The 70885-nt window shown below is 42.8% G+C and overlaps 5 protein-coding genes across 10 annotated transcripts in view; 2 read left to right on the top strand and 3 right to left on the bottom strand.

Annotated features, from left to right (window-relative positions):
- Nucleotides 1-13740: 13740 nt before the first annotated feature.
- On the bottom strand, nucleotides 13741-15631 carry LOC139582682 (ADP-ribosylation factor 6-like). Of its 4 annotated transcripts, none has more exons than XM_071412895.1 (3): nucleotides 15494-15631; nucleotides 15236-15342; nucleotides 13741-14546 (listed from the first exon to the last, which is right to left on the bottom strand). In XM_071412895.1, exon 3 carries the CDS (start codon nucleotides 14516-14518, stop codon nucleotides 13991-13993), a length of 528 nt encoding a protein of 175 aa, XP_071268996.1. In that variant the 5' UTR covers nucleotides 14519-14546; nucleotides 15236-15342; nucleotides 15494-15631; the 3' UTR covers nucleotides 13741-13990. The 4 variants fall into 4 exon arrangements, with proteins under 4 accessions (XP_071268996.1, XP_071268994.1, XP_071268995.1 ...); XM_071412893.1 differs by having other exon boundaries at nucleotides 15030-15321; nucleotides 15494-15628; XM_071412894.1 differs by having other exon boundaries at nucleotides 15236-15321; nucleotides 15494-15628.
- A 224-nt stretch (nucleotides 15632-15855) lies between these two features.
- LOC139582681 (pre-mRNA-processing factor 39-like) lies at nucleotides 15856-28035 on the top strand. 3 transcript variants are annotated; one of them, XM_071412891.1, is made up of 16 exons: nucleotides 18192-18349; nucleotides 19372-19505; nucleotides 19718-19786; nucleotides 19916-20284; nucleotides 20756-20881; nucleotides 21100-21218; nucleotides 21399-21566; nucleotides 22676-22856; nucleotides 23388-23495; nucleotides 23806-23970; nucleotides 24426-24552; nucleotides 24776-25044; nucleotides 25200-25384; nucleotides 26032-26106; nucleotides 26272-26386; nucleotides 27454-28035. In XM_071412891.1, the coding sequence occupies exons 1-16, from the start codon at nucleotides 18337-18339 to the stop codon at nucleotides 27544-27546; spliced, it is 2316 nt and encodes a 771-aa protein (XP_071268992.1). In that variant the 5' UTR covers nucleotides 18192-18336; the 3' UTR covers nucleotides 27547-28035. The 3 variants fall into 3 exon arrangements, with proteins under 3 accessions (XP_071268990.1, XP_071268992.1, XP_071268989.1); XM_071412889.1 differs by lacking the exon at nucleotides 18192-18349 and adding an exon at nucleotides 15856-15995 and having other exon boundaries at nucleotides 19718-20284; XM_071412888.1 differs by having other exon boundaries at nucleotides 19718-20284.
- A 296-nt stretch (nucleotides 28036-28331) lies between these two features.
- On the top strand, nucleotides 28332-32460 carry LOC139582680 (ubiquitin-like FUBI-ribosomal protein eS30 fusion protein). The gene is made up of 5 exons (XM_071412887.1): nucleotides 28332-28457; nucleotides 29036-29117; nucleotides 29277-29421; nucleotides 32033-32088; nucleotides 32256-32460. The coding sequence occupies exons 2-5, from the start codon at nucleotides 29043-29045 to the stop codon at nucleotides 32379-32381; spliced, it is 402 nt and encodes a 133-aa protein (XP_071268988.1). The 5' UTR covers nucleotides 28332-28457; nucleotides 29036-29042; the 3' UTR covers nucleotides 32382-32460.
- A 1948-nt stretch (nucleotides 32461-34408) lies between these two features.
- On the bottom strand, nucleotides 34409-37669 carry LOC139582679 (peptidyl-prolyl cis-trans isomerase FKBP3-like). The gene is made up of 7 exons (XM_071412886.1): nucleotides 37405-37669; nucleotides 36848-36949; nucleotides 36626-36724; nucleotides 36310-36445; nucleotides 36067-36134; nucleotides 35797-35894; nucleotides 34409-35493 (listed from the first exon to the last, which is right to left on the bottom strand). The coding sequence occupies exons 1-7, from the start codon at nucleotides 37507-37509 to the stop codon at nucleotides 35439-35441; spliced, it is 663 nt and encodes a 220-aa protein (XP_071268987.1). The 5' UTR covers nucleotides 37510-37669; the 3' UTR covers nucleotides 34409-35438.
- Nucleotides 37670-67993: 30324 nt separating this feature from the next.
- LOC139582669 (heme-binding protein 1-like) overlaps nucleotides 67994-70885 on the bottom strand; it is a 10318-nt gene continuing 7426 nt past the window's right edge. Inside the window, exons 4-5 of the mRNA XM_071412872.1 lie at nucleotides 70152-70335; nucleotides 67994-68513 (exon numbers count right to left, since the gene is read on the bottom strand). Coding sequence (XP_071268973.1) covers nucleotides 68342-68513; nucleotides 70152-70335 — 356 coding nt within the window. The 3' untranslated portion in view covers nucleotides 67994-68341. The remainder of the gene's footprint in view (nucleotides 68514-70151; nucleotides 70336-70885) is intronic.

The following is a 70885-nucleotide window of genomic DNA, read 5'->3' as shown; positions in this document are numbered from 1 at the left end:
ACCTGCCCGCCCGTCCAGCATCACTACTCTGTAAATACCTAGGTGTCTGGTTTGACTGTAAACTCTCCTTCCAGACTCACATTAAGCATCTCCAATCCAAAATTAAATCTAGAATCAGCTTCTTATTTCGCAACAAAGCATCCTTCACTCATGCTCCAAACATACCCTCGTAAAACTGACTATCCTACCGATCCTTGACTTCGGCAATGTCATTTACAAAATAGCCTCCAACACTCTACTCAACAAATTGGATGCAGTCTATCACAGTGCCATCCGTTTTGGTCACCAAAGCCCCATATACTATCCACTACTGCGACCTGTATGCTCTCGTTGGCTGGCCCTCGCTTCATATTTGTCGCCAAACCCACTGGCTCCAGGTCATCTATAAGTCTTTGCTAGGTAAAGCCCCGCCTTATCTCAGCTCAATGGTCACCATAGCAGCACCCACCTGTAGCATGCACTCCAGCAGGTATATTTCACTGGTCACCCCCAAAGCCAATTCCTCCGCCTTTCCTTACAGTTCTCTGACACCAATGACTGGAACGAACTGCAAAAATCACTGAATCTGGAGACTCATATCTCCCTCACTAACTTTAAGCAGCAGCTCACAGATCACTGCACCTGTACATAGCCCATCTGTAAATAGCCCATCCAACTACCGCATCCCCATGCTGTTATTTATTTTATTTATTTTGCTCCTTTGCACCCCAGTATCTCTACTTGCACACTCATCTTCTGCACATCTATCACTCCAGTGTTTAATTGCTATATTGTAATTATTTCACCACTATGGCCTATTTATTGCCTTACCTCCCTTATCCTACCTCATTTGCGCACACTGTATATATACTTTTCTATTGTATTATTGACTGTATGTTTGTTTATTCCATGTGTAACTCTGTGTTGTTGTTTGTGTTGCACTGCTTTGCTTTATCTTGGCCAGGTCGCAGTTGTAAATGAGAACTTGTTCTCAACTAGCCTACCTGGTTAAATAAAGGTGAAATAAAAAATAAAATAAATAAATAAAAAATCGAGAGCATCCTGACTGGTTGCATCACCGCCTGGTATGGCAACTGCTCCGCATCCTACCGTAAGGCGCTACAGAGGGTAGTGTGTACAGCCCAGTACATCACTGGGGCCAAGCTTCCTGCCATCCAGGACCTATACACTAGGAGGTGTCAGAGGAAGGCCCAAAAACTTGTCAAAGACTCCAGTCACTCAATTCACAGACTGTTTTCTCTGCTGCCTCACGGCAAGTGGTACCGGAGCGCCAAGTCTTGGTCCAAAACACTCCTTAACAGCTTCTACCCCCAAGCCATAACCCCGCTGAACAACTAATCAAATGGCCACCTGGACTATTTGCATTGCCCCCCCTCCCTTGTTTTTACACTGCTGCTACTCGCTGTTTATTATCAATGCATAGTCACTTTACTCCTACCTACATGTACAAGTTATTTAGACTAACGTGTACCCCCGCACATTGGCTCGGTACCGGTACCCCCTGTATATAGCCTCGTTATTTAAATTTTATTGTGTTACTTTTTATTTATTTTTTACTTTAGTTCATTTAGTAAATATTTTCTTAACCAACAATGCAGGTTTAAGAAAATAGAGTTAAGGGCTTGTAAGTAAGCATTTCATGGTAAAGTCTACACCTGTTCTATTCGCCGCATGTGACAAATAAAATACAATTTGAAGGTAGAATCTCCCAGTGTGTCGGTTTATGTGCTTGTCACCATACAATAGGCCTTCCTTCCTACTGATGCTAAGGACTTTCAGTTTGATGTTTTACACATCAGATTGCTGCTTGTGTCTGAGATTGAAGTTTGAGACATATTACTAAAATAAAATAAAATTTTATTGGTCACACTCACATATTTAGCAGATGTTATTGTGGGTGTAGCGAAATGCTTGTGTTCCTAGTTCCAACAATGCAGTCGTATTTAACAATTCACAACAATACACACATCTCAAAGTAAAAGAATGGCATTAAGAAATATATAAATATTAGGACAAGCAATGTCAGAGTGGCATTGACTAGTATACAGTACAATACAGTATATACACATATGAAATGAGTAAAACAGTATGTAAACATTATTAAAGTGACCAGTGTTTCCATGTCTATGCACATAGGGCAACAGCCTCTAATGTGCAGGATTGAGTAACCGGGTGGTAGCCAGCTAGTGACAGTGACTATGTTCAGGGCAGGGTACTGGGATGGCTATTTCAGTCTGATGGCCTTGAGATTGAAGCTGTTTTTCAGTCTTTCGGTCCCAGCTTTCATGCACCTGTACTGACCTTGCCGTTTGGATGATAACGGGGTAAACAGCCCGTGACTCGGGTGGTTGATGTCCTTGATGATATTTTTTGCCTTCCTGTGGCATCGGGTGCTGTAGGTGTCCTGGAGGCCAGGCGGTGTGCCCCTGGCGATGCGATGGGCAGACCATACCACCCTCTGGAGAGCCCTGTGGTTGCGGGTGGTGGGGTTGCCGTACCAGGCGGTGATACAGTCCGACAAGGATGCTCTCAATGGTGCATGTAAAAGTTTGTGAGTTTCTTAGGGGCCAAGCCAAATTTATTCAGCCTCCTGAGGTTGAGAAGGCACTTTTGGGCCTTTTACACCACATTGTCTGTGTGGGTGGACCATTTCAGACTGTCAGTGATATGTACGCCGAAAATTGTGAAGCTTTTCACCTTCTCCACTGTGGTCCCGTCGATGTGGATGGGGGCGTGCTCCCTCTGCTATCTCATGAAGTCCACAATCAGCTCCTTCATTTTGTTGACGTTGAGAGAGAGGTTATTTTCCCGGCACCACTCTGCCAGGGCCATTACCTCCTCCCTGTATTCTGTCTCGTCATTGTTGGTAATCAGCAATGGTGGAAAAAGTATCCAATTGTCATACTTGAGTAAAAGTAAAGATACCTAAATAGAAAATGACTCAAGTAAAAGTGAAAATCCTACTTGAGTAAAAGTCCAAAAGTATTTATTTATATATTCCTTTTATTAGCAAACCAGACAGCACGCTTTTCTTGTTTTTTAAATTTATGGATAGCCAGTGGCACACTCCAACACTCAGACATAATTTACAAACAAAGCATTTTTGTTTAATGAGTCCGCCAGATCAGATGCAGTAGGGATGACCAGAGATTTTCGTGAATTAGACCATTTTCCTGTCCTGCTAAGCATTCGAAATATAATGAGTACTTTTGGGTGTTAGGGAAAATGTATAGAGTAAAAGTACATTATTTTCATTAGGAATGTAGTGACGTAAAAGCAAAAGTTGTCAAAAATATAAATAGTAAAATACAGATACCCCCAAAAAAGACTTAAGTAGTACTCTAAAGTATTTTTACTTAAGTACTTTACACGACTGGTAAATCAGGCCTACTACTGTGGTGTCTTCTGCAAACTTGATGATTGAGTTGGAGGTGTGCGTGGCCATGCAGCCATCGGTGAACAGGGAGTACAGGAGGGGGCTGAGCACGCACCCTTGTGGGGCACCTGTGTTGAGGATCAGCTTTGTGGAGGTGTTGTTTCCTACCTTCTCCACCTGGGGGCGGCCTGTCAGGAAGTCCAGGACCCAGTTTCTCAGGGCTGAGTTCAGACCCCAGCCCCCGAGCTTAATGATAAGCTTGGAGGGTACTATGGTGTTGAAGGCTGAGCTGTAGTCAATGAACAGCATTCTGACATAGGTATTCCTCTTGACCAGATGGGATAGGGCAGTGTGGAGTGCGATGGATATTGCATCGTCTGTGGATCTATTGGGGCGGTATGCAAGTTGAAGAGGGTCTAGGGTGTCAGGTAAGGTGGGGGTGGTATGATCCTTAACTATCCTCTCAATGCACGGTTTGTTGTTTTGAAAGTTTTCAACATCTCTGAAAAAGTGTTCTATTTAAAAAGTTTGGTTACTAGCTACCTTTAGAATTTTGATCCCGTGACGCGGTTACCATCAGTTGCTGGGACCACTAATATCTGTCCAGGGATCAGATGGATGATGGACTCAACTAGCAAAAGAATGGACAATCTGAGTTGAGATGTCCAGGACCTTTTAAGAACAGTTTGCAGTTCTCCCAACGAGAGGTGGATGTCCTGAAAGAGACTTGCAGCAAGATGACAACAAACTAAGTCCACGGGAGTTGACATAAGCACTGTCTGTGAATCATTATTAACAAAGACTGGGAAAACAGACTATCTAGAGCCCTCAAACTCAACTCTGGACCTCAAAGCCAGTTCCACTGTGTTATTTCATTGTTCATCAGGGACTGATTTCAGGGACTGATTTAGACCTGGCTCTGATTAATGATCAGGTAGAACAGAAAACCAGCAGGCTCCGGAACTTGTAGGGTAAGAGTTGAATACCCCTGATCAGGAGGGACAATCCATTAGGAATAACATCGTTGTGGATGGCATACCAGTCTTCGAGAACTGAGCCGAGTCTAAAGAGAAGGTAAAAAAAAAGGATCACTGAAAAGCTGCAGATGGATCATAGGAAGATTGAGGTGGAGCCACGCCCACAGGTCTGGAAAACCTGTAACCAGCCCAGGTGACAGACCCAGGCCGATAATGACCAAGTTCCTCAGATTTAAGGGTAAAGGAAATTATGGCTTTTCTGGAAAGCGCCAATAACTTGTAGAGGAACCAACATCTTCCTTAACGAGGACTACTTATTATCCAGTAACTGGAAGCTTATTATCCTAGCAATGAAAGCTGCCAGAAAGCATGAGGACATTGCTTACAGTTACTTCCGCTATGACTGGGAGGAGTGAGAGGGCTTAGTTCCAAAGGCTGGGCCTAAAATAGTGTACAAGAGATCATACATACGTTTTGTACTGATTCCTATGTTGAAGATGCAAAAAATATGTGTTGGTCTGATGTGTGTAATGAGGAGCATCTAGACGCTGCACTTGATGTATTTATTAAATTGTTTCTTCCAGTTATTAATAAGCATGAACCTATTAAGAAACTAACTGTTAAGGACCTGTGTATTGATGTGGAATTGAAAAGCTGTATGGTGGGACAAGGCAAACAGAGTGGTGAATAAGTCTGGCTGCACATCTGATTGGCAAACTTACTGTAAATTGAGACATTATGTGACTAAACTGAGTATACTTTAAATAAAATGATGGCCAGAAAGGCTAATTCATCTCCATCTTTCATTGAATCAGATGGCTCATTTATCACAAAGTCTTTTGATGTTGCCAATTATTTAATGACTATTTCATTAGCAAAGTAGGCAAACTTAGGCATGAAATGCCAACAACAAACTGTGAGCCATCATTTTCATGCAAAAATACCTAACAATTAAAGCAATGCATTGTCATTTGGAATTCTGTAAAGTTAGTGTGGGCGAGGTGGAATAATTATTGTTGTCCATCAATAATCAGAAACCAACTGGTATTGGTTTTGACAAACTTAAATGGAACGCTACTGAGGATGGTAGCAGACTAAATTGTCACTCCTATTTGTCATATTTTATCTGAGTCTGGAGAAAACATTTTGTCCTCAGACCTGGAGGGAAGCCAAAGTCATTCCGCTACCCAAGAATGGTAAAGCACCCTTTAATGGTTCTAACAGCCAACCAATCAGCTTGCTGCCGACTCTTAGCACAGTTTTGGGAAAAAACGGTGTTTGACCAGATACAGTACAATGCTATTTCTCTGTAAACAAATTAATAAAAGACTTTCAGCATGCTTATATGGAAGGGCACTCAGCACGTACTGCACTGTCACAAATGATTGATGATTGGTCTAAATACATTTATAATAAGAAGATTGTGGAAGCTATACTGTTAGATTTCAGTACAGCCTTTGATATTATTGAGCAAAACCGATTGTTGAAAACGGCTTTTCAGCCTTTTCCATATCGTGGATTCAGCGCCATCTACACTGAACAAAAATATAATCGCAACATGCAACAATTTCAAAGGTTTTACTGAGTTACAGTTCATCTAAGGAAATCAGTCAATTGAATTAAATTCATTAGGCCCTAATCTATGGATTTCACATGAATGGGAATACAGATATGCATCTGTTGGTCACAGATACCTTGAAAAATAAGGTAGGGCCGTGGATCAGAAAACCAGTCAGAATCTGGTGTGACCACCATTTGCATCATGCAGTGTGACACATCTCCTTCGCAGAGAGTTGATCATTCTGTTGATTGTGGCCTGTGGAATGTTGTCCCACTCCTTATCAATGGCTGTGCGAAGTTGCTGGATATTGGCGGAAACTGGAACACGCTGATGTCCATGTCAATCCAGAGCAATCAAACATGCCCAATGGGTGACATGTCTTGAGTATGCAGGCCATGGAAGAACTGGGACATTTTCAGCTTCCAGGAATTGTGTACAGATCCTTGAGACATGGGGCCGGGATCTCCAACGTGCCAGTGGCCATCGAAGGTGAGCATTTGCCCACTGAAGTCGGTTACAATGCCGAACTGCAGTCAGGTCAAGACCATGGTGAGGATGACGCGCACGCTGATGAGCTTCCCTGAGACGGTTTTTGACAGTTTGTGCAGAAATTCTTTGGTTGTGCAAATCCACAATTTCATCAGCTGTCCAGCTGTCCATTTTCATGGCTGGTCTCAGACAATCCAGCAGGTGAAGAAGCCGGATGTGGAGGTCCTGAGCTGGCGTGGTCTCTAAAACAACATTGGATGTGGCTTATGATAGAGACATTAACATTCAATTCTCTAGCAACAGTTCTGGAGACATTCCTGCAGTCAGCAAGTCAACTGCACGCTCCCTCAACTTGAGACATCTGTGGCATTGTGTTGTGTGACAACTACATTTTAGTGGCCTTTTATTGTCCCCAGTACAAGGTGCACCTGTGTAATGATCATGCTGTTTAATCAGCTTCTTGATATGCCACACCTGTCAGGTGGATGGATTATTTTGGCAAATGAGAAATGCTCACTAACAAATAAACACATTTCTGCACAACATTTGAGAGAAATAAGCTTTTTTTGCATATGAAACATTTTTTAATCTTTTATTTCACCTCATGAAACATGGGACTAACACTGTACATGTTGGGACTAACACTGTACATGTTGCGTTTATATTTTTGTTCAGTATAATAGAACACAGAGGGTTTTCTTTAATAATGGGAGCTTCTCTAATGCTAAACATGTAAATTGTGGTATACCGCAGGGCAGCTCTCGTGACCATCTACTCTTTTCTATTTTTACTAATGACCTGCCACTGGCATTAAAACAAAGCCTGTGTGTCTGTATGCTGAGTATTCAACCCTATACGCGTCAGCAACTACAGCTATTAAAATCACTGCCACCCTAAACAAAGAGTTGCAGACAGTTTTAGAATGGGTGGCCAGTAATAAACCAGGCCTGAACCTCTAAAACTAAGAGCATTTTATTTGGTACCGTACAAATCCTCCTCTAAGTTCTAGACCTCAGCTGAATCTGATAATGAATAATGTCGCTATTGAGCAAGTTAATGAGACTACATTACTTGGTGTTACCTTAGATTGTAAACTGTCATGGTCAAAACCATATTGATTCAATGGTTGTAAAGACAAAGCAAGTCCTGCAGGCTATAGTTTTAGTTTCTGATCTTGATTATTGCCCAGTCATATGGTTAGGTGCTGCAAAGAAGGACCTAGAAAAACTGCAGCTGGCCCAGAACAGAACGACATGTCTTGCTCTTCACTGTAATCAGAGTGCAAATATCAATACTATGCATGCCCGTCTCTTTTGACTAAAAGTAGAGCAGAGACTGACTCCATCGCTTCTTGTTATAAGAAACGTGTTGAAAATTCAAAATTGTTTGCATAGTCATCTTACACACAGCTCACACACACAGCTCACACACACACCACCAGGGGTCATTACAGTCCCCAAATCCAGAAAAAAATCTAGAAAACGTACAGTATTATATAGAGCTACGATTGCATAGAACTCCCTTCTATCTCAGATTGCTTGTGAACAGAATACCTTGTTTAAAACAACTGATAAAGCAACACCTCATAGCACAACACCTCTCCCCTATTTGACCTAGATAGTGTGAGTGTATGTACTGATATGTAAGCTATGTGTGACGTTTAACTTTATGTAGTTCGGTCCTTGAGCTGTTCTGGTCTATTAATGTTCTGTATTATGTCATGTTGTCTGGACCCCAGGAAGAGTAGCTGCTGCTTTTGGAACAGCTAATGGGGATCTAATAAAAGACCAGATTCAAGGACCCAACACTGAAAACAGTTATCCTTTCACTGAGTTCAGCATGCCAGTTCCTTATTCTATACAAAGACACAAACTAGAGGTATACAAATACAACCTTGAAGGGGGGTTAGAGATTCAGAAAATAAAATATTTTGTATTAACCAGAATTCCGTAGCGGTGTGTCTTGTGGCCTCCCGAGAGGCGCAGTGGTCTAAGGCACTGCATTTCAGTGCTAGCTGTGCCACTAGAGATTCTGGGTTCGAGTCCAGGCTCTGTTGCAGCTGGCTGCGACCGGGAGACTCATGGTGCGGCGCACAATTGGCCCAGCGTCGTCCGGGTTAGGGGAGGGTTTGGCCGGCAGGGATGTCCTTGTCCCATCGCGCACTAGTGACTCCTGTGGTGGGCCGGGCGCAGTGCACACTGACACGGTCGCCAGGTGGACTGTGTTTCCTCCGACACATTGGTGAGGCTGGCTTCCAGGTTAAGTGGCAGTGGGTTGTGTTTTGGAGGACGCACGGCTCTCGACCTTTGCCTCTCCCGAGTCCGTACGGGATTTGCAGCGATGAGACAAGACCAACTCCAGTTGGATACCATGAAATTGGGGAGAAAAAGGGGTAAAAAATAAATATATAAATACACAAATAAAAATAAGGTGTGTCTTGTAACAACTGCTGCTATGTTAATGGGAGTGTTGGAGTTGGGTTAATGTGTGTGTGTGTGTGTGTGTGTGTGTGTGTGTGTGTGTGTGTGTGTGTGTGTGTGTGTGTGTGTGTGTGTGTGTGTGTGTGTGTATAGCTGTTTCATAGGTAGGCTTGAATGAAGCTGTCATGTGATGAACATCATTAACACTTTTATTAGTCACCCCAGTGAACACAACAAACATCCCCTTTACCAATATTGTGTGATTGTAAATGTACAGTCCATAAATAACCAAAGTAACATTGCATTTGGTTGTGGTGTCTATAAATAGTTATGTTTTGTTCAAGAAAGAATTGTTGTTTGTGTGTGTGGTTCAACACAGCAGTAATAAGATTAAAAGCAGGGAGGGACGCCTGAGTAAACTACATTACAGGGAACTGGCAACAAGGTCCATTAAACGTTTTTGTTTTAGTTCACGCCTCCAAAACGAACACAATAGATCGGTCCACCCCCACCCTGCAGCAGACAATGGTCCGGCTGAGGGCTAAATCCACCCAGCAAAACCCAAGCAGGTTCTCTTTGCCTTTCATTCAATCATATTAACTATATGTACCTCTAATAACTTTCAATTCTAAACCCTTCTTTAAGAAATGATAGGAAAGTGAGCAATTCAATAGTAGTTCCCCTAATCTTAATGTAAAAAATTTATAACCAGAAAAGCAGGGAATACAACTTCAATGTGTGTGTTTCGCAGACTTACATGTGTCTACTAACTTTAAAAAGAGGTCTTTCAGACAGACCTTCATGATAAAGTTCAGAAGCCTTACTGAACACTGCAGAACACAAACTCTTTAACATGTAGCCACAGGTGAGACAGACAGCAGAGGATGTTAGCTATTGTGTATTGTACATCCGGCACAGAGTGCAGTGACAGCTGTAGAAAAGCCTCTGACACGTGTGCTTCTGAGCCTCTCTAATCAAACACTATAGGGCTGAGCCTCAACAGTCTAAAATGGCTTCCTGTCCTTGGGTCCTCTCTTTCGTCTGAGCTGATTTGGAGAGAAGTGGACTGGTAAAAGCAAATACCAACACGGTGCTTTCACATCTCATATTTTGTCAGATAATTGAAGATGAAAGATGGTAGAGAAGGAGAGGATACAAGGAGAGTAAGCCACAACAGTCGACTGTGACGCAGCCAGAGTTCAACTCCCTTCATCGTGTATGCTGGGATCTCTAGTGTGCATACCAGGCAAATGGAGACGCTGCTTATGCAAACATTTGCCATACAGCTAGCGAGAGAGGGACAGCAGGGGGAAGTTTTACTTTTGTCTTTCTACAATGTAGTTAAGCTTACAGACAGTTGCAAAGGCATCAGCGGTGAAAGCAGGTTGATTTGGATGAGACAGCAGGCGGCTGCAATTGATCTCCCTGGTGTGGACTTGAACTACACGTCCTTGGTCCAGACAGCCTGAGTCACTCAATCCTTTCAACACAGCGACACCCAGGTCAAACTCCAAACCAACAGACGCAGAACAAACAACACAGCAAACACTGCAGCCATGCCTCCATTTAATCAGGGAAGGGAGTGAGAGACAAGAGCAGGACTGACATTCCTTCAGACTCAGGGGTGGGCACTTGCTGCCTGATTAATTTGAGTGGTTAATACAAACTGCCACAAACTGTAGAGGAGAATACTACATATATATCTAATACCCTAAACCGCTCCTAGTTTTTTTCTTTATCAGAAAGGTCACACTGAACCTCATCTAAAAGCAAAAGTGAAGCGTCACACTTGGCTGGCTGTCTTAGCACTCGGGGACGGCCGGGCCACACCCCAAACAACAATCACACTGACGTGCATGGGAGAATCGCAATTTCATACTCCTCACCTCCTTCTCAAAACCCATTGGAGGAGGTCGTCAGAGGGGGGACCTCTGGCTTTCTCGTCCAATGGGTTTTAAGATGGAGACGAGGAGAGCCGACATGAGGAATATGCAATTGATAACTTCCCTGTCTTCTTCTAGCATTTTCTGATTTCAGTCGCTGATGTCACACCAATAATTCACCCTGCCTCTCCATCTGTCAGAAGATTAACTTGCCCATAGACACTGATCTAAGATCCGTTTTGCAGTCCCCCACTCTAATGGTTAAGGAGCAGGTAAACTCATATCAAATCAAACTTTATTTTCCACATGAGCCGAATAAAAGTGTAGACTTTACCATGTAATGCTTACAAGCCCTTAACGAACTGTGCAGTTCAAGAAGAAGAAAATATTTACCAAGTAGGCTAAAATAAAAAGTAATAATAAAAAGCAACACAATAAGAATGAGAATAACTGATACTAGATCAGGGCGAGCTGCCAGCCAGGCTGGTTGGGGCCTTTTGTGTGGCTGACACCCTATTCCCTATACAGGTCACACAAGCATGAAGGATGACATCACTCTCCAGCCCAGTCGCCAAGCAAGTTCTCATTGGTGTGAAATGCATTACTTGCATCACTTGCCAACAGATTTACCAATACAGTAACTTACTTTGAGCAACTATGAGAATGATCAAATGTGACTGACTTTTTCCCCCCTTGCCTTATGTATTTTTTAATTCTGTGGATCTATATAGTTATACAGGTCAACGTACATACTCAAACACACTGAGTTGTTTGTTCTTGAGGACAAAGCCTTGTTTGAATGACCCACATCAATCAGATTATCTACTCGCTATGTACACAAGTGTCAGTCAGTTTCATAGTCGATGTCTTTCAACTGTGGCCATTTGAGGGTAATCGCCTAAGTGGTGGGGTTCAATATATCAATCTGCCAGCAGTCTCCTATGTTCTCAAACCAACACCAACTTTAGGACTCACTTTGCTTAAAACTTCAAGTTTGACAAAGGATGAAGAAACGGAGTTCCAAAACAGAACCCCTTACAAATTCACAAGAGAACTACGGCTTGGGCATGATTTGCTTACACGTCCCTAAATGTCCAAAAAGCACTTTGGGTTGAATACACCAGAGACTCCTACTACAGTATTCTAATGATGGACTAAGAAATACACAGAGAGAGGTCTTGAGGTAGGCCTGGAAAGTTGGACTTAAGCTACCTGCCAATCACTACCCCGAAACCAGAGATCTTATCATCACTTATTCACAGCCGGTGACTCACGAGCACAACGGAAACACACCAAACTGACTTCACAGTTCACACATCAACTTTTTTCCCCTTCTAACTCTTATAAACGGCCAAATTTCACTTCCTCTTTCGTGACATTTCAAATCCTTTAGGCAAGTACAAGCTCATTGATAATGTGAAATGTTGCAGGGTCCATATTGAAAAAGCTCCACTTCCATGTTGATCTGGATACATATTTTTATTATTTCATCAGCATAGCAAATGGAACAAAAATAATAAAACAAAGCATTTTCATATCTATAACTTATGAACAGAACATGTTGTCTTGTCTGACTGCATGAAGAGCTGTACAACTGATGTGAATGGATTAAACGAACTGAGCAGGAGGCCCCATTTACTGGAGAGCAGAGCACCATGGAAGTGGTGTTGGGTTGAAAAGTAAACACTTGCTTACTTGGGCCCAAGAGTCAGTCAGAAAGAGTCGGTGTGCACTTTTAGTCAAGGGGCCCTATAGTATTGTTTCCCCCCACCCCCTTGTGGATAGGGTAGTCGCCCCACCCCCTTGTGGATAGGGTAGTCGCCCCACCCCCTTGTGGATAGGGTAGTCTCCCCACCCCCTTGTGGATAGGGTAGTCGCCCCACCCCCTTGTGGATAGGGTAGTCGCCCCACCCCCTTGTGGATAGGGTAGTCGCCCCACCCCCTTGTGGATAGGGTAGTCGCCCCACCCCCTTGTGGATAGGGTAGTCGCCCCACCCCCTTGTGGATAGGGTAGTCTCCCCACCCCCTTGTGGATAGGGTAGTCGCCCCACCCCCTTGTGGATAGGGTAGTCCCCCCACCCCCTTGTGGATAGGGTAGTCCCCCCACCCCCTTGTGGATAGGGTAGTCCCCCCACCCCCTTGTGGATAGGGTAGTCCCCCCACCCCCTTGTGGATAGGGTAGTCCCCCCACCCCCTTGTGGATAGGGTAGTCCCCCCACCCCCTTGTGGATAGAGTCGTCATTCCCACCCCTAGTGAAGACTTAGCTATCAGGGTGCTTTCCACCACGCTGTCTGTCTTTCTGTTGGTGCACCTGTAACTCCTGGCTTCCCAAAAGGCAGCCGGAACTACAAATACTCAACTGGAAATGGAAGCTTTTGGAAGATTAGAGGCAAAAAGAGATCAGTGGTAACAGATTCTGACCCGAAACAAAACAAAAATACAATGATATCCATCCATGTCGCAGTGTCCATAGTGTCTTCTCAGAAAACCTCCCTAGCAGACATGGGATGGAACCACTGTTTAAGGAATTAAGTACTAACACATTTTCCTCAATCATCTCAACCATTTTGTACAATCAATCAAAAGTGAAAACAGTACTTCTTCATGAGGTCCTTACATGTCCGTAATACATATTCTTAACTCTTTAAAAACCATGGTGGCAGTTTGGAACCATGAGAACTGATATGCTGAATCTGCCCCTTGGTTTCCGGCGCAGATATGAGCGGGTAACGTCCACACAGGGGCATTGGCCTTTCCCATCCTTTGGGTGGAAATTGGGTCATGAGAATACTGTATGAAAACTGAATAGAAGGCTGTCTGTAATGTATCTATAACTGAGGGACAAAAAATAGCACACCCTAACCCTGAACCCTGCCACCGCAGAAATAAATCATACAAGAGAAGAAAAATGTAATCTGCATCTTTCAGAGCTTCTGAAAATAATATTTTGTGAATTATTGAGTGATTAGACTGAGTGAAGTATACTACAGAGTCAAAGTGAACAGAAAAAATGAAAGAAAAGCCAGCCAAAAATAAATGTATTTTGTTTATAAAAAACATGGGTTATAGGGGCATCATTCACCATTATCAAAAGAAAAAAATGGAGGATTATAATCAAACTTCTCTTTTATAGAGGCCTACTCATCTGAGAAGTCATGTTATTCATTCATTGCCTCAGGTTGTCATTTTTTTTCCATCTGTTGTTCATTTCACTTCTTCTCTTTTGCTTTTTTGCTTGTTATTGCAACTAAACAGTCCAGGCTGAGCATAGAAGTGATGAACATTAAGATTTGTAATTTGAGGTGAGCCAGGTAAGACCCTCGTATAGTCCATCACCGGTGGAAGCACATGAGGGCTGAACGTACCAATTCCTATCTCTGATCCGGGTCAGGCCCAGCTTCTCCTGGATCTCGTGGGGCTTCATGGCGTCGGGCAGGTCCTGCTTATTGGCAAAGATCAGGATGATGGCATCCCGCATCTCCCGGTCGTTGATGATCCGGTGGAGCTCCTGGCGGGCCTCGTCTATCCGGTCCCTGTCGGCGCAGTCCACCACAAAGATGAGGCCCTGGGTGCCAGTGTAGTAGTGCCTCCACAGCGGCCGGATCTTGTCCTGGCCCCCCACGTCCCACACGTTGAACTTCACGTTCTTGTAGGTGACTGTCTCGACGTTGAAGCCGACTGTTGGGATGGTGGTGACAGACTGGCCCAGCTTCAGTTTGTAGAGGATGGTGGTCTTGCCAGCAGCATCAAGTCCAAGCATCAATATCCTCATCTCCTTGTTGCCAAAGATCTTCGAGAGCATTTTCCCCATCTTGTAGGCTGTGCATAAATATTACTTCCTTGGGGGGGAAAAAAGTAAATTACTTCCCTATGATTTCAAGAGAGCAGAAATGGTTCTTAAAAATAAAACAGATTTTTGTTTCTAATGCTGTAGTAGGTTGCCTGACAGCATAAATCCACGTGACAGTCTATCAGTGGTGGATTGACAAGTACAAATTAAGGTAGCAGTTACAAAAGTTAGTTCCAGATAACGTTTCACTTGTGTCTAGAACGACGGTCAATCAATGGAAAATTATCCACTGAAAGATACAAATATCCTGTTACACTAACAGCTGTCAAAAATAGCTGGGTGCTAGCCTATTCGAGAGGATTCAAAGGGAAATTGAAGTGCTCGAAAATTGGGCGTCTCAGTGCACGGGAGAGGGTGGGGAAATATTTTCATAATCCACAACACTCCGATTCAAACACTGTCTCTTTGATTATAACGATTAGTGCACCGTCATCTTTAAATCCCAATTTCAGTTCCCGGTGCGTAGGCCTACCTTTGTGTTTTTAATAATGTAGAGAGAAATACAAAAAAATATATAGCCTAATAGTTGCGTTTATGAAATTAGGCCCTCTCAAAAGCCCGTGGTAAATCCGACTTCCTCCTTGTCTGCCGGCTGTCCACTTGCCCTTATTCCAATCAGCGGAATCAAAAGAACGATTCTATTCAGTAGTTCATTGTAACAGAGACAGATAAGATCACCCCCGGTCGTATCTTCGCCGGGACATCCAGGTCTAGAATGCTCAAAAGGTCATTGATTCCTCCGACTTTCAGCTCTTCCTCTCTCCCTGTAACACAGGAGCGGAGCGCTTCAGAAAAGGGAGGGGTGTCAGACAGACAGAGCACAACTTTAATCGGCTACCGTTCTGTCTAAAGCGCATTATTCTAGGCTGAAAATAGCGCGTAATATAAATCAACAGTTTACACAAAAAGAGCCAAGTTGGAAAATGTGATAGGTACCTGCAACTGCGGCAACCCCCCGGTCCCCAGGTTGGTTATCCCCGCTCTTGCCTCTCTACCTCTCTACAGTCGTTCAGTCACAGCGTTGGCAGTGCTGTGTTACCGGAAAAGGTGCGGACCCAGATCACCCGCCACTTCCTCTCGATTGCTCATGCACAGATGCACTACGCCATTTGGCATGCGCACACGGAGACTCAGCAGCAAACCGATCATATGATAGTTGAAATGGACGCCATTTGAGCTCTGTGTCGCTCCGCGTTTTGTCTGTCTCGAAACTAAATAAAAAATGCTGTAGTTTCTTTGGTATTATTTAGGAATATCTCGTGTGTAATGATAGAAAACAACACGTTTTACATTTTTCTTGTGATTCTCTGTTTTACACATCGAGAAACGGATCTCCCTATTGCTAACGTCATTTTCATCGTCTGCTCATTATATGACGTCGTGATTGTTCATTGGATGTAACGTGAGAATTTGCAATGCCCAGATTGAAAGAATGCAGGTAATTTTTCCATCTGTAAACTTATTTTTAAATGCTGTATTTGAGCCCTTCCTTTTGCAACAGCAACGGCATCAATAATAAGGCAACAATAAACACAATATTATGCCATATATCACGGGCGGCTGGTGGCACCTTAATTGGGGAGGGCGGGCTCCTAGTAATGGCAGGAATGGAATAAATGGAATGGTATCAAGCACATTAAACGCATGGTTCAATGTATTTAAAACCATTCCGTTCACTCCATTACAGCCATTATTAGCCATCCTCCCCTCACCAACCTCATGTGAATTAGAATTTTCTTAACATTACAGTACAAACAGACAACTTGTGGATATGAGATACATTTAGTATTTGGTTCATAAAGCCTTTAGAATTTTTTTGAAATCATGATCAGAATCAGAATCCATTTTATTCACCAAGTACATTTACACACACATACTCAGAATTGTACTTAGTGATATGGTGCTGCTAGTGATAGACTAAGAGACAGAATACAGACAGCGGAGTTTAAACAAAGTTTACATACATTATAAACAACTAGCTAGAGTGAGCATAGAGCTATAAGAATTAGCAGATATACAAATACACAGTGGGTATACAGTTGATATACAGTGGATGTACAAATTTACAGTATCAGTATGAATCAGTGGAGGCTGCTGAGGGGAGGATGGCCATTACCATGAGCCCATCCTCCCCAATTAAAGTGCCACCAACCTCCTGTGGTATGAATATATCTAAATGCAGAGAGATTAACAGAGTGCAATTGCAGTATAGCCCGGGGGAAGAAACTTTTCAGGTGGCGGGAGGTTTTGGTCATGAGTGACCTGAACCGCCTGCCAGAGGGGAATTTTTGGAGGAGGGGGTGACTGGTGTGGGATGGGCCGGCAGTGATCTTTCCTGCACGCTTCCTTGTCCTGGAGTCGTGCAGGACCTCGATGGAGAGAAGATGGCAGCCGATGACCCTCTCTACAGCTAAAGTCCACAAACAATATCCTTGCATACATACACCAAAAATATATTCCAAGAATGCTATGTACAGCAGCAGATATATTACAGTGAGCTTTGTCAAGAATCCAGTATTTAAATATGCAGTGTGTATAAACAGTGTAACAAAAATGCAATATATTGGAATGAGCTATGTGAAAAATACAGTATACACAGTAAAACTTTTCACTGTAAATGTACCACATTATAGTGGCACCAGAGTTGCCAGCTTAATGCTGTCATTTTTCTTTAGAACTATTTTTCTTACTGTAAAAACATATTACAGCATCACTGTAATGAGGGCGGTGCAGCTGCCATACCAGGTGGTGATGCAGCCAGACAGAATGCTTTCAATCATACATAGGCTATTGATGGATTTATATGTTGCCTACATTTACATTATTCTACACTTCAATGTTAAATTCAATGTTAAATGATGATGTAAAATAGTGTCAACTATTTACAGGAATGTTATTCTCCTATCCTCTTATTCTGAATGGCAATGGTAACTTACCTTTTGCATAAATTAGTGACTGCAGCCTCTACTGGCTACAGTTGTTGGATTCATTACAGACAGACACAAGTAGCTGGATATATTTAAGAAATAATGCCAGAGGGGGTGTGGTATATGGCCAATATACCACGGCTAAGGGCTGTTCTTATGCACGACACTATGCAATGCGGAGTTCCTGGACACAGCCTTTAGCAAAGGTATATTGGCCATATACCACAAACCCCCGAGGTGCCTTATTGCTATTATAAACTGGTTACCAACATAAATAGAGCAGTAAAAATACATGTTTTGTCATACCTATGGTATACAGTCTGTTATAAACTGGTGGTTCGAGCCCTGAATGCTGATTGGCTGACAGCTGTGGTATATCAGACTGTATACCATGGGTATAACAAAACATGTATTTTTACTGCTCGAATTATGTCGGTAACCAATATATTACGTTGGTAAGCCATGGTATATTTAAGCAATAAGGCACCTTGGGTTTGTGGTATGTGGCCAATATACCAAGACTAAGGGCTGTGTCCAGACACTCCGTGTTGCGTTGCGCTGAAGAACAACCCTTAGAAGTGGTATATTGTCCATATACCACACTTCCTCGGGCCTTATTGCTTAAATATACCACAGCTTTCAGCCAATCGGCATTCAGGGCTCGAACCCAGTTTATACCATTCTTGGTTACGTTGTAGTGGAACCGCCCCCATGACACTACAGTACGCATGTGCGTGTTCTGTGCCCTTCTTCGAAGTTGTCGCTGGAGAATGAGAGTAGAAACGCGGCTACATGTTGTTGGTTAGAATAGTTTGAAGTATCTGAAATACACATTTGTCTCATCTAATTTCCATGGAAGATACTGGTAAGTTGTCGCAAACCTCTTTGCGCAAATGTTGTATTTCATTTCGCGAATTTACCAGTTCGGTTGCTGTAACGACGTGAAGATGGTGGACGTGTGCGGTCTGGCTAGCTAGCTAACTAGGCCCAAACCGACGCAAGGTTGAAGCCCTAACTTTAAGACAATTAACGTTATTTGGGATTAGAATGGAACGGGTCGCCTTTTCCTAGTTACAATCTTTATCACAACACGCAGTAACGTTACTAACGTTTTATTTTAGAGGATACCTACAGAGTGGGTAGCTAGTTTGGTAATTCAAACATCTAACTACGCTAGCTAGCTAACGTCATTGAGTGTATACTGACCAATGATTTAGCTAGCTAGTTAAATACTGACTGCAGTAGGTTGCTAAACCAATTTTACAATTGTGTGCCGTTCTTGAATGATGACCAAAAGCTCTAGCTAACTATCAAAAAAATTGTCTAACTAGATAGCTACTGAAATAACTAGCTAACTAGTTGATTGACCGGATTAAATGTTGTTTAACTAGATACATAACGTGCTACTATCACCAGCATGCTCACCTGTAGTCAGCTAGCTAGCATGCTATACAACTCACTGCTCAGTGCGTCTCTTAACAAGTCAACAGATGCGGTCAGAGTAAGGATTATTTGGCTCACAGTTATTTGAATAATCCCTGTTGAGTTTGACTTGGCTGGTTTAGGTTAATATCTGGAGCACGTATGATAAATACATTTAGCTTAACGTTACCTATCTAGCCATATCTGGATATGTGGGCACATTTGGATCAGCCATACAGATTTTATTGAATGTCAAACCCTGGTTGATAAGGATTTTTTTCGTGCACTAGTAGATATGCCCAAAAAACCCACAATAACTCAGTTATGTCAATATTGTCTAGATCCACTCCTGATTCTAAAACACTTTACTGTAAGCCAAAGCTAATAATTACCCTCAACCCCTTTTGATGTTGTGTTGTTGATTGATGTGCAACCTGTGTCCCTTTCCAAACCTGCATCTCTCAGATGAGCCCATGATGGGGATGTTGGACACAGACAGCTCTGAGAGTGGGGACTCCCCAGCCATGGAGGGCAACGGAGATGGCTTCCTCCCATACATGCCTGTCCTCATGCACCCTGTTGAATGGACCATGGACCAGGTCAGTGGTGAAAATAGACAGGTTTGCTCTGGGAAATCGAGAAATGCCTCTGAGCGTAATCACAAAGACAATGCCCTGTCATCATTACTCTAAACACCACATAGCCAATGTCATGTTTTTTTGCTTGCAGTCCGAGTAAACCACAATGCTTTCAACTTTAAATTATGTTGTCGTTTCAAGCAGTGCCCTTTGCCTACTTTTCTTCCTACCAGGTTCCCCCTGACAACCTCACCACAGTTATCCACGACACTGACTCAGAGTCAGATCAGTCATCACCGGAGGTAATCAAGCAGCACCAGGACCAGCAGTCTGATCTGGGATCAGTTGAACAAGCAGTGCAGCACTTCCAGCTAGCGAGTGCCAAGCTCTTCCAAGAGGAGGATTCAGATGATCAGTTTTGTTCTCCCCAGGTAGAACAACAGAACCCAATGGAAGCGTCGTCAGAAGAAGAAAGCAAAGATGGACAGAACAACCAAGCGGATGCCACAGAGTCTCTGATGCAGGGTGAGAAGATGTCAGAGGCTGTAGAACAGCAACAAGATCCAGCCCAAGCCCAGCCACCAATGATTGCAGAAGATGGAAGTCCAGCTAACATGGAGCTGGAAGAATCCAAAGAGATGACCGAGCAGGGGGAACCTGTTGAGGTACCAGCTGAGGACCCAGCTGTCCCCACAGAGCCCCTCATCCCCGCTGAGTACGAGAAGCTGGTTAAAGGGTGTGAGGAGAACCCTGAAGACTTCAATGGTTGGGTCTACCTGCTGCAGTATGTGGAGCAAGAGGTGAGCGTGGAGAAGTCCTTTAATTTTTATGTGGACCCTTGTATTGTGAATAGGTGTAATCTGGTCTCATAGTCTTCTGTATTGAAAACTACGTTTTAAAATCTCAATGCGACTAAACCTGATTGATTAAAGGGTTAGATCAGGGCTCCGACCCTGTTCCTGGAGAGCCACTGTTTTTTTCCCTTCTCTAACCCTAATCCACCACACCCGATTCTAAAAAATCAGCTGGTGTAGTCATTGCTATCAAGGACTCCTTGGGATGTTCCTACCCTAAACCCTAACCCTTTCAACTTCAATGTGGTAGGGACGTCCTACGGATCGCAGATAGCACGGATGCAACAGGAGAGTAACTCTCCCGGAACAGCATTGGAGAGCTTGTGGTTAGATGAATATGTGGCTTGATTTGGTTAAAGTCACATTGATGAAAATTGTCTGGCAGGAAGCAAGTTATAATTTATATTTTTTCTTCAGAATCATCTCGGTGTTGTGAGGAAGGCGTTTGATACATTTTTCCTGCACTACCCCTACTGCTACGGCTACTGGAAGAAGTTTGCTGACACTGAGAAGAAGCATGGCAATGTGCAGGTGGCAGAGGAGGTAAGTGTGAAATGAGCTTGTCTTTCGCTGCAGATGGGCTGATGTAGTCAATAGTGTAAATGGACGTCTCCACCTATCCTTTGTGTTGATCTGAAAGGACTTGCCAGGGTTAGTTTGTTCTGTCTGCTTTGTTCTCTCTACTTTTTGGGTCCTCGCTGTGGCAGTTATTGGCTTTTCAGTCTCTCATTCACCAATGGCCTTTTGTCTCCTGTCCCCAGGTGTACCGGCGAGGTGTGCAGGCCATCCCCCTCAGTGTGGATCTGTGGCTTCACTACATGTCCTTCATCAAGGACAACGCTGACCATGAAGACCCAGAGACACCAGGACGCATTAGAGCGTGAGTAAAGATCCTTGTCGTCACTGAAAAGTGAAAGACCAAATCTCTCACCTCAACACACACACACTCCTGTAAAAGCTTTGTGCATGGTGACACTTCAACAATCAAAACGACATGTCTTACTGATCTTTTCAGGCCATAGACTACATGATTAACAATGCCCTATGTTCTTTCCCACAGTGCGTATGAGCATGCTGTGTTGGCAGCAGGGACAGACTTCCGCTCTGACCGTCTGTGGGAGGCCTACATCAACTGGGAGACGGAGCAGGAGAAACTGGCTAACGTCACGGCCATCTACGACCGAATCCTGGGCATCCCCACCCAGCTCTACTCACAGCACCTCCAGAGGTACGGGGGGTCAGCTCATTCACAATGGGTTTTGATAAATCATCCATGAGGGTTATGGTTATAGAATTAATACAAGGTGCTTGGAGACACTAACCCTGGCAATTCAATTTGTAAACTCATGGCTGCCTGATATTATGATGCAATAATTTCCATGGTCATTTGGGATGCTCTCTACTGATGCTGGATTGTCATGGAAATGTATAATGATGTTAACTGATCTGGCTCATGGAATGTATTTGTTTTAACGTCAGTTGAGTTGACTCAACCAGGCACAGCACAGATTGATGGGTCTATGCAAACTCTGCATCCTTGGGACCCCCATTGAAGTTGACATTTTAAAAATGTTATGGTTAGGGAGGTCCCAAGGATCCCAGAAAGTACTGACTTAGATTGAAGGGTGTACCTGCTTTTACTTTCTGGCATGGGTACACTCAAAATGGCTGCCCGTCCACCCATTATGCTATCATTGACTTGAATGGGGACGTCCGATCTATTCATTCTATTTCTGTTATGGTCAACATTTCGGGTAGTGGGTAGCTAAGATAAATCAAGTTCCCTGCCATCCAGGACCTCTATACCAGGCGGTGTCAGAGGAAGGCCGTAAAAAAATTCTGCCCCCAGCAACCCAGGTCATAGACTGTTCTCTCCGTTACCGCATGGCAGAATTCTGAACCGCTTCTACCCCCAAGCCATAAGAATGCCAAATAGTTATCCAAATACCTACCCGGATTATCTGCATTGACCCTTTATGCACTAACTTTTTCGACTCATCACATATGCTGCTTTTACTGTTTATTATGTATCCTGTTGCCTAGTCACTTTACCTCTACCTATATGTATATATCTACTTCAATTACCTCCTACCCCTGCACATTGACTCTACTGGTACCCTGTGTGTATATAACCAAGTTATCATTACTCATTGTGTATTTATTCCTTGTTAATTTAAATATTTTTCTATCTACATTGTTGGTAAGAGCCCATAAGTAAACCTTTCACTGTCAGTCTACTCCTGTTTACGAAGCATGTGACAAATACAATTTGATTTGATTTTGACTTCTGGTAGTAGTTTTGGTTGTCCTAGTGATGAATTGAATGTCTCTTTGCAGGTTCAAAGAGCATGTGCAGAACAACAACCCCAAACACTTCCTGTCAGAGGAGGAGTTTGTCCAACTGAGGGTGGAGCTAGCCAAAGCCAACGTAGCAGCTGCAACCAATGGGGAAGGAGAGGAAGCAACACCTGCCGAGGAGCTCCCGCCAGGCACCGAAGATCTCCCAGATCCTGCAAAGGTACGACTCCACCTCCTCACCCTCGAGGAGGGGTTGATATGCCACAACATGCCAGAGAGTTAGGAAAGAGGCCCTCGCCTCATCATCCTTGGAGAGAAACACAAATCTGTGCAGGTTTGAAGAGGTGTCTTTCCGTCAGCAGCCAAGCCAATGAGTACGTGGGGGATTCAAGTTGGCATCATCCAGTCAGGGACTCGACTTAAAGTGGGTCAGGAATGGATGGATCGTGGGCCGGCTGGCCAAGTCGAGTGACCCCTCGTCCTTTCCAGTCCCCAGCACCAGGGCTGGCCTACAGGCAGGGTGCATACGGTACATACCCTGCCCCGGGTCGGGCCTCGGTCCCTGGGTCGGCCCCCTCGCCTTCGACAGGCAGGGCCCCTGCTAGTCTCTGGCTCTCTCGGCCTCATGGTGATGTAAATAATCTTGGCAGCTGGACATGCAGTTTGCACATCAGTGGAGAATGAGATTGTTACGAGATTGTTTTAAAGTGAAGTGAGGAGGTTAACATTGAGTGTCTTGTGTTCTGTGTAGAGGGTGACGGAGATTGAGAACATGCGACACAAGGTGATCGAGTCGCGCCAGGAGGTGTTCAACCAAAACGAGCAGGAGGTCAGCAAACGCTGGGCCTTCGAGGAAGGGGTGAGTACTGACACCTGTCTTTTTAATGATCAGAATTTCATCCAATTATATTTCATATTGCTAAAAGGAATAGTTCACATACCTCTAAAGTGGGCTTTGTCAAGCTGGGTTGAGATTGAATGGGATGGTGCCACTCTTTCCCATTCATTTGTGATTGAGGCCTGCAGATGTCTACAAATAGATGGAATAGGATGTATAAAAATATCGGACAACTGTTGGTTTTATTAGGTTAACTATCCCTAATTCTCCGAAGTGGTTATTTTTGTCCTTGCACCATTTTGAATGCTCTGTTTCTCCTATCCCCCTGTAGATAAAACGCCCCTACTTCCATGTCAAAGCCCTGGAGAAAACCCAGCTCAGCAATTGGAAGGAGTACCTGGACTATGAGATCGAAAACGGCACTCCCGAACGTGTGGTCGTTCTGTTCGAACGCTGCCTCATCGCCTGTGCTCTTTACGAAGACTTCTGGACAAAGGTAACCCAACCCTTAACCTTTGACACCTCAAAAATAATGAACCCCCCCGCACTTCCCTTATCAACGATTTCACTTCCTGACAACAGTAAATCGTCCTGCACATCTCTTCTTTGCGTGTATCGTTGATCTGTGACTCACTGTATCTGTTGTATTAGGGGATGGCCAGCTTTGCCATACAAGATTTGACTCCAGCATTTGCCAACTACTACGTTGCATCTTCTCCGTCTCCCACTACCTTACAGAAACTTATCTTATTGGTTCCATGAAGGTGCTGATGGGTTTACAAAGAACATTTCTAAAAACACGATCTTGTCAATGAAGAAATTCACTGGTTGAGTAAACTGGAAATGGATGTTTAAAATGTTGTCGTCCCCATCCCCTCGCCTTCTCTCCACCTTCTTTCCATCCACCCCGTCCCCCTATTCCTCCAACCCTCCTCTCTTGCGTCTCTGAAGTATGCAAAATATATAGAAGGCTACAGCATTGATGGAGTGAGACATGTGTACAAGAAGGCGTGTACCATCCACTTGACCAAGAAGCCCAACATTCACCTGCTGTGGGCTGCGTTCGAGGAGCAACAGGGTGAGTGGTGTTTCTAGATCCCTCTTGACATCACATTCACATGTCAATAGACCTTAAGCAGATGCTCTTGTCCGAAGTGATTTACAAACAGGTACATTCAAATGAGGCTGAGCCAATCACGTAATACATGTTCAAAAGGACTGGTAGACTCTGTCTACAAAAACTAGTTAGAAACATTCAACCCAGAAGTGGAACTGAGTTTCTGTCATTTGTTTCCTTGCAGGGAACATAGCGGAGGCGCGCCGCATCCTGAAGGCTCTGGAGGCTGCGGTACCAGCCCTAGCTATGGTGCGTCTGCGGCGGGTCAGCCTGGAGCGGCGCCACGGCAACCTGGAGGAGGCGGAGGCCCTGCTGAGGGAGGCGATTGCGTCGGGGAAGAACACCAGCGAGACGTCGTTCTACGCCGTGAAGCTGGCCCGGCAGCTGCTGAAGGTGCAGAGAAGCCTCGCCAAGGCCCGCAAGGTGCTGCTGGACGCCATAGACAAGGACCAGGTAAGAGCACAAAACTAGATGAGTAATGGAGTCACTTGGTACAGGATCTTGATATTGAGATGTGTTATTGAGACGCATGGTGCCGGAGGGAGTTTGATTTGGAGAAACCATTTGAGTTCATCATTAATCTGCTTTGTGTTTGCGCCTCTCCCAAGGCGAGTGCTAAACTGTATCTGAACCTGCTGGAACTGGAGTACAGTGGGGACGTGCAGCAGAACGAAGTGGACATCTTGGCCTGCTTCGACCGTGCCCTGAGCAGCCCGCTGCCTCTCGACTCCCGTCTCACCTTCTCTCAGCGCAAGGTCGAGTTCCTCCAGGACTTTGGCAGCGACATCAACAAGTCAGTTCACATGCAGTACCTACTTACAAATACAATGAATGAATGTTTCATGACCAGTGTTCAAATTCGTCTGTGAATGACTGTGCCCTTTCCACTTGGAGCTACAATATGTACTTTTCAGGTGACCCGACCAAATTCACATTGATCTGTCATTCTCATTGAAAGCAAGTCTAAGAAGCGGTAGATCTGTTGCACTTGCTATGCTTCCCGTTAAGTTTAGTTTTTGTGTTTTGTTACTTTCGGTTTAGTACACCAGCTGAACATTTTATTTTTGGTTATGGAAAAGATATTTCACAGCGGTTTTGGATAGTGCAATGATTCTTTACACCACGCGTCAAACTCATTCCACGGATGGCATGCGGGTTTTCGCTCCTCCCTTGTACTTAATTGATGAATTAAGGTCACTAATTAGTAAGGAACTCCCTTCACCTGGTTGTCTAGGTCTTAATTGAAAGAGAAAAAACAAAAACCAGCAGACACTAGACCCTCCATGGAATGAGTTTGACACCCCTAGTCTACACTATACTTGTTTTGTCACAAACTGAAATTAGGCGAACTAGAATTTTTGCCACCAGGAAATGGCGGAGCCATTTCTGCATAGTGAGTTTTTAAAATCTCAACCATGTATTATTTTTTAACCCTCACAGGTTAGTGGCTGCGTACGATGAACACCAGAAGCTTCTGAAAGAAAATGAGTCGGCAAAGAGGAAAGCAGAGAATGGGTAAGATTTCAGTTTGTTTACTTCCCTCAGCTTAACATTGGCGTCATTGAGTACAAAATAATCTGATTGATAAGATACTTCATAGGAGGTTGTGAATCACCATGCTTGAATTGGTTATTTGGGTGCTCTTGATTGACCTGAACCTGTTCCTTTGTGTCCCTGCAGCTCACAGGAAACCGAGTCGAAGAGACAGCGTACAGACGAGCACTCAGGCTCAGGGCACATGATGCAGGGAGATGTGCAGGGTAACAACTCTGCCTACAACTACAACTGGTACCAGGTGAGTCCTATGATAAAGAGCAGAGTCAAACCTACTGTTTTACACCCAATTTATGTTGCAGTGAGCGATATACCCAGTTTATTAGGTACACCACCCCGTTCATGAAAATGGTTCATTCCGGCAGACAGTCATGTGGACGTGGCTTGCTATATAAAGCAGGTAGACGGGCATCAAGGCATTGTTACTGTTCGATTTAAATGGGCAAATGAGTGACCTATGCGACTGAGCGTGGTATGATTGTCAGTGCCAAGCACACCTGTTCCAGTAAATCCGAAAAGGGCTGGGCTTTTCACACGCGCGTGTCTAGGGTTTCCTGTGAAAACCTTCCAGTCAGCAGCAGTCCTGTGGGAGAAAACAGCTTGTTGATGAGCGAGGTCGAAGGAGAATGGCATGACTCGTGCAGGCTAGCAGGCAGGCCACAAACAGGCAAATAACTGAGCAGTACAACAGTGGTGTGCAGAACGGCATCTCGGAACGCACAACTCGTCACGGATGGGCTATTGCAGCAAGCAGACGTCCACACCGGGTTCCACCCCTATCAGCTAAAAACAAGGACATTTGAGGAATGGAAAAACGTTGCCTCGTCCGATGAATCCCGGTTCCTGTTGTGTCAGTTTAATGGCAGAGTCAGGATTTGGCTTAAGCAGAAGGAGGACATGGCTCCATCCTGCCTGGTGTCAACAGTATAGGCTGTTGGTGTAACAGTGTGGGGAATGTTTTCCCGGCACATGTTTGGTCCCTTGATACCAATTGAGCAACGTTTGAACGCCACACCTTGTAGAATTCAGGCTGTTCTGGAGGGGGGGGGGGGGCTGACCTGGTACTAGATGGGTGTATCTAATTAACGGGCCTCTGAGTATTTTCACCATACTATGCATAGGTGACATGTCATACTGTCTCTGACACAAGACTTGAGGCAAAATGGCTTCTCGATGAGTAAAAATTGGGAATATGATAGTGTTGCACTCTATTCTCTTCATCTATTGACCCTAACGCTGGAATGAAATGTTTCTAAGTATTTGAAGGAATGCCAACTAACCCTGTCTTTCTTTGCTTTCCTTCTACAGCAACAGTACAACAACTGGGGACAGAACTCCTGGGGACAGTACAACCAGTATTCCCAGCAGTATAACCAGTACTACCCCCCTCCACCTACATAAGGTCTTGCAGACAGAAAGAGAGATGAGAGGAAGCATCTTTCTACCCAGCCCAATTGCTCATTTCAGCTAGCCCCGCCTCCTGTGTGATGTCATTTGTTACCATTGGCCATTAGATTGGCACAGTTACTGTCATCACCATTGTCATTCATTCATTGGCCGGCTGCTTTTTGTTTTGCTTGCGCATGTGTTGATGCGGACTTCATATTAATTTTATTTTCTCAGTTGAAAAGAAGCAATGATGTTTTCAAATTTTTGATTGACTGCATAATTTGGTTCCTCTTCGATATCTCAGTGGGGGGAATCTAGTTATGTTTGATACAGATTATATATTTGTATGGAGGTAGTGGTACCAGCTATGCTCCTTCCTGAGCCTCTTCTCTGCTTTCCTAAACTGTGAGCTTTTTAAGATGAAGGTTTTTGTTTCCTGGGACAAAAACAGAAATGAATGAAAATGTTTGTTTATTTCATAATAAAGAGATGAATATCCTACTTCGTGTTTTGTTATTCCCTGAATTAATCCGTATTTGTACGATATTAACGTCACCGCCATTGCGGCGAAATTAAACCAAACGGGAACATATTGAAGAGTATTCATATGTAACCAATCATGTAGATACTCATGCAGCAGTATAAGGTGTGGCCCAGAGCTAAGAAGCTGGTTCTGTTTACTGTCTAGATCCAGCAGTTGAAACAGCATGATGTATCATATCATTACATGTTTCTGTATGACAGGCAAACATTTACAATGATATTTGTATAGAAAAAAATCTATTTCATTCATGAATACAATTCCATGGGCTTTTTATGGTAGTGCCCTTAGCCTTATCTACGTCACACGTTGACACATGCGCACCGCCTACGCTCCGAAAGTCCTTTTTTTGCATAGTGTTGAACGACTAGCATCAACCGAGGTAAGGCCTGTGCAAATGTATTTAAAATATTGCATATTATACCCATTAGAGACTATATATAAGCTCAGAATAAGTACTTCACCATCCACGACGAATAATGATTTATTATATTGAGCAATTTTTATATCGTTTTTCCGGAACCGCGTGCACCATGTGGCTAGCAAGTTTAGTTAAGTGGCTGACTAGCTAATCAAACGACCATGGATGCGTAGCTATTCGTTAAGGTCGTAACTATAATACATCCTCGTGTTGCTGATTTGAAAACATATTGCCTGCCTAGGTATGTCTAAATGCAACTTTAGCTAGCCAGTCAACTTCCAAACCTGACAGCTATGCTTTGTCTTTGCTGCGAAGTGGTAGTTATTGGTTCCTAAATTGCTTATTTCTATTGGTATCTAACAGATGTGCCACCTAGGCAGGAAAAATGTCAATGCGTCGTCGTCAATGCGTCGTCATCCCTAGCTCAGTCGTTGTTGCTTTTTAGAGCGGATTCAAGTCACATTTGGACCAATGACCCCCAGTTTGCTGCCAACTGTTCTCATACTAAAAGCTAACGAACCATCTCTTCCTATCCACAGCATCAAGATGCAGCTCTTCTTGCGTGCCCAGAACACTCACACCCTTGAGGTGACCGGACAGGAGACCGTTAGAGAAATAAAGGTGAGAGGCCACGCTTGGATAAATCAATGATAATTGTGGTGTAATTGGTGTACTGTCTTGAGTCTACAGTTCCACCTCGTCTTGTTACTTGCATGTAAATTGTTTGGATGTATCCATGTCTGGAGCAAACCAGTAAGTGTGTCTGTTGGGTTGTTTTAGCTCCATGTCCAGACTCTGGAGGGTCTCCTAGTGGAGGACCAGGTGCTATTGCTGGACAGTTCCCCCTTGGAGGACGCTTCCTCTCTGGTGGACTGTGGCATCTCTGAGTACTGCACCTTGGAAGTGGCTGGCCGACTTCTGGGAGGTCAGTACTCGGGCAGCAGGTATCCTAGCGGTTAAGAGCACTGGGCCAGTAACCAAAAGGTTGCTGGTTCGAATCCTTAAGCTGTCTAGGTGAAATCTGCCGACGTGCCCTTGAGCAAGGCACATAGCCCCAATTGCTCTTGTAAGTGGCTTTGGATAAGACAAATGATGGAGAACTAAATACAGCTTGCTACAATGGTTTATGAAGTCCTGTACATGATCTCAATATGTGTCCTGATTTGAATACTTTCAAAATGTAACCTTCCTCCATTGAATGAAATCACAGCTATGAGAGGATTGGATTTTTGAAAGAAATATGGTTGGAATCCTTGACCTTTTTCACATTTTGTTATGTCACAGCCTTATTCTAAAATGGATTAAATACATTTTCCCTCTTTTTCTACACACAATACCCTATAATGACAGAGCAAAAACGAGTTTTTAGACATTTTTAAATAATAAAAACATGCCTCATTTACATAAGTATACAGACCCTTTGCTATGAGACTCGAAATTGAGCACAGGTGCATCCTGTTTCCATTGATCATCCTTGAGATGTTTCTACAACTTGATTGTAGTGCACATGTGGTAAATTCAATTGATTTGGAAAGGCACACCCCTGTCTATATAAAGTCCCACAGTTGACAGTGCATGTCAGAGCAAAAACCAAGTCACGAGGTCTGAGACAGGATTGTGTCAAGACCCAGGTCGGGTTACTGGAGGGTACTAAAACATTTCTGCAGCATTGAAGGTCCCCAAGAACACAGTGACCTCCATCATTCTTAAATGGAAGAAGTTTGGAACCATCAATACTCTTCCTAGAGTTGGCCGCCCGGCCAAACTGAGCAATCAGGGGAGAAGGATGTTGGTCAGGGAGGTGACCAAGAACCTGATGGTCACACTGACAAAGCTCCAGAGTTCCTCTGTGGAGATAGGAGAATCTTCCAGAAGGACAACCATCTCTGCAGCACTCCACCAATCAGGCCTTTATGGTAGAGTGGCCAGACGGAAGCCACTCCTTAGCAAAAGGACAGCCTGCTTGGAGTTTGCCAAAAGGCACCTAAGGACTCACCATGAGAAACAATATTCGCTGGTCTGATGAAACCAAGATTGAACTCTTTGGTCTGAATGCCAAGCGTCACGTCTGGAGGAAACCTGGCACCATACCTACGGTGAAACATGGTGGTAGTGTAACAGTATTACTTTAGTCCGTCCCCTCGCCCCGACCCGGGCGCACGCATCAACAACAGTCACCCACAAAGCATCGTTACCCATTGCTCCACAAAGCCGCGGCCCTTGCGGAGCAAGGGGAACCACTACTTCAAGGTCTCAAAGCGAGTGACGTCACCGATTGAAACGCTATTAGCGCGCACCACCGCTAACTAGCTAGCCATTTCACATCAGTTACTCACCCCCCTTTCCGACCTCCTCCTTTTCCACAGCAACCAGTGATCCGGATCAACAGTATCAATGTAACAGTTTAACTTTACGTCCGTCCCTCGCCCATACCCGGGCGCGAACCAGGGACCCTCTGCACACATCAACAACAGTCACCCACGAAGCATCGTTACCCATCGCTCCACAAAAGCCGCGGCAACCAGTGATCCAGGTCACGGCACCAATGTAACAGTATTACTTTAGTCCGTCACCCCGACCCGGGCGCCCTCTGCACACATCAACAACAGTCACCCACGAAGCATCGTTACCCATCGCTCCACAAAAGCCGCGGCCCGAACCACTACTTCAAGGTCTCAAAGCGAGTGACGTCACCGATTGAAATGCTATTAGTGCGCGCCACCGCTAACTAACTAGCCATTTCACATCGGTTACACTAGCAGCATCATGCTGAGGGGATGTTTTTCAGCGGCAGGGACTGGAAGACTAGTCAGGATTGAGGGAAAGATGGACAGAGTAAAGTGCAGAGAGATCCTTGGTGAAAACCTGCTCCAGAGCGCTCAGGACCTCAGACTGGGACAAAGGTTCACCTTCCAACAGGACAATGACCCTAAGCACACAGCCAAGACAATGCAGGAGTGGCTTCAGGACAAGTCTCTGAATGTCCTTGAGTGGCCTAGCCAGAGCCCGGACTTGAACCCAATTGAACATCTCTGGAGAGACCTGAAAATAGCTGTGCAGCGACGCTCCCCATCCAACCTGACAGTTCTTGAGAGGATCTGTAGAGAAGAATGGGAGAAACTCCCGAAATACAGGTGTGCCAAGCTTGTATCGTCATACCCAAGAAGAATCAAGGCTGTAATCGCTGCCAAAGGTGCTTCAACAAAGTACTGAGTAAAGGGTCTGAATACTTAAGTAAATGTGATATTAAATTGGTTTTATTTTGAATACATTTCTGAAAACCTGTTGTTGCTTTGTCATTATGGGGTATTGTGTGTAGATGATTTGATGAGGGGGGGAAACAATTAATACATTTTAGAATAAGGCTGTAATGTAACAAAATGTGGAAAAGTTAAGTTCTAAATCATTTGAATGCACTGTACAACTCCATTCAAGATCAGCAGTTAACTAATGAATGCTCTGTGAAGGTCTTCTATTGTCATTTCCATTGCTGTATGTTCACTTGGGATAATCTCTTTGCTTTCTCTCCCCACCAGGAAAGGTCCACGGCTCCCTGGCCCGTGCCGGTAAAGTGCGGGGACAGACACCCAAGGTCAGCAGATACTTTCTGATATTTTTTAAACATATACTCTTTATGACATTATGGTAGTTGGTTTTGTGGCAGTTGTTTCAAACTCGTTATAGTTCCTGGATTAGTGTCTGCTAAATAATGTATTTCTGCATAGTAAGGACCATAGCACTGTCCCTCTATCACTCCAGGTTGACAAGCAGGAGAAGAAGAAGAAGAAGACTGGTCGTGCCAAGCGTCGCATCCAGTACAACAGGCGCTTCGTCAATGTTGTGCCCACCTTCGGCAAGAAGAAGGGCCCCAATGCCAACTCCTAAGAACCCTGTCCCCCCCTCAAGAGAACGCTGGAAGGTTTTCCTCCTGTACAGAATAAAGATTTGCCTTGGACTAAATAAAGATCTCATGTCTTGGGTGTTTATGAATTTGAGTTAGAATTTTTTAATAATTTACTTATTAGAAACTATTGTTTGGACAACACAATGACAAATTATTTGATACTTTCTTGTTCAGGGGCTTTTGAATCTGAGCCTGTAGTTCTGCTGGTTTTCTGTTCTACCTGATAATGCCTATAAATAGTCACACACTCCATATATAAACTCCCAGTGATTTATTGGGTAAATCACCAACGTTTCAGCATCACTGCCTTCAGGGTAATGTCATGAATACTTGACCCAGGTTATGTAGACAATTAGTGCAACCAATGACAATAGTCATTAAGTTAATTAGAATTGAGTGAAGCTGTTAAACAATAGTTTATGGCATATTGAATATATTAGGTTATCATATGGAAACATTGAATATTGTACATACTATTAGGGTCAACATTGTTATATTCAATTTCACATATTTGTTAACTATTTCTCAGGTTCAACTATAATGTGTAATGTTAACATATTGGGTGTACACTGATAAGCTGTAGAAAGAATATCACTTATAATACTTGTTCATAAAAGAGAGAATTGTTCATAAGGGCCTGGGATCAAAGTCAATATTCAGACCACATGCTCAATGCCTGTGTATTTGAGGGAGGAGATTGGATGGTTAGTTTTAACAAAGTGAGCTGCTACTGGATAGTCAATGTACTTACACCTGATTGAGCTGCGGTGTTCAGCTATGCCTTGTTTTAATTGTCTTTTTGTTTGTCCTACATAGGCTTTCCCACATGAACAGGTGATGAGATAGATTTCTCCCTTGGTCTTACATGAGATGATAGCCCTAACAGGGATTTTTCTACCTGTATGTGGGTGTCTGAAGGATGTTTCTATAGTGCTATTGCACTGCGCATGAGCCACATTTGTAGTTCCCGTTTGGAATGGGTGTCAAGAGTGTCTGAGTGGGATCAGGGGGCATGTCAGATCTCACCAAGCTATCTCCAATATTGCAACCACACTTATAGACCAGCAGTGGGGGTTCCTTGAAGAGGTGTGCAATTTTTTTTGTCTGATTGCAGAATATGCCAGTGATTTTTCAGGATCGCTTTCATTTTCTGTGTTCAGAGAACAGTTTCACTCAATTCATTCTAATTAACTTTATGACGCACCCCTCACTATTGTCATTGGTTGCACTGTTTGTCTACATAACCTGGTTCAAGCATTCATGACATTACCCTGAAGAAGGCAGTGATGCCGAAACATTGGTGATTTACCCAATAAATCAGTGGGAGTTTATGGAGTGCGCGACTATTTTTATAGCGTATTCGCCATTAGTCAGCACCTCTACATAAAATAATTCTCTGGGTGTGTGCCAGCTCATGTTTTTTTATTAAACTACCCGATAATGGCACCCACCTCGGCTGCGTTGACAGGCAGCCCAATTCATATACGTTTTCACTAATTGGTATTTTGACCAATGTAGATCAGCTCTGAAAAAGATCTGTGATTGGTAAAGACCAATTGGTGGAACAAAATATCAGAATTGGTCTGCCTGTCTAAACGCAGCCATTGTGTCCTAAATTGGTCCTTGATTTGAGGGGAAAAAATGTAAGTGGAACTGACTTAAAGGTTGTCTAATGGCATTTGGAAATTAATAAGGGATGTGGTCAAAACTGGTAATACCAACACCATATGTTAAGAGTTCTGACAGCTGTCTAAAGTTTAAGTATACATGAACTGGGCTGGTTCAACAGAACTGGTGCAGTTCGTGCGGTTCTGACTGACCGTTTGTGTTGTACTACACACCTTCAGGTGGGTGTTTAGAACCCCTTTTAGATGGCTGGGGAGGACTGGTTCTGATTAGAACAGACATGCATGTCTGATTTCAAGAGCAGGACCTTCCTTCCAAACCATTCACTACTGCCCAGTTTTCTGGACCAAACACACCCAATAAACTAGACCTGATGTACGTGTCAATTTAGTCTCCAAAATTGGTTTATTAATCTTTAAAAAGGACATGCATGCAAAAGAACAAGAATAAACAGGAAGGCTTTCCTCTGCGGTGTGTAACTGTCAGGCAGGATGCCCCATCTGTACAGTGTTGTCCGGTCATCACTATCTAGCCATGCTGGAAAGGACAGAAGCATGGCACCTTCTCAACTCACCACAAATAACCCTGGTCAGTTCCTGCTTCAGACAATATGCCAAAACAATGATGAAAAGGACTTGACTTAAGCAGAAAAAGACAAACAACCAGACTAACCTTAAAAAAGGGTTACTTCGGGATTCTGGCAATGAGTCAGATGAACTGGTGGATAGCATTTTTATGTCTCCGTGTCAGTCATCCAACCACTCCAGTGTTTAATTGCTATATTGTAATTACTTTTCCACCATGGCCTATTTATTGCCTTACCTCTTATCCTACCTCATTTGCACATGCTGTATATAGATTTTTCTACTGTATTATTGATTGAATGTTTGTTTATTCCATGTGTAACTCTGTTGTTGTATGTGTCGAACTGCTATGCTTTATCTTGGCCAGGTCGCAGTTGCAAATGAGAACTTGTTCTCAACTAGCCTACCTGGTTAAATAAAGGTGAAATAAAAATAAATAAAATAAATGAAAGAAGTTGTGTCGTTTCACGAGCCAATGCTAACTAGTGTTAAACGCATTCTAGTAGATGCCCATAGAATTCCAGTCATTGTGCCAACACTAGTTAGCAGTGGCTCGAGAAACTATCTTTAACTTCCGTCATACTGGACACAGACAAAAACAAATAATGGTATCCAAAAGTTAATCTGACTCTGGGGAAGTAGATAAAGGGCCTCATTGCCAAAATCCCAAAGCATCCCATTAAATGTAAATTAAGACAATATATCACAGACTCCTTCAATGTTCTGACAATGTTACAACCACTTCTGTCCTTTCGAGCATAGCCATCTTGTGACTACCGTGTTTTCCCCGTCCACGGAGAGAAGGGCATGTTGGGTAGGTTTCTGCCATTAATCGACGGCCACCAGCTCGACCTCGAAGATCAGCTTTGCGTTTGGTGGGATTCTGGTGGTGGGAGAGTTAAAGGGAAGCACACAGGAAACATTTGCATATCGATTTAATGAGAGACATTCATTTAAGTGTTACAACTAAGAGTAAGTAGTTATAAATCCGGCTCAAATTCAATGAGTACCAACTAGGCTATGCTAGAGCCATTGTACAGGAGACGACTATGCTGAGGCTTGACAATCTTCCTGACCACCACTGGTGGTGTAAAACATACCATTAAAGCCAAGAGGGGTAACTTTCTGCCATCTCCTAATTAAAAATTAGCCCATGGTTCCCATGTTGTTCCAATATAAAGGATACTTTGAATCAGGAAGTCCCTTCTTCCCATAGGCCCATTCTGGTTCAATCTCCAGTTTGGCTGTCTCGCCTTTGCTCATCGTTAAGATACCTTCATCCCACTGTGGAAACAACCATTTCTCATAAGACAGTGAAAACTATTGCTTTCCATTTAACTTGGATTCATCAAAACCCACAAGGAAATCTGAATTATTGCTAAATTGATGAAATAGAGCACCTTTAGCCATATAAATCAATATGTTACGAATATAATACCGTATCTCTATGTCTTACCCCTTTGATGACCCGGCCCAGGCCAACTTTGAAGCTCAGTGGCTTGCTCTGTTTCTTCTTTCTGGCAGCTGCAGAGGGGAGGACAGTAGAATCCCTATTGGTATTACTGAGAGAAAGGTAATTGAGATAATGTGACAATACACGTGTGTGTGAGAGACCAAGAGGATGAAATTGTGTGTCAGAGAAAGTAAGAGAATGCATGCGTCTGAGTAAGTGTGACAGAAGTATGAGAAGAAAACATACTTGCAGGGATGTTGGTGTCGAACACTGTGCCATCCTCCAGGGAGCCAGTGTACCAACAGCTCACATTGTCTCCCTTCTTAGGGAAGTTAGTCTTGTCACCTTTCTTCAGCACAGACTTGAAGAACTTAGGAGGACCCTGGGAATTGCAATACATAAGTGACCATTTAACAGTACAATTCTGACAAACTGAATATAGTGGAGCAGTAAATTGTAGACTTGTTAAACTTAAATGCAAAATACAGGACTTTTATCCTGATGCTTATTTCAGTGGAAAGTGCTCAATCAAACGTTTTTCAAACATGGGTTGTGTACATACCTCATCAAGGACTTCCACAACTTCTTTGGGCTTGTCATCGATCTTCACATTTTTCACATGCTCCGTCACATCTTCAATGGGTTCTGAACCTAAAAATCTCTGTTGGTTGCACAAACAAAATAATACATTACAGGTATTCATTATTTAAAATTTGAAACTTCATGTGTCATTTGCTTTTGAAAATAGGTATCACACTCAATCCATTCATTTGGTCCACCCTACCTTGCTCTCAAACAAATCGTTGTATGCAATAATCAGTTGCTCCTTCTTTGCCGTTTTTGCAACATTCTTAATATTTCCCATCAGCTTGTGTTCTGCAAGAAACTGGAAGAGAGAAGTCACTACGTCAGAAGAGAGTAGTAGTTTTGCCATGAACGGAATGAATGACAACTTAAGTCATTTTGTGCACCTGCATTATTTCCAAAATCTGGCAACAAACACTTTCATGCGTAGCTGCCCCCCCCCCCCTGCCACAAAAATATATACTTCACATAGGCCCAAAGGCTGGAAAATGTTTTACTTAAAATATTTAGCCTTATCCACGTGAACTTGACACGGCATGATGACAAGCACAATGAATGATACTAGCTAGTAAAGACATGCATACAATGCTTAACTACTACATGCTAGGCTAACAAGCTAGCGTCAAGCTAAATCGGCAGCGGTTCGCCAATGCGGAGGTAAACTGATATCACCATGCGTGCGCTCTAAAAGTAAGCAATGGCATTTCAGTGAGCGCTGTCACACCAATGGATGGATGGATCAAACATAAAACATACCGAATGGGCAGCATTGTCCTGAATGAACTTAATAATGTCTTTTTTGGGTAGATCATCACTTTTTAGCTGTTCATCGCTCCACTCTCTGGTCAATTCAGCCGCCATTTTACAAGGCGCACTGCTGAACTTTCACCTCCGCTATGTAAGGATTGGGGAGGCGCGACGCCTTTACAGTTTTTCCTTGCCTTGGTCAGAGAGGAAGGGGAGAGCGAGTGATAACTGGGCCCAAAATCAATCTTCTCCAACAGGTGGCGTTTTTTCTCTCATCAAGTGAGAAGTTTTTGTATGGAAATCAATGACAGTGTCGAATTTGGTTAACAAAAAATGTAATGACTTATTTGCTAGGTGTGGCTTATTTGATCGAATATAAGTTTCATAATGCTTAGGTTGTTACGAGTGTACTGGTATAAGTAGGACACGTGACATCCCGGTAACTTTGAGAAATATACACTTTATATCGGAGTTGTGCCTGTCGTTCACATGTCTATCTACCCTCTCATCTGCTAGAATGGTCCCACCAGATCTTACCTCCGCCTGATTTACCTTCCATTTTTTAAGACATTTCTTCTAATTTCTTCCATCCTAGCCACATTTCCTCATCTGCTTGCATGCGCCTCCCTGATATCAAAGTGTTTTGGTACTTCTCTTACTATGCTTTTCCACTCGACGTAAATTGAGTATGTAGTATACTTATTTGCCATAGTATGGATAGAGTTAGTATGCCAAAAGTTCCCGAATGTCGTACTAAATTCGCCAAAATCCGAAGTATAAAAGCGATTTCCGTGCTTTTAGGGCCGATAAATTAAATTATGCAGAAAATGGGCGTGGCTTCACAACGTTTTCGGATTTTTTACGAAAATGGCGGAAAATATTGCTTTAACTAATTATGACAAATGTTAAGAAAATGTTGAGCAATGTAATAAAGTTGTGACATTTTAAACAAGTTACATTATGTTGGCTGACAATTTGTTAGCTACACTATCCTTACGAACTGCATAGAATTACAGTAGTATGTTAGCTGGCTACTAATACATCGAACTTGCCAGGCAGTAACGTATATTAACTATAATCTAACTAATTACCCAACATTTATTTTCTTGATTATTCACGTCACGCATACGTCGCTGTGCGTTCTCAATGGACTCCGATTTCAGAGCACTCTCGTCTGTTTGCCAGAGCGCAGAATAACTGATGAATTTACGAACGCTCAACACCCATTGAATATGTGAAAATCGGGAAAAAAAGAGAGTAATTAAACTGTTGCCAGCAACACGGTTACAGTCACTAACGCTCTGGTTAACATGAAAACAGCACAACCATAATTTCATATACACAAATGTAAATTTACTAACAAAAAAACACATTTTCTTACCCTACAAAAAGAAATTGAACTGTATTTTAAGACTATTAAATACTCTCCTAACAAAAAAGCTGTTAGAATTGTAAGTGTATGTATGTCCCTTAAGGTCCTTGTGTAATTGTAATGTGATATTGTACCCCCTAGCTCGATTGTCCATTATATATAATCTATATATACTTGTGTTCCCTTATGTACTTTCTGTATTGATTTGTTGTTAATAAAAATAAAAAATTTAAAAAACAGCATAACCAGCTCTGCTAGGCAGGGTAGCCTAGTGGTTCGAGCGTTGGGCTAGTAACCGAAAGGTTGCATAGTTAAATAAAGGTAAAAAATATATATAAATTGGGTGAGGAAAATGGTCAGAGTGAGGTGTTCTCTCATTTATGTCTGGAAATAGCTAGCCAACAGTTGGCTTGGATGCTTGACCACCGTTGTGAGGCCAGAAGAGGATCAATCCTACTCCTTCGAGGGTGGCTGTTGTCGATGTGTGCAGAGGGTCCCTGGGGCGAGGAGAGGGATGGAAGCTAGACTGTTACACTCAGAGAGCGAAACGCTTTGCATTTAGGAATGGCCAATCTGACAAAACTCTGGATTTACGAACACACAGAGCATACTGTTGCGTGCTCTGGCACTCCAGATGGAATTTACAACACATCCGAAATCGTAAAATGTCTAGCTATTCATTTGTTATGCTAACAAGCTAACAAGAGGTTGCATAGCAACAGCATCAATTTACGGTAGACAGTCACCGCGGTAGTATGCTCAAATGAAAGCATACTGTTCGTTTACAGTATACTAAAATTAACTAATATTATGTAGTATGTTAGTATGGGTATTTGAACACAGCTTGTATCCTGCCCTCTATCCACCATTCTTAGTGACAACAAAATTGGTAGGTGAATCGTTTGTCTAGATCTGCAATAGGCTAGCAATCATACCACACATACAATCTTTCAAAGCTGCATCAGTTTTTAATAGGAATCCAAAAAACAAATAGGAATAGCTGATAGGCAGCGGAGAGGCCAGGTACATCATTGCGAATATATTGGACTCGCTAAATGTACAGTAGCCCTTATCCAGCTATCCAGTTAGCTAAACTCTCATTCAAATAACTCCGTGGGAAGCAGGGCGCCCTTTTGGAAGTTTACTTGAATCAGTGTGAAACTGCAACAAACACAAAAGTACATGTTTTCAGTTACAGTAGTGTAGAGCACAGAATGTCTTCCACTATATCTGCAGAGCCAAATATAAAATAAAGTTACTAGAACTGTATGCTTGATATTACTCAGATAGGTATCCCTAGGGAGAAATAGTATTGAAGCTAATGCAAAGTAGCTAACTCAATTATTCATATTTTACATTTATCTTGTGTTAATAAACAAATGTACGTACAGACATTGCGTCATACAAAGCTAATAAAGAAGGATGTTGAAGGATTGTAACTACTCTGTCACACTTGCACATCTTACACATTGCTTCACTTCTGAAACTGCTTCCTGTCACATGACACAAACATGTAAATTCTAGACTGCCGAACTTAAACTTCCACTAGGGGGTGCTAAACTACTAACAGGTCCAGAACACTCCCCGCCTGGGATCTTTAATGATCCCACATAAACCTAACTCTGACCACTGTGGTCTTCCGAAGAAAGAAGGAGAACCACTTCGGAAATAGGCAGAGAGAAGACCTTCATAGTTGCCTCCTTGAGGAGGCATAGCTGGAGTGAGGATGAGGGGTGATTCCGCGTCTGAAGATACTGGGATGAGAGGCCTGGCATTCATCACAGCAGTGACCTAGGCCATCAGTGTTGTCAGGACTTCATGTGTAAGGCGTGATCTACCTTGGAGGAGCATGCAGTCGAGGATACGACGTGCAATGCCAATCATCCGCTCCCATGCACCACCCATATGGGATGAGTGAGGTGGGTTGAACACCCAGGTACATTTCTGTTCTTGGAGATACTTCTCCACACTCTCTGAACTGGAGCTTGATCCATCCATCCTCAGGTCTCGGCAAGCTTTGTGCTTTGCTATGCGTTTATGAAGCTAGAATCACTTAGTGATTCAATTACTTCTATGTGTACAGCTCTTGTGCACATGCACGAGAACATCACTGCCCACATTTTGCTATTGGCGTGTCCTCTTCAGGTGCAGCGTGAGACCACCTCCCATGGGCCGAAAACCTCCGCGCCTACGTAGGTGAAAGGTGGTGCTACCTGTAGCCGCTCAGCTGGCAGTTCTGCCATCTGCTGGTTTTCTGTCTTCCCGCAGAGCTTCTTGCACGTGACACACTTGAAGAGTGCACCTCTGATACATCTCTTAGCTCCAACCAACCAGAGTCCATCTGCTCGGATGACACCCTCTGTGAAATGTCTCCCTTGATGCTTCACGACCTCATGGTGATGACGCACAAGCAAGGTTAGCAGGTGGTGACGACCTGGAATGATGATGGGGTTGACATTGTTTGTTCCTAATTTAGATTGTTTTGTTTGTTCAATTCGGCCTCCAACTCTGAGCAGTCCGTCACTGTCAACGATTGGATGCAGACTTCGTAGACTGCTGTCGGTAGAAAAACTGCGTTCTGCTGCTATGCACCTAAATTCCTCTGCATAACACTCATCTTGGACACTCTTTATCACAAGGACTTTGGCTCTTTCCAGCTCTTCTTCAGTGGGGTTCTTCAGACAGATGTGCCATCCATGGCAGCTGCTCTCTTGTGCAGGCTGAGAGAAGATCCTAGCTATGTGGATTAAGCGTGCTACTGTCCTTATGAGACTGTTCCACTTGGAGAAACGCTCAAAGCGTTTGGAGCTCAGCAGGTTCTTGGAGACTTGAGTGACATTAGTAGTCAATTGTGGCCGTATCTCAGGGTCGGAAGCAGAGTTGATAAGGTCAAACAACCCTAGAGATTTGGAGGAGTGCAGGGCTGGATTCTGAAGAAAGGCTGGTCCAGACAGCCATGTCGTGTTGCTGAAGAGGGCTACTGTTACGAATCTAGACCCATGGTCAGCTGGGTTGAGATCTGTGGGCACATACATGTACCTCCATTGGTCTGGGGACGTGGATTGCCGGATACGCTGAACTCTGTTGCTCACGTAGACGTAGAACCTCCTTGTTTGGTTGTGGATGTACCCAAGCACCACTTTGCTGTCCGAATAGTATGTGACGCTGTCAAACTTCAGATCCATCTCAACTATCAACTATGCGATCTTGACTGCCAGCATGGCTGTGCATAGTTCCAGTCTGGGGATAGTGAGTTCTGGCTGGGGAGCCAGCTTGGCCTTTCCAAAGACAAAGCCGACTTCACTTTCTACATTTTGAGTGGTGACCTTCAGGTAAGCTACAGCTGCGATAGCTTTCACCGATGCATCTGCGAAGACACAAAGTTCCTTGAGCTGAGCACTAGAGGTAGAGCAAAACGTGTTGGTGCAAGTTTTTTCGAGCTCCTGTATGTCTTGAAGTGAATCTCTACATTTGTTCCACTTCTCTTCCATGTCTGCGGGAAGGGGTGAATCACAATCTTCTGCTCGCGTAGAGAGCTCTCTGAGGAGTAGCCTGCCTTGTATGGTGACAGGGGCTAGGAAGCCAAGTGGATCATATAGGCTATTGACTGTAGAGAGCACTCCCTTGCGTGTGAATGGCTTCTTGTCGTCTACGGCTTGGAATGTGTCTGCCGTAATGTTCCAAGACACTCCTAGACTGCGCTGTAGGGTGAGATAATTAGTGAAGAGGTTTAGATCCTTAATGTCCTTAGCCCGGTCGTCAGGGGGAAACACATCCATTACCACAGGACTGTTAGAGGCAATTTTGTGTAGCCTGGGGTTAGATAGCACAAGCATTTCCTGTGCTCGACTGAGGACGCTGATGGCCTCTGTTTCGGTAGCGAATGACTTCAGTGCGTCATCGACATAGAACTCACGTTCGACAAACCTTTTTCACATCGAGGCCAAAGTCATCCTCTTCTTACTTGGCAGCCCTCCTTAGGCCGTATATGGCGACAGCAGGGGACGGGCTATTGTCGAGACGCACTCTGTAGTCCGCAATGTCACTGCTGGGGTCATTGTTGCAAAACCACAGGAAGCAGAGTAAGTCTCTGTGATCCTCTCTCACCATGAAGCAGTAGAACATATGCTGGATATCAGCAGTGATGACCACGGGTTCTTTCCTGAACCTCATGAGTACCCCCCAGCAGGCTGTTGTTGAGATCAGGGCCTGTGAGGAGTACATCATTGAGGGAGTCATTGTCTTGGGCGAGCTCACCTGAGATGGTTTGTGGGCACCTCTGAGACACAAGTCCCTGACGACAACCGAAACTAGGTCTAGCTTCTGGGCGAATGGAGCGTCGTCTGGACCATTTATTTGGTTCCTGATTTTATGTACTCTCAAGACATCTCTGCCTAAGAGGAGAAGTATGTCTGCGTCAGGATCCAGAGGACTGGGATCTCGTCTGCGATGCGTCTCAGGTGACTGTGGTGGTGTTTGGAGTGGGAATATTTGAGTGGTTGTTAGGGACTTGGTTACATTTGATGAGTGTGGGAAGGCAGAGACTCATCTTCTCATCGACTGACTCCACAACGTAACCACGGGCCCTCCTGCTGGCTGTCTCTGTGAGTCCTGCACACGTCTTGAGTGTATATGGTGATGAACTACCTTTGACCTCGAAGATGTAGAAGAACTCTGATCTTGCTAGAGACTGATTGCTCTGTTCATCCAGTATAGCGTACATCCTTTTGGATTCTTCACAACGTCCTTCAGGGAACACATTAACAAGGCATATCTTGGAGCATGCTCTCGCGCTCATTCCTTCTCCACATACCTCAGTGTACTTAGATGTTACTTCCCGATTGGCCGGTTCCTCTTACTCCCTGCTATGCTCTGAAGAGGAAGGGGATGAGCTTAACTTCCATGGAGCTGGGCCGGGATGGAGTGCTGAGAGGTGCCCGGACGATTTTGCATTCGTTGCATTTCACTGTTACCTTACAAGATGGTTTGTGGAAGAGCAGCACTGAAAACACACAGAGTTCTCTTTGAGGAACTGTTTGCGGTCTTCCAGGGACTTCTCTCTGAAAACTCTACACTTCTTTAACGGATGAGGCTTGTTGTGGATGGGGCAGTGCTTATTCAAATCCACTGATTTCTTCTGATCCCCTGTGTTCTCAGTTGAAGACACTTGTGTCTTGTGGACAGATATTGTCTTCCCATGTCTGTCTTGCTTGTCTCTTCTGACGGGTGCCGCATGGGAGGAGAAGAGGTTGAAGCTGGGGTCTGTACTGACTTTGGCTTCTCTACGGATGAAGTTGGCGAACACCCAGAATGGAGTGAAGGTGATGTTGTTTTCTAGCTTGAATTTTGACCCGTATGATGTCCACTTTTCCTGCAGTCCATATGGGAGCTTCTCTACGATAGGGCTCACCCCTCTGGATGTGTCCAAGTACGATAGGCAAGGTAGGTAGTCATCTTGCTTTGCAGCTTCAAGCTCCAATAGTAGATCTCCAAGGTCACGGAGTCTCTGGGGTTCTTTATTTGTCACCTTGGGGAAGTTCTGCAACTTTGCGAAGAGAGCCCTTTCAATGGCTTCGGGTGAGCGGTAGCTTTCCTCAAGTCTCTCCCAGAACATCATCAGTGCAGCTGGCGGATGTCTGACATGGACTGCCTTTATCCTGCGTGCCTGCTCGGAAGACTCTGCGCCAAGCCATTTGATGAGCAGGTCAAGCTCTTCTCCCGCTGAAAGGCCTAGCTCTGATGTGGTATTACAGAAGGAGGCTTTCCAAGCCCAATAGTTCTCAGGTTTATCATCGAATGTGGTTAACCCTGTAGTGACCAACTGGCTGCGGGCAAGGGGCAAGGTCGTAGGTGGTGGGGGATACGCCATGGTCACCTTGAGTAGAGGCTCTGCAGGGGTTCCCATGGGAACAAGTAGGAAACTGCTGGTGACTTTTTTCTTTTATCCCTCCATTCCTCTGGTTGTTGGCCTTACTCGGGCTGGCGAGGGTCGTATGACCTGGCGTAGGTTGTTCGTATATGTGTGTTTGGTTGGTGGCACAGTGCAGGTTACCTAATGTAACTGTGTCGGCAGAGTCACGTGGTTCTTCGCCCCTCTTTCTGTTGAACTGCTGACTTGAACTAAGGCTAGCGTGGTCTATCACATTGTCCAAGGTGTGCTGAAGGCGTTTCTGACCTGGTACTGGGGGTGAGAACCTGCCGGCCAAACCAAGATCTACTTTGTGTAGAGCTGCCTCCAGTATTTCTGCCTCAGCTAGAGCAGCATCTTTCTCTTTCTCTTCCTGCAGGGCATCCAAGGTAGCTTCGAGGCGGGCCTTCTCAACCTTAATGTCTATCTCGCTCTTCGCATAAGCTGCTCTGGCTTGGGCTGCTTCTGCTTTGGCGATGACTATACTAGCCCTTGAACTGGCTGACGACCTCGAACTGACTGATGATTTGTAAAAGCGAGAATTTATAGACTGTGCAGTTTAGAAAATGCTGTCATAATGCTGTGCTGATAAACATTTACAATACATGTTTAACCATGTTTAACCAGGTTAAACATGTATTGTAAATGTTTATCAGCACAGCATTATGACAGCATTTTCTAAACTGCACAGTCTATAAATTCTCACTTTTACAAATGCTCCATGTTTCTCTTTAATGTTTTCATCTTGCTGCGTAGCATTTTCCTTTCTACTTTCTGCCATGATGATGGGAGGTAAGTGTGGCACGTAGGGTGAAGACTTAAGCTGGCGATGTCGTGATGGCTTGCTCTGCGCCGAGATGACAGCCCGTTAACTCTTTAATCCTTGTTGCTCCACGTTGAGGTTCATCTCTTATGGGTAGCTGTGCCCGTCTTTTCACTATACTGGACTCGCTAAATGTACAGTAGCCCTTATCCAGCTATCCAGTTAGCTAAACACTCATTCAAATAACTCCGTGGGAAGCAGGGTGCCGTTTTGGAAGTTTACTTGAATCACAGTGTGAAACTGCAACAAACACAAAAGTACATGTTTTCAGTTACAGTAGTGTAGAGCACAGAATGTCTTCCACAATAACTGCACTAAATGTATGAAATAAGGAATAAGAGTACACAATCTAGAGCCAAATATAAAATAAAGTTACTAGAGCACAACTGTATGCTTGATTTTACTCAGCTAGGTATCCCCAGGGAGAAATAGTATTGAAGCTAATGCAAAATAGCTAACAGCTAACTCAATTATTCATATTTTACAGAAACATGAACATTATATGTGGTAAACATTTATCTTGTGTTAATAAACAAATGTACTTTCAGACATTGCATTATACAAAGCTTATAAAGAAGGATGTTGAAGGATTGTAACTACTCTGTCACACTTGCACATCTTACACATTGCTTCACTTCTGAAACTGCTTCCTGTCACATGACACAAACAGGTCAATTCTAGACTGCTGAACTTAAACTTCCACTAGGGGGTGTTAAACAACTAACAGGTCCATAACACTCCCCGCCTGGGTTCTTTAATGATCCCACATAAACCTAACTCTGACCACTGTGGTCTTCCGGAGAAAGGAGAACCACTTCGGAAATAGGCAGAGAGAAGACCTTCATAGTTGCCTCCCTGACAATTCTCACGTTGACTTTCCTCACCATCCCATCCCGGCTGGGAAGGGTCTTTACAACGATGGCCATAGGCCATTCATTTATTTTAGCCTGACTGTCCTTCATTAAGACACCATCCCCTTCTTTAAGATCTGGCCTCTTGTCCTGACACTTGCGTCGGCTCTGCAGCGTGCAGAGATACTCTTTCCACCACCTGTTCCAAAAGGTGTCCACTAGACTTTGTACCTGCTTCCACTCTTGCTTGTAGAGTTCTACTTCCCCGAACTTGCCTGGTGGAGGAGGGGGGACGCAAGTCTTCTGGGTCAAGAGCATAGCTGGAGTGGGGATGAGGGGTGATTCAGACACTGCGTCATACAAAGCTTATAAAGAAGGATGTTGAAGGATTGTAACTACTCTGTCACACTTGCACATCTTAAACATTGCTTCACTTCTGAAACTGCTTCCTGTCACATGACACAAGCAGGTAAATCATAGGCTGCTTAAATTCAACTGCCACTAGGGGGTGCTAAACAACTAACAGGTCCAGAACAGCAGATGAAAGAACAGTGAAGACATGAAACATGCAGCTCAAAAAGCTCCCCTATTGATCTTGTTTAGGGACAATACAATTATCCAGCCTACAACACCAGAATGCAATTAATAATTTATTTATTGTTTACAAGTGAGTACAACAGTCTACTCTAGGCTGCAGTGAAAATTTAATTTGAATAACAACGCAAAAGCCTTGTGATTTGAATGTTTAATTCCATTTGGATCAGTTGTGAGTCTACTCTGCAGTTTATAAATTCTACAAAGGTACAGTAGCAGCCCAGTCTGGCTGTATTTTTACTTCTCATCCTGAGATGCACTGTCTGTTACAGATCATCATTCTCCCAAGTCCTCCTATAATAATGTGGCCACATGTTCTGCCACCTCTCCAAACCGCAGCTATTCCTTGTGCACCTTGAACCTAACGCTTCAATAGCCTTTAAACACAACCAGTCACAATGTTTTAGTCTTATAAGGTTACTTAGGTTAAAAGTCTCCTGTAGGCTTGCACACATTTGTCCAAAATATAATTCCAGCAGTTTACTTGCTGTATTTCTGTATTTTGAAAGTTATATATCTTGAAAACTTGATTGCTAACATGAAAAACATGTTGGGACTATATCAACAATTGAAATGAAATAAATGCCAAAAGATAGTTTTTGGGTGGAGTTTTCCTTTAACCAGTTTTCCATCCAACCTTTTTATGTGAGTAAAGTACATGTTGGATAAAAAATGTCACAACATCATGGGAATGCATGCAGTTTATTAGGCTACAGATGAAATAAATTATGATGAACTTCACAAGGTGGTGAAAGTGCACGGTAATGAGCTTGATGGTCCTTTCAGTAAATATCTAGGGTCTTTCTCTGGTGACATTATGATAGATGCTTAGCGGCCATTTGACAAATGAAAATAATCTCGCACTTTTGTCCATAATAATCTCATCATGTAGGCTTTACCAGCACTATATCAGCGAGCTGTTGACTAAAACGCAAGTGACAATACCAGAGTGAGCATTGTCACTTGTCACCAAACCATCAGTAGGCCTAGAGTTAAAAATGGGATGGAAACCTATTTAACGAGTATTTTTTATTTGTTCAGCAAAAGTCATTTTTATGTGCGCTATCTATAGGCTACACAATATCACACTCAATTCGTGCAAATATGTGTCACGTCTGCTCCCGCTCTTCCCCCCTCTGGCGCTGCCCTGCATCACGAACTCCTTCCATCTATTACGCACACTTGCCTTCCCTCGTCACGCGCATCAGCGATATTGGACTCAACCTGGACTCATTCATCACCTGTTTATTTCCTCCCCTATATTTGTCAGTTCCCTTGCTCTGTTCCCTGCTGCTGCATTACTTGTTTTTGTCTGTATTACCCGTGTGTTGACGCTGTTACTGTCTCGTTCCATGTTCGTTCTATATTAAATGTTTTACTCCCCGTACCTGCTTCGTCTCTCCAGCGTCATGTTATGTGACAATATGCATTTATAATAAGTATTTAATCAGATTTTGTGCGTTTTTGTGCGACTTAATTCATAGAAAAATACACGTTTTGGGGGAAAACTTCGGAACAATCTTTTGAAAGTTATTGGAGCAATGCATTTTAGGCAATGGTGTTCTACACTGCCTTTTTTTGTGTCCCACATTTAGTTATATAAAAAACAATATGAATCAACCAGGTTGTCACCGAAAGACTTGTAATATAATAGTAGCCTCACGTTTTTATTTTTATTTCTATTAATGACAATGGTGTTTTCTATGGTTGTTTTTCGTTTAATACTTTGGCATACTTGTGCTGTCTCATATTTTTTGAGGGTTGCCAGATTGTAGTAATACACCTATATTCTTCTGTTTGTTTTGTGTGGTATCGATGAAGGTATTTGATTTGGGAATGGGGATACATTTTCATGATGGGAAATTAATTAATCAATAAATGTGGGGAAACAGAAGACCTGCAAAAAAATCTGTTTGGTTTAAATGCCCCTGGTGCAACTGTATGGAACTTGCAACTATAACGAGTCTGGACTATGATCAATTAAACCATATCAATGCAGTTAAACAGGTTCATGTAAAATAATGAATTGGGTTGTCTGACACTTATTTACTTAGGCCATTGTAACAAAGCATATGCCAGCATTGTAGGCCTACTGCCTCTGCCCAGAGGCAGTAGATAGGCCTCTGCCCGAGATAGGGATTTGGACTTGTGGTTTTACTTAATTATCCGTACTGGCCAATGATTATAATGGCTATTCTGATCCAACCATAAATTCATATATTGTGCCCCTGGCCTGAGAGGATAGAAGTTCAATATGTAACCACACGCACACGCACACACACAGAAATCAGAACCATGGACAGCCACATCATATTTAGCTTATGTTGATTGTTCTAAATAGTTGTTGGTATATTTTAGTTGTCACTGTATAAGACTAAGCATAGGTGATTTGATGATGTTGAAATGTTTAAGTTGAAATGGTGCTGAAATAGTGGAGGCAGCTCCTGTTTTCTTTGCGACTTGCGGTAACTCTCTATGGTTCTAAATCAATAGTTGTTTAGTGGTCTGAAATGTACAAAACATTAACTTTGCTTGACATGTCATGTACAGTAACTGTTTGTTACATGCAATATGCTTTGTGGACTTCACCGGACAGAGGTTACTCTCTGGTTTTATACTGCAACTGTGTCTTCTTATTGTCTCGGCTTTAGGCCTCTATATCACGGTGGCAAGGGATATGAACTAACAGGTTATAGAGCAAACAACACAATTATCACAACACATACAGTAGGTTGTAATATGGCAATTTTTTTCTGGCTTGGCTTCCCCAGGGATTTTACCCACGTACTGCTACTGATTTGCTATTTAATGCAACAGTTTTTGTGACAAAACTTTCGGTAGAGTTGAAAATGCGATGGAAACACAATGAACTTTAGATATTTATTTTGTACATGAAAACTTAAGCGAAACATTACATTTTGTGTGCAATATGTCATCGTGCACTGATTTTTATCCGCAACAAGATTTTAGAATATTTGCATGAAAATCTGTCACAAATTGGATGGAAACCTAGCTGCTGGTGGTAACCAGATAATCCCAATAATGTAGGTAGTAAATGATACCCACCTCTGGTATGCCCCTCTCTGGTATGCAACGTTATTCTTTCCTTGTTTACGACTCAAAGATAATTTACTGATTAAGTCAAGGACGAAATTATCTCAAATATATTAGCATAACTGGGCTACACAGAACCATGGCGGACCTATACTAAAATTATATGCTTTTCCTCATATTAAAACACGTCCCAGTGCAACATGCCTAGCTCTGCCCACTGGGACGTGGTTTACGGAGCGCTCTCTGAAATAAGCGCTAGTATCGCCGTATTCCAACAGATCGAGTTATCTCGCCACGCTGGTTCTGTACTGCTGCTGCTCATTTCATGGCAAAGTTGCAAATAACAAATAGTAGATACAAATAATATACTTACTCATGATATACTACTACCAGGTAATCCAACTTTGCAGTTTACATTTAATTGAGAAGGTTTTCAACCCACAACGTTTATCACATCAACTGGCTATACACGGAGTCATAGACAAATGTGCGCACCACATAGACAGGTGCAATATTATAGGAAATTAATTAGAAAAAATTTAGTTAGGTTTGGCTTTTTAAGCCAATAGTGGCTAACCAGGGGTGGGATAATGTCAATGTTGCCTTGATTATGTGGACACCCCTTCAAATTAGTGGATTTGGCTATTTCAGCCATACTTTGCTAGAGCTGCCCGGTCAACTGTAAGTGGTGTTATTGTGAACTGGAAAAGTCCAGGAGCAACAACAGCTCAGCTGTGAAGTGGTAGGCCACACAAGCTCACAGAACAGGACAGCCGAGTGCTGAAGTGTGTAAAAACTGCCTGTCCTCGGTTGCAACACTCACTACCAAGTTCCAAACTGACTCTGGAAGCAACGTCAGTACAATAACTGTTTGTTGGGAGCTTCATGAAATGGGTTTCCATGGCCGAGCAGCCGCACACAAGTCTAAGATCACCATGAGCAATGCCAAACGTCGGCTGGAGTGGTGTGAAGCTCGCCGACATTGGACTCTGGAGCAGTGGAAATGCGTTCTCTGGAGTGATGAATCACACTTCACTATGGCAGTCCGAATGACGAATCTGGATTTGGCAGATGCCAGGAGAACGCTACCTGCCCCAATGCATAGTGCCAACTGTAAAATTTGGTGGAGGAGGAATAATGGTCTGGGGCTGTTTCTCATGGTTGGGGCTAGGCCCCTTAGTTCCAGTGAAGGGAAATCTTAACGCTACAGCATACAATGACATTCTAGACGATTCTGTGGGTCCAACTTTGTGGCAACAGTTTGGGGAAGGCCCTTTCCTGTTTCAGCATGACAATTCCCCCGTGCACAAAGCAAGATCGGTGTGGAAGAACTTGACTGGCCTGCACAGAGCCCTGACCTCAACCCCATCGAACACCTTTGGGATGAATTGGAATGCCGACTGTGAGCCAGGACTAATCGCGCATCATCAGGGCCCGACCTCACTAATGCTCTTGTGGCTGAAAAGGAACCAAGTCCCCGCATCTAGTGGAAAGCCTTCACAGAAGAGTGGAGGCTGTTATAGCAGCAAAGGGGGGACCAACTCCATATTAATGCCTATGATTTTGAAATTAGATTTTCGACTAGCAGGTGTCCACATAATTTTGGTCATGTAGTGTATCTGCTGGGATGGTGTAAATAAAACTAGGCTGAATTACACACTGCAATGGATATTCCAACCCTGAGCCCCGGCTTGCTCTGCTCTTGCTGATCAAAAACGTTTTTGTGTGCTGCCTAACCAATGGCTGTGCTGTGTAGGCCTACAGTGGCAGTTCAGGAGGAGAGTCAAAGGCTTCATCCTGAATGTTTTTGTTGATTAGGCCTAGTCTTGCGTGCGGACTAGCCTAACCTATGTTTGTTCAGTTTGAGGAGAGCGCAAAGATGAGGAGGACCAGAGGTCAACTTTGAAAGCTTGCTACTACTATAATAGATTTGAAAAAAAAACAATGTTTCTTGCCCATGATGGAGGGCCTATTTATCAGAGTTATTGACCTCAAAATAAGCCAGATTCAAGTAACTTACATTGTGGTGCTGACACTTGAAGCAGCAGCCACGGCACAATCAATCGGAAATGGACAGCTCATGGTGCTACCTGTTTGACAGACAAAATTAGGCTATAGGATCCTATATCCATAGATTTGTCGGCCATTTCCCTCAACCACCATGCACTCTCAGAGGTGGAAAAAGTACTAAATTGTCATACATGAGTAAAAGTAAAGATAACTTAATATAAAATAACTCAAGTAAAAGTGAAAGTAACCCAGTAAAATACTACTTGAGTAAAAGTCTAAACGTATCATATTTTAAAAGTACTTAAGTACAGTGGTGGGAAAAGTATTCAAATATCATACTTGAGTAAAAGTACAAAGTAAAAGTAAATGCTATACATCAAATTCCTTATATTTAGCAAACCAGACGGCACAATTCCCTTTTTTATAACTTTTTTTTACATTCAGGGGCACACTCTAACACTCAGATATAATTTACAAAGGAAGCATTTTTGTTTAGTGAGTCTGTCAGATCAGAGGCAGTAGGGATGACCAGGGTCGTTCTCTTGATAAGTGTGTGAATTTGACCTTTTTCCTGTACTGCTAAGCATTCACATTGTAACTTGTGTACTTGTGGGTGTCAGGGAAAATGTATGGAGTAAAAGTACATACTTTTCTTTAGAATGTAGTGAAGTAAAAGTAGTCACAAATATAAATAGTGAAGTACAGATACCCCAAAAACCTACTTAAGTAGTACTTAAAAGTATTTTTACTTAAGTACTTTACACCACTATTTTAAATAGCCTACCTCCGTGTCAGTGAAGGTGTTAAGTTCAAACCAAGACTGGCATTAAGCGGGTATGAGATGGTATGCCATAGGCCTAGTTCTTTTTTTTTATAAAGAAATTGGCTAAAATCACAGGCCTACCCCTTGTTAGCTTAAGACTTTGAAAATAAATAAAACGGATCCGATTATATAAAGCAGTGGTCACCAACCTTTTCTGAGTCAAGATCACTTTCATTGTCAAAAAGCAAGTCTAGATCTACCATTCAGATAAAAAAAAAACATGACTTAAAAACGTAAGCCTTTGCAACATTAACCAATTAGAAACAGTTCTGTAGCAATGAGGTTTGTGCAGTAAGCTATAGGCCCAATACCTTATCACTGCATATTGGCTTTGCTTGAATTACCCTGAAGATGTTGTTCTTCTCGACCATTTTGAAATTATATTTGAAAAAAAAATGGTATATGATCACAATGGTAATAGATAATTTGTTGTATTACTTGTGAGGCCCAGCTGAGTGAACATAATACATTTTTTTTACTGGACTGATGGCCTGCATGTGATGGTCAGTCTGAGGGAGGGAGGGGGCAGAGATGAGACTGCCTCTCAACTCACCTCCCCTCCTCTCTCACTCCCTCCGCTGAGAAAAGAAAACACAACTGATGGCGAAAGTCGCACTGCATTATTTCTGCCTCATGCACCACCAATTCATGTTCTTACTCCTATGACCAGAGAAAGTGAAATATTCCTCAATATTAAAAAAAATACTCATGCTATACTCATTCATTGCAGCTGCAGTCCTGGAATATGCACATTTTATGGCTTATAAAAGTGTTGACAGCGCTGAATAACAACTTAAACATGAACTTACTCATAAAAACAGACGCTCTTTGCTGTATTCGTTGAGTCTCTCTATAGTCATAGTTTTTAAAGTTTTGAATTCTCACAGTATCAACTTTCCTGTGCGTTCGAGGCTTATTTTGACTGTCTTTGGCTCGAGGAAACTCCAGACACTGTGATCTGAGCTATCTGATTGGCCAGCGGTAGAGCTTAAGATGCACTTGATTTGCTCTCTGGGCCTGCCGGGTAGGCAGTTAGGAGTTCTAACTTCAGACACATGAAATTGTTCAAAATGGGAACACTTTGCCAGCGCTGATGAATCAAGTGCACCTACAATCAACTTCGCGAAAGGAATACAAAATTAAGAACGCAAGGCTTTATCCTTGTTGTTTTTTTACATACATGATTGGTGATCGACTAGGAATGACGTGGAGATCGACCAATAACAGCGCCTTGGTCCGCGATGCTTTATGCTAGAAACAAGTTGTAAAATATCCGGGAAAGAAGTGACTCCGATGCATATGGGGATATCATTGTTTGGTTTCTTTGACATTCAGAGGCTGAGCTACAGCCTTCTATAGCCGAGCAGACACAACATTTACTTTGCTTGGGAAGTAAGTAATCTAATTCTGTCACTATCAATTGATTAAGCTATTCACTTTATGTACAATAGAATATGTTTAAACCCAGACAGCTTTCAGGAAAACTCTTGTAATCTTCTCAGTGGCAATTTTAGAATGTAAATCTTGGCGGGGCAAACTCACTACATAACACAAAATAAAACATGAATTGCACTATAACGTGACAAACGGTGACCACAAACTGTTAGGGCCTACTTAAAGCTGTCCCAATAACAGCTTTCTTTTCAGCAACATGGAATGAATCTTTACCACTGTTACACCTGGCTATCAGAGGAGTCTTGACTGGCAGCGAAACAGTCCATTCAGCCTCATTTACTGCATTTGAAAAAAACATAGCTGATATGTCTGACTTGCTTAATTAAACAAATGTGATTTTTACTGACAATTGAGATGTACAAAACTATGGCATAAAGGGACAACGAGCGGATAAGGGGCAATCCGTAATTTTTATTAAGACATTAATGAGCGAGCTAGTTTGGAAGTAGTCAATATAACTATTTGTTCAGCACTTTTGAAATGTACAGCTACAATTCAGAACATGGGCGTTCTTACAGTATTCTCCCTGTACACCAAGTCAGAACCGTAGGATAAATAAAGAGGGCATATAAGCAGACAATAAAAGATCTTTCAATAGTCGATCACTACATTTGATCTAAAACAGGCCATAGGCTAGATGTGCACCATCAAGTCAGAACAGTAGGCTAAGTTATGAGGGGGAAAGGGGCCTAATTATTAGGGTGAGGCACATGGGCTACTAACAGCTTACTACACAACATACACTTAGTATTACATTCTTAGCTACAGTATACATATCTCCCTGGCATATAAAATTATTTATGCAGTCCCTTGTGCCGTATTTCTTGAACAGGAAGGTGGCACGGCGGTCCTTGTCGGCAAATTTATTCATCAAACTTTGTCATCAAAGTCTGGCATTCTCTGGATTTATGGTGCTTTCAAGACAACTGGGAACTCTGAAAAAAACAAGGTCAAATCATGACGTCAGTTATCTTTAGGCCAGAGCTATAGAAAGAGGCCAGAGTTCCCAACATGGAATTCCGAGTTAGTGTCCCCATGAGTGACAGAACACTGAGCCAATCACGGGGTAACTAGAGAACATTACCAACCCCTACACTCTGTATTTTCCGCTAACTGCCCCACCACCACAGAATGCACCGAGCTAGGCGGAAACACCTGCATTTTGGAGATGCCTTACTCAAGAAAGCAAAAAGAGACCATGTTTGGATGTCGCTTTATTAACTCAATGATATATATTTTTTTACATTGTTTGCAAACTGATATGTGACACGTATTAATGCCAAAATAACATGCAAAACAGGAAATTATTATTATTTGCTAAATAGCTGGGGCTCTGCCCCACCTGCCCTGAATGACGGGTCACCACTGGACCTTCTCTCGTTAGGTTAAGCCATGGAAGAAGAGTACCCAGCAGTTAAAGGTGCACTATGCAGAAATCGCTATGCCATTTCCTGGTTGCAAGAATTCTAATAGTTTTCCTAATTTCAGTTTATGTGACATAACAAGCAGTCATTGTGGAGAGAATCCCTGTGAAATATATTTTCCATAACCAGAAATATTGTATTTTCAGCTGTTTGAAGCTGGTGTGCAAAACCTAAAGTAAAAGACGCAAAAACGAAACGTAAGCACAGGAAGCATAGAAATAGCGCACATATAACAGATCTACCGCTTCTTAGACTTGCTTTCAATGAGAAGGACATATCTATAACCCACATTTCTATGTGAATTTTTCGGGTCACCCAAAAAGTTACATATTGTAGCTTTAAAGCTTACATTTCTCTGAGTAGGTAGGTTCAACTTTTGAAAGTACCATGCTCAGATTCCTAATGACATCTCAGATTTAATTATTAGCAAACATCAACATTTTCGTTGCAAACAAGACACACTGTTTTGGCATTGGAGAAATATGATAAGATGAACCCATAGGCCTATCTCCTTGTCCATTCTGAGTCTGTAATTTGGTAATTTGTGTGGTATTAATAAAATATTCTGCTAATATGTAAAATTACTTAGAATTGCATGAAATGTTTATAAAAGGCAATTTTTTCTCAGACCTGCAAATACAATGATAGATTCATGCAATGTTTTATTATAAAAGGGATCTCTCCACCGCTACTCTTGTCTACGGTGGTCTGCGAACCCACAACCTTCTTGCCCTCAGCCCTGTGTGCTATCAAAATTCCTGCATTGCCATATAATACTTACAGATCCAAGAGCAGTTTCTAAAACTGCATATCTAAGGCTCTGGTCTGACCAAGAAGTAAGGGTAAACGTAAGACATGTTCACTGCTACCCACTTTGTTTTAATTATTATTTGGGGTATAAAGGCAGGAGGGTCACTTGTTTTTTTTCAAGCGTTCTGGGAGGGTTTAGGTAAAATATATTTTGCTGAAGGGAGGGACATTTTAATTTAAGAGGTCTGATTTTCTCCATGTAACCCTTATTATAAATAACGTTCACTCCCTAACTTTCCTGTTAGTAAGCTAATTTAGTTAGCTCCCTCACGAGCATAACCGCACTATTCATAGTCGGTTGGTCTATTTTTCCATTCAGTACCTCCTTGGTTCTATATGTACCGTGTGACTCCATGCTCTCTGAGGGGTCTAAGGGCTACTCTTGGCCTGGATGCTCTGTCTCAAGAGTGGCCTAAAGTGTTGTTGTACGCTTTTCCCCTGTTGCCTCTGATTTCAGGTTCTTCATCGGATAAAGCATCGGCACCACAGGGTCCTACCAGTAGCGCTGAGATGGCCAGGCACACCCCTGGTGTGGGGGTCACTCTGGCCTCTTCCAACCAGGACATACCTCCTGTCCCTGGTGGACAGCCTGATTTGGCACCCCAACCCGCTTCCCTTCAGCTGTGGGTATGGCCAATGACGAGTCTATCTCAGGAGCTAGTTGTGGCTGTTCATGAGACTCTTAGAAAAGCGAGAGCCCCATCCACTCAGTCGCTTTATGCTCTCAGATGGAGACTATTCTCCTCTTGGTGTGACGCTAGACAACTAGACCCAGTTACCTGTCCTGTCCCTCTTGTCCTTTGTTTTCTCCAGTCCCATCTGGACATTAGCAAGACAGGCCTGTCCTTTCTACCTAAAGTGCTTTCCTCTCAGTACATTAACCAGTTGGTGGAGATAGTGCAAGCAGAGGACAGAATGCCCCAATCTGGCGAGGACATAAACTTGCTTTCCCTGTGCCTGGTCAGAGTGCTACGGGCAGACATGTCCAAGATGCAATCTCTGAAACGCACCCAACAACTGTTTGTGTTTTACGATGGCAAGCTTGGCCTGCCGGTCTCTAAAAAGCGGCTCTCCCATTGGATGTTGGATACCATCTCCCAGGCCTACATGGGTCAGGGTCAACTAGCCCCAGGAGGTGTGGCCACATCTTGGGCGGCCCTGAAAGGTGCTACTTTATCTGCCAAACGGTCCTCGCCATGCACATTTACTCTGTATTACCCTCGCTCTTCTGAGCTCAGCCATCTTGTGTTGGAGATGGGGAATCCTCTGTTTCTCGCGACCTTGTTGACACAATCATCCAAGGTAAGGACTATAACACTTATCAGTGACAGTCTGAGTGAGGTTGAAATAGATTTATGTACATACCTATGGATCTATGAGACCGGAGGATGACTGTGACTGTAATTTTTTCCCGCTTGGGAACCTGTTTCCAGCATTCCAGGCAAAGAGGATGAGGTAAATCCCGCATCTAGGTCATAGGGCATTACTTTTTTGATATGGTCTCGATGATTGGCTGATGCAAGGCATCATTTACTGTGAGGACTAACACTTACTTGTCACGGTCATCCTTCGGTTTCATAGATCCATAATTATGTACATAACTTACGTTCTCTGCTAAGTCTGTCTCAAGTAGCTACTAAACTGATTGATGGGAAATCTGTCAAGCAAGACCACTGATCTGCTAGATGACTTTTGGCACCAAAAACAAAGGCAGGATAGAGACTTATGCAGCGGAGCCTGCGAGGCACGCAGAAGCCAAATTGAGCTCCGTACTGCATCGTTGTGCGCCTCTCAAATTATGTAACAATGCAGATGGCTCCGTATAGCGCTGCAGTGACATGATTGGTTGACAGTAGGTGAGGGCGGGAGGTCCTGTATAAACACAAACTCACTTCCTTGAAAACTTCTTGCTCCGCAAAGCGCAAAATGTATGAATGCCCTGACTTCTCCAGAGGTCGTATCACTGTAAATGCTGCACTGCCAATGCAGACGTTGGATTGACCATGCAGCGCCTTTTCAGTGACAGAGGGACCATCGATGTGTGGGCTAAACTGAAGCCTTTTATCGTCTGATTCTCATCCCCCTCTTCTCACCAGATCCTCTCTTAGACATCCCTGTTTTTCTCAGCCGCATTGTGTATTTGATGGAAGCACATTTTAGTTTGTATAATCAGTGAATCCATTTCAAAAATATTTGCAACATTTGGGTGCTGATCCTCCGTACTGCAGTGCATAAATCATTGTATTCAGTGAAAAAGAGGCACAGATAGACAACTTTTTATTTATTTATCTTTTGCAATAATTAAAATAGACATGTCACAGTGTCCACTGTTGCATTGGTTCCTTGTAGCTGAAATAGTCAAGAAATACATATAACAGAACACATTACTTGAGGTTATAAACACCTGGTTTAGGCCCAAATGATATAGCGTGTCTCTACTGATGAAATTATAAAACACTATGAAAACAGGAATGAGAACTAAACTTTGAGCATCAGAGTAAAACCATAACTCAACTGACTACTAGCTGTGTGTCTGTCTGGGGGGGTGGGGGGGAATGACAAATCATATTGTCAGATCATATAATGATTGCATTTAAACACACATTGGAACACAATGTAATGAGGAAAGTATTACAGGTACACATTGTGACGTTTTGACAGGACACTCAGGAAACCTCATGTTCCTCCTGTCAGAAGACTCACATATTAAAATGAACAAGACTTGGCCAAATGAACGCTTCCAGTAGGTTGAGAACTACAGACTGTTTAAGGCAATGCTTGACTTGGACTGAAATAGGTGCCGGTACTCATTTTGGGTGCCTGTACTGTTTAAATGTAGGTGCAGGAGCTCCACAATACCTTTGAGCTAATATTGTATAAGAGGATCAGGAGCTCAAGAAGTAGAACATTTGAGGTGCCGGTACCCAGCTCCGGTGAGCTCCTGCCCATGTCAACCACTGGTTTAAGGCAAGAAAACTATAATAATGACAACCAGGGATATAATGAATGAAATGTGAAGACTTCTTTAAAACGGAGATCAATCAAATCTACGGCCAACAACCAAGTGACAAATACAAGGTTATATAATTCTGTTAGTCTTCGTATGGCTACCCAGTTATTCCATTTATTATAGATGTATCTTTCACCAACATCCACATCACAACTGCATTGAGAACGACACCCCAAATTTTTTTCTATCAGATGAAACCATTACATAGAACCTGATGAGGTTCTAAAATCCTGCCCATTAAACCGGAGTAAACATTTAATCTCAAATCCATAAAACATACATATTTACAATGAATCAAATCAGATTAATCAGTCTTTACGCGCCACTTCACTGTCAGTTCGTATGGTAGAGTGAAAATAATTAATTGTTGAATAATAAACCAGATATGTATACAAACTGTAGATACACACACACAAATCTGATGGTACACTTCCACAAAAAACAACGAATGCACAATTTCCTCTGTAATAACTTTAAACTGACAAAAGTAATTGGCATCCACCATTGTTTATTCCATATTTAATAGAAATCAGACTTTGCTTTTCATTTTTTATTCAACATAATATTGTAAGTAATAACACAAATGAAAATGGCATGGACAAAAATGATGGGACCCTTAAACTAATATTTTGTTGCACGACCTTTAGAGGCAATCACTGCAATCAAACGTTTTCTGTAGCTCTCAATGAGACTTCTGCACCTGTTAACAGGTACTTTGGCCCAATCTTCATGAGCAAACTGCTCCAGCTGTCTCAGGTTTGATGGGTGCCTTCTCCAGACTGCAAGTTTCAGCTCTTTCCATAGATGTTCGATAGGATTCAGATCAGGACTCATAGAAGGCCACTTCAGAATAGTCCAATGTTTTGTTCTTATTCATTCTTTGGTGCTTTGAGCTGTGTGTTTTGGGTCATTGTCCTGTTGGAGGATCCATGACCTACAACTGAGACAGAGCTTTCTGACACTGGGCAGTACGTTTTGCTCCAGAATACCTCCAGATTTCATTGTGCCCTGCACAGATTCAAGGCACCCTGTGCCAGGCGCAGCAAAGCAACCCCAAAACATAACCAAACCTCCTCCATGTTTCACTGTAGGTATGGTGTTCTTTTCTTTGAAAGCTGAATTTTTTCATCTGTGAACATAGAGCTGATTGATGTGACTTGCCAAAAATCTTGTTTTGACTAATCTGTCCAAAGGACATTCTCCCAGAAGGATTGTGGCTTGTCAATATGCATTTTAGCAAATTCTAGTCTGGCTTTATGTTTTTCTTTCAAAAGTGGAGCCCACTTTCGTTCAAAAAGTGACAGATGGTGCGATCAGAAACTGACATACCTTCACCTTGGAGTTCAGCTTGCATCTTTTTGGCAGTTATCCTTGGTTCTTTTTCTACCATTTGCACAATTCTTCTGTTCAATCTGGGGTTGATTTTCCCCTTGCGGCCGTGCCCAGGGAGGTTGGCTACAGTTCCATGGACCTTAAACTTAATAATATTTGCACAGGAACAACAAAGCTGCTTGGAGATGGTCTTGTAGCCTTTACCATGCTTGTATATTATTTTCTTTCTGATCTCCTCAGACAAATCTCTCCTTTGCTTTCTCTGGTCCATGTTCAGTGTGGTGCACACAATGATACCAAACAGCACAGTGACTACTTTTCTCCATTTAAATAGGCTGAATGACTGATTACAAGATAGGAGACGTGTGATACTAATTAAAGAAACAAATTAGTTTGAAATATCAATATAATCCAATTATTTATCTTTTCTAAGGGGTACCAAAAAATGTGTCCAGGGCATTTTAGAATATCTTTGTAGAATAAGCAATAATTCATCTCTTTTCACAGCTTCTTTGCTTTATTCTATGACATACCAAAGGCATGCAAGCATACATGATAAAATAGCTTTTAATTTAATCACTTTCAGGAGGAATTAAGCATTATTTCAATGAGCTGTAAGGGTACCAACAAAGTTGAGCACGTCTGTCTGTCATATATACACATACACACATACATACATATACACACAAAAGTGTGGAATACCTACTCATTCCAGGGTTCTCTTTATTTGTACTATTTTCTATAATACAATAACATTTCTGACATCAAAACTATAAAATAACACATATGGAGTCATGTAGTAACCAAAAAAGTGTTAAACAAATCAAAATATATTTCATATTTGAGATTATTCAAAGTAGCCACCCTTTGCCTTGACAGATTTGCACACTCTTGCCATTCTATCAACCAGCTTCATGAGGTAGTCACCTGGAATGCATTTCAACTAATAAGTGTGCCTTGTTAAAAGTGAATGTGGAATTTCTTTCCTTAATGCGTGAGCCAATCAGTTGTGTTGTGACAAGGTAGGGTTGGTATACAGAAGATAACCCTATTTGGTAAAAGACCAAGTCCATATTATGTCAAGAAAAGCTCAAACAAGCAAAGAGAAACAACAGTCCATCATTACTTAAAAACACGAAGGTCAGTCAAATAAAAGCTTCAGAGTTCAAGTAACAGACACATCAACTGTTCAGAGGAGACTGCGTGAATCAGGCCTTCATAGTCAAATTGCTGCAAAGAAACCACTACTAAAGAACACCAATAATAAGAAGAGACTTGCCTGGGCCAAGAAACACGAGCAATGGACACTAGACCAGTGGAAATCTGTCATTTGGTCCAAATGTGAGATTTTTGGTTCCAACCGCCGTGTCTTGGTGAGATGCAGAGTAGGTGAACGGATGATCTCTGCATGTGTGGTTCCCACCGTGAAGCATGGAGGAGGTGTGATGTTGTGGGGGTGCTTTGCTGGTGACGCCGTCTGTGATTTATTTAGAATTCAAGGCACACTTAACCAGCATGGCTACCACAGCATTCTGCAGTGATACGCCATCCCATCTGGTTTGCGCTTAGTGGGGCTATCATTTGTTTTTCAACAGGACAATGACCCAACACACCTCCAGGCTGTGTAAGAGCTATTTGACCAAGGAGGAGAGTGATGGAGTGCTGCATCAGATGACCTGGCTTCCACAACCACTCGACCTCAACCCAATTGAGATGGTATGGCATGAGTCGGACTGCAGAGTGAAGGAAAAGCAGCCAACAAGTGCTCAGCATATGTGGGAACTCCTTCAAGACTGTTGGAAAAGCATTCTTCATGAAGCTGGTTGAGGGAATGCCAAGAGTGCAAAGCTGTCATCAAGGCAAAGGGTGGCTAATTTGAAGAATCTAAAATATATTTTGTTTTGTTTAACACTTGGTTACTACATGATTCCAAATGTGTTATTTTATAGTTTTGACATCTTCACTATTATTCTACAACGTATAAAATAGTACAAATAAAGAAAAAACCTTGAATGAGTAGGTGTCCAAACTTTTGACTGGTACTGTGTGTGTGTGTGTGTGTCTCTCGCTCTCTATATATACACTACCGTTCAAAAGTTTGGGGTCACTAAGAAATGTCCTTGGTTTTGAAAGAAAAGCACATTTTTTTGTCCTTTAAAATATCAAATTGATCAGAAATACAGTATAGACATTATTAATGTTGTAAATGACTATTGTAGCTGGAAATGGCTGATTTTTGTATAGAACATCTACATAGGTGTACAGAGGCCCATTATCAGCAACCATCACTCCTGTGTTCCAATGGCACGTTGTGTTAGCTAATCCAAGTTTATCATTTTAAAATGCTAATTGATAATTAGAAAATCCTTTTGCAATTAGCACAGCTGAAAACTGTTGTTCTGATTTAAGAAGCAATTAAACTGGCTTTCTTTAGACTAGTTGAGTATCTGGAGCATCAACATTTGTGGGTTCAATTACAGGCTCAAAATGTCCAGAAACAAATAGCTTTCTCCTGAAACTCATCAGTCTATTCTTGTTCTGAGAAATGAAGGCTGTTCCATGCGAGAAATTGCCAAGAAACGGAAGATCTCGTACAACGCTGTGTACTACTCCCTTCACAGAACAGCGCAAACTGTTATTGTTATTGTTGTTATTGTTGTTATCAATTTGATGTTATTGTTATTTTTAAATTTACATTTCTAAGTGACCCCAAACTTTGAACGGTATATATATCTATCTATCTATATCTCCTATGATTTCATCATATATAGATGGATAAAAATGGCAAAGTGAATATGACGTGCTGAAATGACATCTTTCCAAAGTATTTACAGTGATCTCCTAAACATGCAAAACCCTGTATCTCATGGGAATATCTTCTACGTCACACACTGAACTGTCTAGAACACAGCCACTCTGATTTCCATGTGAATTTGCCTTCATTTAGTCATTAACAATGATGAAAGCACCATATTCCATCCACACAGCGTAGTAGGTACGCTATGTACAACCACTCCTGTATCTAACAACTGAAAACTGTTGCCTTGCCCAACAACATGGCCGACACACAGTAACAGACTGACACCAAGCTCATGAACACCCACTGATAATAGAGCTTGAAATGCAACATCCTTAGAAACCATGAGCTCCTGAGCTGAACTCTTGTGAAATACCTTGGAGGCAGGTCTTGTCTTAACGATACTACACGCTCTGTCTGTCTGCTTGTCATACGTTTTCTTGTCCTGTTGTACTCTGTGCTGCGCTGCATGTGCTCATTGTGTGCTTGTCATCTTAAATTGTGTTTAATATCCTTCCCAGGGACTGCAGTTAAATTAGCCAGCCGGCTAAAAACAGGCACTTAATGTCAACTGTCCCTGTAAAACTACATTTAATACAGTAAAGTAAATTGACATACTGATGTGATGAGAAAGCTGTAGATATTTGGAGGGACACATATTGCGGTCCTGTGTAGCTCAGTCAGTAGAGCACGGTGCTGACAACACCAAGGGTCATGGATAAAAGCATCTGCTAAATGGCATATAGTATTATATATTATTTTGTTACAATCCCTTTGGCACTAATTTCAGAACCTTGATGTCATTTTTCGAAACTCTAGACACAAAACTCACAACCGATGATCAAAATGCACATTTTAAATCTAACACTTTTTCCAATTGCTTGGATACAATACACATAAAGCTAAGATAATTTGTTCATTGAACTAAAATTACCTGTTCAAAATGACAACTTAAAGTACTACCATTTCAAAATGCAATTCACACATTACATCTGAGATGACTGTCTACTCATTTCATTACAATGATCTAACTATCAATTGATACAACTGCTCAAAATGATAAGTAACTGTTGCATTACTCTTAATGCATCGTTTTATGGAAACTGACAAACAATATTCCGGTTTTGATCATGAAAGTTTCAGGATAACGAGATCCATTGACACCAATTATCGTGGAACATGTACCAATTGGACTACATTATCTATGGATGTAATATTTCATCATCATTCTTTATCAGACACTGTTTCTATGGTCCCATGTACCACTTTTCCAGACCGTGTTTTTAGATTTGACATTACTGTACACTCACCGGCCACTTTATTAGGTACACCTATCTAGTACTGGGTAGGACCCCCTTTTGCCTCAACAGCCTGAATTATTCATGGTGTTGTACGTTAAGAGATGCACTTCTGCACACTATTTGTGGCCTAGCTGTTAGCTTGAATGAGTCTGGACATTCTCCTCTGACCTCTCATTAACAAGGTGTTTTTGCCCACAGAACTGCCGCTCACCGAATGCCTTTTGTTTAATCGCACCATTCTCTGTAAACTCCAGAGACTGTAGTGCGTAAAAATCCCAGGAGGGCAGCTGTTTCTGAGATGCTGGAACCACCATGTGTGGCACCAACAATCATACCTCGGTCAAAGATGCTTAATTACGCATCTTGCCCGTTCTAATGTTTGGTCGAACAACAACTAAAGCTGTCTACTCTATACACTGAGTTGCAGGCTGCCACATGATCCACTGTTCGGGGGAGCAGGCGATTTGCGTTAACACGCAGGTGTACCTAATAAAGTGTCCGGTGAGTATGTATGCAGGCCCTTGTAATTGCTTTTCCAATACTGCCAACTCGTTACTGATGATTGATTTCACATTGTGGTACGAGTATATAGTGAAATGAGTGGTATTCACCAACAACAACATAGCGATAACATGGAGCTGGCAGGTGATCCAGGTCACAATAGAGGTCAAGCAGTGGGAGGAAGAAGACGAGGAAGACGTGGTGGTCAAAGGAATGGCAGGGGACCACTACTCAGAAGGGGTGCTTGTCGTGGGCCTCGTTTGAGGAGGTGTGGGGGAACGTGGTAGAGGACAAGGCCACAGACCAAGACAGCGGCAGCAAAGTGTCCAATGAAATCCTAGCAATAGTTGCAGACCATGTCGTAAATCATGGCATGACAATAACTGAGGCAGCTACAATGATTCAACCAAACCTCAGAAGATCAACCATGGCCTCAATCATCAGAACTTTCTGCAATTAGAACCAGTAAGTCTTCAGCATGCACTAAACATTAGGCTACTCTCAATTGTCAAATGACTATACTGCATGCCAATGTGTACCACAGAGTAGGTGATGTGACCTTCTCTACTTGCACATGCTAACTTGTAATTATTTAATCTCTATGGCCTATTTATTGCCTTACCTCCCTACTCTTCTACATTTGCACACACTGTATATAGATCTTTCTATTGTGTTATTGACTATACGTTTGTTTATGTGTAACTCTGTTATTTTTTGTCGCACTGCTTTGGTTTATCTGGGCCAGGTCGCAGTTGTAAATGAGAACTTGTTCTCAACTGGCCTACCTGGTTAAATAAAAGTGAAAATAAAAATAAAAAAGTGTTCTTACTGTAATTTTCCCTGCAGAATTGAGACTAGGCCAAATAGGGGAGGCAGAAGCAAAAGTCTGACTGACCGATAAGAGCGGGCTGTGGTCAATTTGGTTCTGGCCAGAAATGATATTCGCCTTACAGAAATCAGCAGCACATCTTGGACAATGTTCAACAATGTGGAAGACATAAGTTGAAAAGTGTGGGAGCCGCATGCTGAAAAGGCACCAGTTGTCTCTAAAACAGCTATACCGTGTGCCTTTTGAAAGAAATACAGACAGTGAAGCAACTGAGGACTGAGTATGTTCAGTTTCAAGATGCCTGTTGTGAAAAATACCCCCAAAATTCTACATCATTGTAATCAGTAATTCTCTTTCCAAAATGTCTTTGTATTTGTGATGGAGCTGGATGCCAACAAAAACCATCACAAATTCCTCTTTTTGGATGAGGCAGGCTTCAACCTGGCCAAGACAAGGAGAGGTCGGAATTTAATTGGCAGCGGGCAACCGTCCAAGTACCTGGGCAACGTGGGGACAACATCACCATGTGTGCAGCTATATCGGAAGAGGGTGTGGTGGGACGCAGACCTCGTATTGGATCAAATAATGCAGCTCTCCTTGTAACCTTCCTTGATGAGCTAAATCAGGTCTGTAGAGCTGATGGCGTGACCTATGTCATTGTGTGGAATAATGTCAGGTTCAGCATGGTTTCAGGCCCATCCACAATTTACCACCCTCTACTTACCCCCATACTCTCCTGAACCCGATTGAGGATTTTGTTCTCCACATGGTGGTGGAAGGTATATGATAGGTGCCCTCACGAACAAGCCACCCTTCTCCAGGCCATGGATGACGCATGCAATGACATCACGGCTAACCAGTGTCAGGCCTGGATTCGCCATGCCCGAAGAGTCTTCCCAAGATATTTGGCTAATGAAAACATCCATTGTGATGTGGATGAGAACCTGTGGCCAAACCCACAAGACAGGGTTGATGGAAATATAGAAGTACAGTAATCAATCATTTGTTTTGCTTTTTACAGTAAGCCAGGTGAGGAACACTGCAGTTGACCTTTTACTGTAGTTTCTTATTTTTTTTGTAGCTAATTATTTTTGCTTTGATTCAAAGAAACCTGTTGTGACTTTATTGTATTTCATCAATAAATTTCAGATTTTGTTCAATGATTCCACTGTGTCTGTAGTATTCGCTCTACTAGTTATTTTAGTGATGTACTTACATGTAGTACCATAATGAAACATGTATCACATATTTTGTACTACAATATATAATGTTTGTACGAACAACTACATAGTGAAACTATCTGTATCTTGTGTGTGGGTGATCTAAATGAATGTTCCTATGGTATTTCATGATAAATTTGTTATTTTAAATAATGATTTTGCAAGTGCAAGGTTTCATTAAATATATGAATGCACAATGCAATGTTTTGAACATGGGACAGCCTGTGTTACAAGTGATGACCGTTTTGAGTTTTGGTTCTGAAAGTGTGTTCTAAAGTGATCGTAAAAAACTGTATTATATATTATCTGCTAGAGACCACAGCCCAATTAACATATACAGTGGGGAGAACAAGTATTTGATACACTGCCGATTTTGCAGGTTTTCCTACTTACAAAGCATGTAGAGGTCTGTAATTTTTATCATAGGTACACTTCAACTGAGAGAGACGGAATCTAAAACAAAAGTCCAGAAAATCACATTGTATGATTTTTAAGTAATTAATTAGCATTTTATTGCATGACATAAGTATTTGATCACCTACCAACCAGTAAGAATTCCGGCTCTCACAGACCTGTTCTTTTTCTTTAAGAAGCCCTCCTGTTCTCCACTCATTACCTGTATTAACTGCACCTGTTTGAACTCGTTACCTGTATAAAAGACACCTGTCCACACACTCAAATAAAATGAAGCATACTTGTGTACTCGTTTCCTTGACGTAAACTGTATGAAACTGCTATTTTTGGTTCGTGTGAGGCTTTCGATTTGGTTCGCTGTAATGAGTGTTAATCATTTGTTTACTTTGTGTTAATAATGTAGTGCTACATAGCCACTTCAGCAGCGCTCCAGGAACCAGACTTCGTTGTGTCGGTGTGCGGCTGCGGGGCTGGTATAGCCGGCCACGATGAAGGACTCGCTCACACACAGCTGTGGAGAGTCCAGCACCTCGCCCAGAGCATGGATCTCCCCTAGGATAGAGGTCTCAGTAGTGGGTCCGCTGAACGACCTGACAGGGGGAGAGAGAAAGAGATGGATGAAAGGTTACACAGTTACTGCAAAGTTACTTTAAATCATTACATCATCATGTTGCAATAATAATGTGTATCCATGTATTATAATAGAAACATTACTTTTGTAAATATACACCGAGTGTACAAAACATTAAAGGACACCTGCTCTTTCCATGACAAACTGACTGGATGAAAACTATGATCCCTTATTGATGTCACTTGTTAAATCCACTTCAAAAATCTGTGTAGATTAAAGGGGAGGAGACATGTTAAAGAAGGATTTTTAAACCTTGAAACATGGATTGTGTATGTGTGCCATTCAGAGGGTGAATAGGCAAAACAAAATATTTAAGTGCCTTTGAATGGGGTATGGTAGTAGGTGCCAGGCGCACCGGTTTGTGTCAAGAACTGCAACGCTGCTGGGTTTTTCATGCTCAACAGTTTCCTGTGTGTATCAAGAATGGTCCACCACCCAAAGGATATCCAGCCAACTGTGGGAAGTATTGGAGTCAACATGGGCCAACATCCCTGTGGAACACTTGGCACCTTGTAGAGTCCATGCCTCAACAAATTGAGGCTGTTCTGAGGGAAAAAGGGGGTTCAACTCAATATTAGGAAGGTGTTCTTAATGTGTTGTACATTAAGTGTACACTACATGATCAGAAGTATATGGACATGACACATCTCATTCCAAAATCACGAACATTAATATGGAGTTGGTCCCCCCCTTTGCTGCTATAACAGCCTCCACTCATCTGGGAAGACTTTCCACTAGATGTTGGAACATTGCTGCGGGGAATTGCTTCCAGTCAGCCACAACAGCATTAGTGAGGTCAGAACTGATGTTGGCCGATTAGGCCTGGCTTGCAGTCGGCGTTCCAATTCATCCCAATGGGTTTGATGGAGTTGAGGTCAGGGCTCTGTGCAGGCCAGCCAAATTCTTCCACATCGATCTCGACAATACGTTTCTGTATGGACCTTGCTTTGAGCACTGTCATGCTGAAACAGGAAAGGGCCTTCCCCAAACTGTTGCCACAAAGTTGGAAGCACAGAATTGTATAGAATGTCATTGTATGCTATAGCATTAAGATTTCCCTTCACTGGAACTAAGGGGCCTAGCCTGAACCAAGAAAAACAGCCACAGACCATTATTGCTCCTCCAAACTTTACAGTTGGCACTATGCATTCGGGCAGGTAGTGTTCTCCTGGCAGCCACCAAAACCAGAATGCTCGGCCATGGAAACCCATTTCATGAAGCTCCTGATATACAGTTATTGTGCTGAAGTTGCTTCCAGAGGCAGTTTGGAACTTGGTAGTGAGTGTTGCAAACGAGGACAGATGATTTTTACGAGCTACGCAATTCTGTGAGCTTGTGTGGCCTACCGCTTCGCAGCTGAGCCGTTGTTGCTCCTAGAAGTTTCAACTTCACAATAACTGTACTTACAGTTGACCGGGCCAGCTCTAGCTGGGCAGAAATTTTATGAACTGACTTGTTGGAAAGGTGCCATCCTATGACGGTGGCACGTTGAAAGTCACTGAGCTCTTCAGTAAGGCCATTCTACTGCCAATGTTTGTCTATGGATATTGCATGGCTGTGTACTCGATTTTATACACCAGTCAGCAACCCCCCTCACCTGCTGTAGACCACGGTGGCAGGCCATGTCTCCATGGTGATGTCAGGGTCAAAGGGCGTGGGGGGTTGGTCCTGGTGTTGGGATGGTAAGTAGTAGGCCACTGTCACATCTCTGGACAGGCTGGTGCGGGAGTCATCAGTCCTCACCACCGTCACAATGGGAAGGGTCATACCCAGGTAGTTACCTGGCACACACAGAGGGATGAGGAGGACCCAAACAGAAGTTAAAGGGATACTTTGGGATTTTGGCAATAAGGCCCTTTATCTACTTCTCCAGTGTCCAAGAAACTTGTGGATACCATTTGTCTCTGCATGCAGTTTGAAGGAAGTTACTAACTAGCGTTACCCATAGACTTCCAGTCATTGTGCTAACACAAGTTGGCTTGCAAAACTACTTCCAACTTCCTTCTTACTGAAAACAAAGACATACAAATTGGGCTGTCCCGACAAAAATAAATATTGGTTGACCAAGAGTAGTCATTTCTTTTGACCAATCGATTGGTCAAAATGTTAAAACGTGTATTTTTGAACATACAGTGGGGAGAACAAGTATTTGAAACACTGCCGATTTTGCAGGTTTTCCTACTTACAAAGCATGTAGAGGTCTGTAATTTTTATCATAGGTACACTTCAACTGTGAGAGACGGAATCTAAAACAAAAATCCAGAAAATCACATTGTATGATTTTTAAATAATTAATTTGCATTTTATTGTATGATTTTTAAATAATTAATT

The sequence above is a fragment of the Salvelinus alpinus genome, chromosome 8 (genome assembly GCF_045679555.1).
Source record: "Salvelinus alpinus chromosome 8, SLU_Salpinus.1, whole genome shotgun sequence".
Lineage (NCBI taxonomy): Eukaryota > Metazoa > Chordata > Actinopteri > Salmoniformes > Salmonidae > Salvelinus > Salvelinus alpinus.
This window is presented reverse-complemented; position numbering and strand designations above follow the sequence as displayed.

Excerpts from the sequence above, each read along its gene's own strand:
- LOC139582682 (XM_071412895.1), bottom strand. The coding sequence starts at position 14,518 with ATGGGGAAAATGCTCTCGAAGATCTTTGGCAACAAGGAGATGAGGATA.
- LOC139582681 (XM_071412888.1), top strand. Across the intron at positions 23,971-24,425 it reads ACGAAGACTTCTGGACAAAG|TATGCAAAATATATAGAAGG; the intron begins GTAACCCAACCC and ends GCGTCTCTGAAG. Across the intron at positions 26,107-26,271 it reads AAGAGGAAAGCAGAGAATGG|CTCACAGGAAACCGAGTCGA; the intron begins GTAAGATTTCAG and ends GTGTCCCTGCAG.
- LOC139582680 (XM_071412887.1), top strand. The coding sequence starts at position 29,043 with ATGCAGCTCTTCTTGCGTGCCCAGAACACTCACACCCTTGAGGTGACC. Across the intron at positions 29,118-29,276 it reads AGACCGTTAGAGAAATAAAG|CTCCATGTCCAGACTCTGGA; the intron begins GTGAGAGGCCAC and ends GGGTTGTTTTAG. Across the intron at positions 29,422-32,032 it reads GGCTGGCCGACTTCTGGGAG|GAAAGGTCCACGGCTCCCTG; the intron begins GTCAGTACTCGG and ends TCTCCCCACCAG.
- LOC139582679 (XM_071412886.1), bottom strand. The coding sequence starts at position 37,509 with ATGGCGGCTGAATTGACCAGAGAGTGGAGCGATGAACAGCTAAAAAGT. Across the intron at positions 36,725-36,847 it reads ACGATTTGTTTGAGAGCAAG|AGATTTTTAGGTTCAGAACC; the intron begins GTAGGGTGGACC and ends TGCAACCAACAG. Across the intron at positions 35,494-35,796 it reads AAGGGACTTCCTGATTCAAA|AATCCCACCAAACGCAAAGC; the intron begins GTATCCTTTATA and ends TCCCACCACCAG.